A 72,089-nucleotide genomic window follows, 5' to 3' on the forward strand; every position below is an offset into this window, starting at 1 on the left:
GTCTTCATATGAAGAAACCTGCAAAGTATCAAATTATGTAGCTTTAGATTACTATTTTCACTTGATTAGGAAGGACTTTTGCATTCTAAAAAGGTGTTAGTAATGGAACAAGGGGAATGGGCTAAAAACTCACAGTAAATATTAGTGTACAAGTCACCTTAAATAATTTCTATGATCTTCAAGGATTGTCAAGGCAAGCCCACAAGAAATATATGACATAGTTGCCTTGCTATGCTTTACCCAATCACATTTAGTAATACTGCAAAATATGGCCATGTCCTTTCTAGCAATCTTACAAGAAGTGAAACAGAGATCAAGAATTCAAGTGCCAAGCAGTCTTCCAACTTCTGAATTTTGTGTTGATTATTCATATAAGATATTGCTGTAGTGTTCACCTTTCTGAGTCTATAACTGTGTATCTGGAGAAACAGATTATCCTACATCTGCCTACTACAGGGCTATGGCATCTTTTCCTTCAGCATATGGCACTATGGGTGGATATTGTGGACCAGATATTGGGCCCAAAGGACAGGTCTTGTGTGAAACTGAAGTTTTGAGAGGATGTGCACAAAATTAAGAAGTGGTTTTTGGCATGACAAATATTACTGCAAAAATTCCTCTGTAAAATTTTCCTTAGGTGAAATGTAATAACGGTGTTTACTCCTAATGGCTTTGAGTACACACAAATTTTCTTCTTCCCCACAATGAAAGCAACAGTTGCTTCTACCTTTTGTTCTAGTGTCAGTTTTTACTGGGCTGCTCATTTAGTGATTGAATGCCTAGTCTATGTAAATTGTTCCAATGAATTTTATCCATGTTTAAAAACAAAAACCCTCTGCATGTCTGTTTTCTCATAAACTGATAGAAAATGCACATCTGTCCATATAATTGGGACTTGTTATTAAACGTTCGAAAAGTTCTCACATTTAAAACTGGATAAGTACTTTAAAAATTCTCTGTAATTTTTTTTTTTTTTTGGTTACCAGAGGTTGGCACTGGTACTGGCTTCTTTTAGATAGCTGTACTATATCAGCATCTATTACTTAACCACATTTGATGACTTTCCACAGGAAAATAGTGTTCTTGAGCACATATCAATTTCAGTAACAAGTGTGCATAAAGTACTGTGTGTCTATCTGCATATGGGCATATATATTTATGTTTTTCAGTCTTTATGTATGTCTGTATGCATACATACAGATACATACATTTTTCATGTAGTTGATAACTGCTGGTATCTCCAAGTGTCCTGATTTCTGCAGAGAGATTTTCAGACTACTCAAGATCTGATGAGTTGACTGTACAAGGTAAGTCAGATTAGGTGAAAAATTATATGGTTAAACTTGGAAATTTTAGAAACAAGTGTTCACAAAAGATATATATATTCCAATTTATTTATCTTCTTCTACCATTTATACATAAAGGTATCCTGCTTTTGAAGACAGTGTAATTCTGTTTTGTATTTTCTCAAGCTTTCTTTTCTGATTGACAGAACTTCAGATCAAGGCAGTCTCTGTGTGACATTGCATCAGACACTACTTTCAAACAGTACCTACCTATTGTTCATTCTGAGTGAAAAATAAAAGTTCCAGCATAAAACAGAGAACATTCTTTGCTCAGAATTTGCTGCAGAATTAGAATCATAGAATCATTAAGGCTGGAAATTACTTTTGCCATTATTCACTTCAGTCATTAATATATCGCCACTGTGTTCACAAATAAACTATGTTGACAAATGCTATATTCCCACTCCATCTGAATACTTCCAGGGGTGGGGATTTCACCACTTCCCTGGGCACGCCATTGCAGTGCCTGACCACACTTTCAGTGAAGAGTTACTCTCCTAATATCCAGCTTAAAGCTCTTCTGGCACAACTTGAGGCCATTTCCTGTCCTGTCACTTGTTACTTGGGAAGAAAGACTGAACCCCGCTTCACTAAAACCTCCTTTCTGGCAGATGCAGAGGCTGATAAGGTCCCTCTACATCTTCCTATTCTCCAGGATGAACACTCCCGGCTCCCTTAGCTGCTCCACACAAGACTGACTTGGGCTCCAGACCCTTCTGCAGCTCTGTTGCCCCTCTCTGGACACACTCCAACACCTCAGTGTCTTCCTTGTAGTGAGGGGCTCAGAAATGGACACAAAACTCAAGGTGTGGCCTCAGAAGTGCCGAGGATGGGGCAGACCATAGAAGCTCTGTTCTGCTGGTCACACCATTTCTGATACAGCCCAGGATGCCACTGGTTGCCTTGGCCACCTGGGAACGCCTGTGGCTCTTGTTCAGCTGGATGCTGACCAGCTCCCAGGTCCTTTTCAGTGGGCCACTTTCCAGCCACTCTGCCCCCAGACTGTAGCACTCCAGGAGGGTACTGTGATCCAAGAGCAGGGCCCAACTCTTGGTCTCTTTGCACCTCAAACAATTGACCTTGGCCCATCAATCCAGCCTGTTCAGATCCCTCTGCAGAGCCTTCCTACTGTGTTTTGGGATCTTAATTCTGCTTTCCATCTCCTTCTTCCATCTGGAGCTGCTGCATACCCTGAGGACAGCTGGTCTTGCTATTAAGGACTGGGGCAAAGTAGGCATTCCAGTACCTCAACATTTTCCCTGTCCTTTGTCCTTTCCTTCCACATCCAGTAAAGGACAGAGATTCTCCTTGGACTTCTTGCTGCTGATGTATTGGTAAAAATATTTTTCATTGTCTTTTCAGCAGTAGCCAGATGAAGTTTGGATTCTCACCTTTCTAACTTTCACCCTGCCTAACCTCACAACACCTCTGTAGCCATTTTTATATACCTGTTTCTTCTTCCAAAGGTGATACACTCTTATTTTCCCCGGATTTTCAGCCAAAGCTCTCTCTATATCCAGGCCAGTCTTCCTTGACCTCTCATCTTTTGGCACATAGGGACAGCCTGTTTCTGCATCTTTAAGATTTCCTCTTAAAACATTTCTAAAATTCCTAGACTCTGTTGCTCTTCAGACTGCCTTTCAGCCTCCCAAACAGAAAAAAAGTCTGCCCTCTGGATGTTCAAGGTGGCAGTTTTGCTGATCTTACTTCCTCAAGAACCAGAAACTGCATCATTTCATGTTCCCTGGGCACAATATGACCTCCAAGTATCTCATCACCCACCAGTCCTTCTCAGATCACAAGCAAAAGGTTCAGCAGATGCGTCCCCCAGATGGGTCTCTCATGATCTGTGTCTGTAAGTTCTCTACCACACACTCCTGGAACTTTCTATATTTCTTCCTCTCCACTGTGGCGTGTTTCTAGCAAACATCTGATAAAGTTGAAGTCCCCCATGAGAACAAGGGTTAATGACAATGAGACTTCTCCCAGCTGGTTACAGAATATTTCTTCTGCCTCTTCATCCTGTTTGGCTTGTCTATAACAGAATCCCCCCTGGATGTCTGTCTTGTTGACTGTCTCCTAATTCTTACTCACAAACACTCAAGCTTATCATCATCTAGACAGTTGAAATACTGTCTATAATACACAACTACTCTGCTGCCTCTTTTCCCTCCTAAACAGCTTATAGACATCCAATGCAGCACTCCAGTTGTGTGACTTACTACATCAAGAGACTCTGTCATGACAACTATGTCAGTTTTTCAGTTCCACCATGGCTTACAGTTTCTTCTGTTTGGTGCCCATGCTACATGCATTGGTGTAGATGAACTTAGGTGGGTTTTTGATCCTGCTGTTTTTCACTGGAAAAACTCTGATTCCTGCATGACCTCTCTCAGATGATTTCACAGTTTCCAGCACATCATTAACCCTTAATTTCTTGCTGCCACATGGATCTCCATCCCCTACTTCTACCAAGACAGCAGACTGAAGGACCTCTCTAACACATTGTCTTTCAAAAAATGAAAGGCCATCCCTAGTCTTATCTCCAATGACCCTGATTTTATCCTCTTTCCCCTTTAATTCTAGCTTAAAGCTCTCTCAATGAGCCCTACAACCTTTTCCCTCTTTGAGTCAGGTGTGCCCCATCTGTTGCCAACAGGCCAGGTGCTGTGTAATCCCATCCATGATCAAAACCAATCCATGATCAAAACCTCCCAAATTCTGGTGGCCAAGCTCAGAGTCAGGTATGAATATGTACAATTTTCTTTGTTCTAACCCTGTCATTCCCCATTACTGGCAGAATAGAGGATAAGACCCCTTGTGCTCCAGATCTCTCTGTCAGTCATCCCCAGACAGCTGAGGCCCTTCTTAATAGTCCTCAGACTTCTTGTTAGAATTTCATCACCCATCTGAAAAAAAAATAGTAATGGATAATAATCGAAGGGCCATAGCAGCCTGGAAACACGGGTAAACATTAACCCTGGGACCTAGGGAGGCAGCAGACTTCCCTATGGGCTAGGTCCCATTGGCCTTTTAGGCCGGATCTTTTATTCTCCACAGGAGGGAGTCACCAATGACAAATACCCTTCTTTTCATCTTGACTGACTGGCCCTAGGCCCACAGCTTGGATGCACCTTCACTCCCATTGCTGTGTGTCTGGCCCTCAAGTTGCAGAGCCTCATATATATTGAGAACACCTCAGTGGCTGAGAGGGAATTCATCTGCTACCCTGAACAGAAATCTGATCCATTGTGTCCCTGTCACCCCTAAACTCCCCTTGCTGACCTGTTCTTTAGGCCCTCTACTCCAGGCTAGTGGTAAAGATGGTAGGGCATTTCTCCCCTCTGGTGATGCAGCTGGTTGATGCATGTTCTCTGGGATGGCAGGAAATGGCCCCACCATTCAGTCTCCTACTCTGAGTCCCTGATAGTTCTTAACCCTTCTGTCTCCTCTTAGCTCTGGCACTAGGCTGAGCAGATCATCCACCTGGTCTGGTTGTACCTCACGCAGCTGTTTTCTCCACTGCCCTCCAATACCAGTGCCAAACTCAGGCCCTCCCTGCAGCCTGACACCTGGCAGCTGCCTGCTTTTGTGAGACCCCTGTCTGTGTCACCACATCCTTTCTGCTAACAGGACCATGCTGAGGGGATACCAAGCTGAGTTCCTTCCACAGAGGGGTGACCACTGACTTCCACATTGTTTTACTAAGAATTCAACCCCCACTAAGAACCCACAGATTAGAAGAAATCAGAAGCCGTAAACCAAATTTTAACACAAGTCTCCTTTTGTATTGTTCCACAATTATTTGTATTGCAGCCACTTTGATTCCCATTGTGCATATCGCCTCTTTTTAAAAAACATGATGCTACCATAAGAAAGGCTGCTGGTCAGCAGGGTACATACAGGAAAGGCTTATAAGTCTTCAGCATGTTTCTTTCTTGTTAATACTCCAAGCACAGTGAAATATGTTAATAAAATCTAGCTGAAGTACTGTGAATTGTTCTCTTTTTTTTCTGCAGCAGTCAAAACACTGCCAATACTGATGTGAGATGACATCAAAATATGTTGGAAAGTCTTGTGAATAGCTCTTTTCAGACAAGGGGGCTTTTTAAAAAGAAGTTTCTGTCAAAAATCCAATTTGAACTCTTCCTTTGAATTATACAGAAGACATCTTTGAAGAGCATGACCTGCTTTACATCATTCTAAGGCATAATACAAGAGAATTTTTTATTTTCATCTGACCCTATGGGAGATGTTGTACATCTTCAGCACAGGTGACCTGATACTGATACAGGAGATGACACATAAATGGAGTGACATCATTCACAACTGGTTATTAAATAATTCCTAATTAATTCTGCAGAAATAATTCTGCAGAAAATGGAAATGGTAAGTAGGCAATAATTGGAGCCTACGTGCTCTCCTGTTCTGAGTTTACTTTTTCCCTGAATATGGTATTCCTGCATCTAGTCTTTTTACAGTAGATTAAACATTGACTGTGCTGAGTTTTGTTACTATCAATGATTTAAATGATTGATTTATGTCTAAACAAGTAAAGTAGTGCTATTTTTCAGAAGAATATGTGTTACATCTTAATCTTCTAGAGACCTTTAATTCTAGGACACTTTATATTGACACTTTGAGGACATTAACCTAGTACACCCATCTGCTGTATCTTTATTATAACCAGGTAACATGGGAGCAGGGGAGAGCAAGGACAGTGACAGATAGGTATACCAGAAGTCCTGACTATTGGATACTGTTTCTGGCCATGACATGATTCAGACACTTAACAGTTTTCTGTGGGCAACAAATGTCTTCTCACGTTTGTGACCTGACAACAGCATTAATTGCAGAGTTCCTGAGAGAAAATTTTATAACTCGCAACTAATAGGAAACAGATATCCCAATAAAAATGAAATAGTTGCAGCATCTCTGCTGTGGTTAACAATTCTACATTTTTGACTTTACAAAAAGACTGGCATTGGTTTTTGGATTATTCTTACCTTCAGGTAGTTGTGATATGTAATGAAAATGTGCAGTGAAAAAGGAAGTGGCAGATTGTTATTTTACTATTAATTAAGATTTCTCTATATTTAAAAATGCTTATTTGAGGTATGTTAAACTTCTACCTGAACATGAGAGAAAGTAATCCCTCCACAGTGAACTTTGGTATACTGAACTTATGCTTCCAGTATAAAGTATAATAAATTCCAGGTTGTTTGAGTACTACCTGTTTACATTAATGTATTCTATGTTGTATTTTAAGTCATAGATTTTCTGTCAGCAGTTCTTTATATTTGTGGTGTGCAACAGCAAGTAGAATACTGTGCCTGGCACAGTATTCTATAGAATACTGTCTATATTATACTTATAATATATATACTTATAATATATATATATATAAAAAATATAATATATATATAATATATATTATATATAATATATATAATATATTATATATAATTATAAGTATATAATTATATATAATTATAAGTATATAATTATATATAATATATATAATATATGTATATATATAATTATATACTTATAATTATATATACTATATAATACTTATACTGTCTATAAGTATTCTATAGAATACTGTCTATGCTGACTCGCTGGATATTTTTAGACATATGTAAAAAATATACTTTTGCCTCTAATTACAGCTCAGTATTGCAGCTTTGAAGGAATAACAGCATTGCTTTGGAAGTTAGTCACGATAATATCCAGAAAAAAATGAACACACATCAATAGGGCTTGAGATATTCCATGAAGAAAAGGGGGGTGTATGATATTATTAACCTATTAAAGAAATGTAACACATAAAGAAATATGACAGCATAACCTTCCTGTCACTCAGCTCAGGTGTCAGATCTCCTTTTGGAGGAGGATGGAGAGGCAGAGCATAAAGCAGAGAGACTTTCATATTTCTGTGAAAATGAGGAATGACAGAGTGATTGTTTCCATGACCACTGCCCACCCCTCTGCAGTCAGTCTGCCAGAACTCTTGCATGAAAATATTAAATCCCTAGGGATTTAATGAAGCCTTCCCAGGGTTCATCTTTTGCCTTTGTGAACACTAATTCATTAGGCTGTTCCCTAACACTTTCAGAATTTTGGGCTGCTTTGGTGGTACATATCATAGCTTTTCTCATTTATTCAACAGAAAGTATGGGATACCTAATACCTTCATCCCATAGATCTATCTTCACACACAACAATTACAATATGTTTTCTAGTTATATGACACTTTAAATATACCTGAAAATGGAGAAACTCTGAACTCTAGAAGGTGTTATCAATCATTTATTGTGGGGTTTGAATGCAGATGGCAATACCTGAGATTTGAACTCAGTTTTGCATATATATTTTCTACATAAAAAACCTTTGATTTGTTTTTTCTCGTTGATTTTAATTGTTTTTATAACCTTTATTTTACTTCTATACTTAAATTCATTTAGTTCTGCTTTTTGGAAAACAGAACATTACCTTTAGCATAAAAATGACACTGACATTTGGGGAGTGTTTAGTCAACAATCAGTTTTTTTGGCAGGCGAAACCATACTGTCCTCAGTAGAGTCAATAGAGTCTGCCCATCAAGCAAGGTCATCAAGTAGCACAAGAGTGCTTTCCCAATCCAAAATTTGTCCCTCAGCACTGCTCTCCTACACAGTGTCTAACACAGAAGCAGGACTTTAGATTCTACCTACAAAGTACTGAAGTATGTAGATATCCTAAAGCTTGTGAATACTTGCATTTGGTTCAGTGGGGTCATTCAGGTCCTCACTGTTGAGCATCTGATCAAGTGCTCCTGGAACTGAATCCTAGACTGAGCCAGGGTATGTATCCTGGTGTTTCTTTTACTCAAAGAAAGATTTAAACAGAAATAGGCTTCCCATATTTTTCTTTTCTTTTTCAATGGCTAGAAAAATGCAGATTTAATTTTCCATCGAAAAATAAAAATTTAATTTTTTAGGGAATAATGTTACAGAAGCTCAAAACTCTGCTTGGTTCCTCCTTCTTTTTTCCCCTAGGAGTGTGAAATGAGCTGTTTTCATTAATATTAAATTATTATTTTTAAAATTAGCTGGTTTCCCCCGCCCTTCCCACTGACTAGCAATGTTCTCTCAGTTCTGTGAGATCATGGCTCTATTTCATACATCAGACACCAAGCAGTAAACTGGAAGCATTCTGTGCTTTTGAGATAGAATGATTTTAGAGATAATGTGAAAGCTGGCATTACTGTTCTATCCACGAGAATGCACACAGGCCTCTCAGTACCTTTTTCAAAATTATCCCTGTGCAATCCATGCTGCTAAGTTAAAGCCCCATGCTAGTCTTTACAGATTCAAATCTGGGTCACTGCAGTTTATAGAAAACATTTACTTTAAATTAAATAATTCCTGAGCATGACGATTTTTTATTTTCAATTTCTTTCACAAGTTGTTATGGCTGTGCATTATAATGTGCTAAACATAAAAGAAGGCAAAATGTACATTTGTAAGGGGAAAAAAGCAAGATATTATACCAGAAAACTTGCCTTTGGTGTACTTTGTAGCCCTTTACACTCTGTATTTTGTACTGTTTGGTTGGTTTTTTTTCCATTAACACATAAACATGTTAACTGAACATGTGGACATATAATTATACAAGATTTCTGGAAATTAAATGAAATTGAAAAATGCCTAGATAGTGGCAACTGTAATGACAGATCATGTCATAAGGATAACACTTCATTCTTTCTTGTACCTTTGCAAAATTTTAAGGGCTGTTTTACATTTGTTTTCAGATACTGTCAAGGAGTAGTTTATGCAAAATACTGAAACAGCAGGTTCATACAAGACCAAGCTTAGGCTGGTGAAGGTGTGAGGTTAATGTACCTGATTTGCAGTCTTATGCAACAGGAAATTTCATGGTCAGCTGTTAAGTACAAATATTTTCACAAAGAACAAATAATTTATATGAAAAAAAGTGTATACATAAAAGATATTCACAATGAGTAGGCTTTATACATTGTTGGTAAGAGTCTTTAGTAGGTGATAGAAGTACCCCCAGGATGAATTCAGACCAAACTATTTTTCCTGATGTACTACGCATAATAATTTGTATTTCTTGGCAGACATTCATCTTTGCACACAAACAGCTTTTCATAAATTCCTTTCCTTGGGAGAAGTAGCAGGGGAGATGATTTTTTTCATAACTAATGTCAGCATCTGTTATAGGACACTGTCCTTGTTTTGTATAGCATAAACATAGCTCAAATTTTGTTGATTTCTTACTAACCTCTAGAATACTTATAGAGCTCTGCATTCCTATCGCTTACCATTAAACTTTTTTAAGTGCGGGAAAATTTTTTCCTAAACCCACTCTCTTAATTACTTTCTTTGAATGTCTGGTTTTAGGCAATTTTTCTTTACAGATTAAAAACTGTCTAGTTTATTCAACACACAACTTTTTTCTTAGGCAAATGGTAGCAAATGTTCTATAATCCTGATAGAGCCACAGATAACAGACACAAGAAATTCAATAACTATCCACAGTGGACTTTATTCTAGTTTGCAATTTCTCTGTAGTCCATTCCCCTGAGGTCAGGAATGTTAAATACTTCTTAGGTAAGACTGCAACATTTCCCTTCCAAAAACTCTTATGGGAGTGGATGTGAAATGCATGAAGTGAGAAGCATTTGTGTGAACCGAACATGATCCAGAGTGGTAGATCTTTCTGGATGGATTATGTCTGAAGTGAACTAACTGGCCTCAGGAACTTGCATGCAGGATACATGGATCATTGCCTCCATTTAGGGGCTAGGGAAAATTAGCCATATTTATCTATAGACTTCAGTCTACAACAATACTGGCACAAAACATTACTGCTGCAGATGTGTTGAAAAGTATAAAGTGAAGATAATTTAGCATTTGCAATTTCCTTTTAGGGCCAGTGATATCAGGCTACATTATTATATTTCTATAAATGATGATGACATATAGGACAACCCATCAGGTTTAAACATATAAAAAAGAGAATTACTGCTCTTTCTAAAAAAGTATTTTTGTACCATGTGAGGTGAATCACTGCTTTGTGATTATCATAGATGGTCAAGGGAACCTTTTCTGGTCCATATCTTACAATATGCACAGCACAGATAATAAGAGAGTTCACACTACTTAGCTGGTAGTTTCCTTTGCTAGGAACCCTATGAAGTATTTCAGTTATTGTGATACTACACCAATTATTGGCCCTTGTGTGGAAGGGAGCTGCAATCTCAGAGATGGATCAAAGCTATGATCAACAGTGACATTTCTTGTCTGCTGAATAGAAAGAACGTGTTTCAAAAAATATATGACAGTGTTCCTGCAGTAAGAAAAATGGCAAGCATGCACGCTGAAAGCTATTTTAAAAAATGGCAGTGTGAGATAAATAGGATGGTGATTCAACACTTAATCATTTAGCGTAATTTTCCCACTCACTTCACTAAGTACTTTATTTATTTTGAGCCTACTCAGCTTTGCCAAAAAGTTGTTTTTCTTAATTTGTCTGTCGTTAGTTTTAACTCATTGTAAATTGTCTTTAAATTCACTTTAAACAGAATCAACTATATTTTAAAGCTTAAACATGGAATTTCTTATTCCATGTACACAAATACATTGCAAATGAAATAAGAATCAGATGCTTTGGTTAGGAAATGATTTCTGGTTTTTTTGCCAGTCGATTTGGCACTAAGTTTTTGACATTATGCACATATAAATAATGCTACATAATGACAGAATGAAGGTGCCACCGGAGATTAAGGAATAGAAAGTATATTCTTTTTCTTATAGTACATTTTATTATTTTAAAAACCTATGTCCCTTTGAAAATAGCTCCTGTTGTAACCATTGAAGCTAGGGGATGTAGCAGGTTGACTTGTCATCAAGAATGATGACAGAAGGAATACAGGGAAGCAGGTGACTGACTGAAGAGACTTTATGTTTTTTGATAGGATCCTCACAATTGGCTTCTTAATAAACTGATAAAGAACTTTATATTTGAAAACATGTTTGGGGATGTAGTTTTTGAGGCCCTTCACCTTATTGCTATTGCAAATGTTGAAAAATCTTCCTGTGATTTGAAAACCAATTTGACATGCTAGCACTGTGTGGTTAGGAAAAAAGCAGCAGATTAGAATAGAACAGAACAAGTTCTCAAAATTGCCCTTCTCTCTATAACATAAGTTTAGATAGTTTGGTTGTCATCCCCAATCATTTGCTTGCAGATTTTATTTTACCTCTGTCAACTAAGAAAGCCTTCACAGACACAAATGATACTTCATTTTCCAACAAAAATTCCAGTTTCCTCCTCATATCAAAGCAAAAGGTGAGATATGTGAATACAGTGCCATGTTTCTCTGATTAGTTATTCCTTATTATTAGTAATTAGTTTTTAAGCCATGTTTCTCTGATTAGTTAATAGTTATTATTAGTAATTAGTTTTTAAGGTTTATGAAATAACATAATTGTTTCATATTTTTCTGAGAGTCCAGACTCTTTCAGAGTGCAGACTGCATTCCATAATGCAGACTTGACTGGTGCACAACATTACTTATTCCCTGGAAATTAAGCCAAATACGTTGTTTCTAAGTCCTTAAATTAGAGGGAATGCTTAAAAGATTCTTGTTCTTTGGCTTGTTAGAAGGCTGGACAAAATCACTACTGAAATAATGTTGGCAATGAACATATTACCTGCTGTTTTGGTTGTCATATTATTTTCAAAAATAGAAAACAGGACAAAAACAGTCCACAAAATCACAAAACCAAAATTCAAATGGCATGAATGGTTCGTGCTAGAGACTTTTAGTGTGATCTTTAGGAAAGCCTTAAAATGTTCTTCCTTTACTTCCATATTACTACATAGAAATGCCTAATAGGTAAATTGTTCAGGAAGGCTAAATCTGCCAGATTTTTATAAAACATCTAAAAAGTGTTTCAATATCATAAACTGGAGGTTCTATTACAGAGATTCCTTGTAAGGAATGTAAGGCTATTTGTTGCATGTTCCTCAGCTAAACTGTCTCCTCTGAAATTAAGCAAAGAAAACTTGGAAAAAATCTTATTTAAAAAAAAAATAACTAGTTGCTGTTACACTACTGCATTTTTCAGTGAACTGTATCTTCCCAAATGCCAAATGTGGGGTAAAGAGAGAATTAATATTCATGACCAGTTATCTATAAGTAACTGACATGTAAGCAGCAACATTAAGGCAAGGCTAGATAATGAAGATTAGCAACAGTTGATGCAACACTTCTAAATTTTTTGGGGGTGAACTTTCACTTCTGGATTTTAATTTCTTTATTTTCAGCATTTTTCCAGTCTAGAAAAGTTACCCCAAAAGGCAAGTGGTATCAGCAAAACACATTTCAAACAAAATCTCAGTGTCATGGGCTGTTTTCCTGCATTTCATTCTTTTTGCAATGTACCAAAAGCTGAATTAAATGTCAGAGGTCTTGCATTCTGGTCATTCCCCTGCCACTGTTGAAACATTTTGCTAGTGTTCATTAGCCAATTCAGACAGCTGTTATTGGTGAACTGACTGTGAAGGTGCTGAAAGCAAGGCCCTCAGGAATTGTATGGTGCAACAATTCATTCAGAATTTATGCTGCTGTGCTGAAAATTATCCATATCTATTTTTCCATAAAGGGTTTTTTAGGAAAGGCAATGCTGGAAAAGAACAGAGGTGCTGGGAGAGGTTCAATCCCAGCTAGGTGTGTGGGTAGCCATTTGTGCCAGCTCAGCCTCCTAGTCAAAAAAATCCAATAGCACTTGTTGATGGATCCATTATGTAGGAGAAGGAAATCTGACCTCAGTGGACCTTACAGGATATTTTATTTTTCTTGTGGCATATGCACATGATAAGATATCTGTGGTAAAAGAACACTTATGGTAGATGTGTTATTGTGAAAGTTCCTCTCCAGAGTCACTAATGAAAATCTCAGCATTGCTCTTCATTAGGGTTTTTACTGAGTGCTGCAAAGACAGGAGATGAACAGAATTTGATTTGGATTAATCACAATGTAGTGAGGGGCTACATATTTACCTGGGAATGTTCCAGATGAGATCTTATCTTTTAAAGCCTGACTGGTCATTTGCAAAGTCTGGCAGCTGATGACAGAGATCTCAATGAAGGCAGAAGTAGTTGTTTTGCAGCAGCAGCATTTCTCCTGGGTGCAGGGCAATTTCACCAGCAGCTGTTCATCCCTGAAATAATGTGAGCTTGAGACCAGGCACACGGGCCTATGGAATAGATGAATGAATGACATATTAGGGGTGTACTGTGCTCATGACTTGCAGGTCTCTGCTTCTGAAAGTTGTAATACTGATTACATACCAATGAGGACCCTCTGTATACCATAAAAAGCCTATTTGAACAAACTATTTTAGAAGTTTATAAAATTGGAAAATTAATTTAATGTATATATGTATACCTGGACACTCATGCCTATTTTTTTCTTTCCAAATGTTACAGCTACAGAAGATAACATCATACTCAATGAGTCATGGTTGATTTATTTCATTTTTCTGGATAGACGTAGCAAGATAATTTTTTTTACTGTCTAGCTGGAGCTTAGAGTTAGAATGGCATTTATCTGAGGTTGTTCAGGCTTTGGATGCTAAAGAGAGTCCCAAGTGATGGATTCATGAGTAGAAGGCAGGTAAGGCACACATAAAATTAACTTGTCACAAGGTAATTTATCACCTGATTATGCAATTTTTCACATGGTTCTTACCCCTACAAAATAGCTGTAAGTGCTACATGTATAACGTAGAGGCAATGTTCTGTCTGCTTAAGAGGAATTCTTCATTATATACCCACCTCAGATTTTTTTCATTTCTATAAGATATCACTTCAAAACAGTTTGAATTGCGTTGGCTTTAAGCGAATGTAAGCATATTGAAGTAACAAACAGATAAACCCTTATCTTTGAAGAAGATATTGATATCTTTTTTCCTTGTGCCATCTAGTATCTATGGATACATCTAGATAATTAACTATTCACAGAATATTTGTTTGACAGTCCCAATAGTTAAGCTCCTTCTCTGAAGATCAGTGCTTTATGCTTTTGAAGATAAAGCCACAAAAAACAAATGAAGACACAAAAATTCAACAGCTCCATAAATGCTGCAAAAAAAGCAAAAGCAGAAATGTCCCATACAGATATGTATTTCACCATTTCTTCCACAATCCAAAGTTCAGTGTCAAGTATGAGACATGTACCTCTGTATGAAAATGTCCATTGTTCTAGTTGATGGGAAGAGGAAAAACTTAGTTGTTATATAAAAAGTGAACAAAGCAAACACAGGAATGAGTCTATATACTCTCTTCTATATATGAAAACATATGTTTTCATCAGCTAATCAACTTTAATGGAGCAGTATTTGAAGAGGCAAAGGAGGCTGATGGGGAAAAAAATCTTCCAAAAATATTCTAAATTTAATAGAAATAACATAGGATCAAGAAAAATGTTGTAAAATTGTTGGAACTGACATGTGGTAATAAGATTAGAACCTCAAGCAGACAGGGTTGATGTAGGACCTTAAAAGTTCCTAGCCTGAGGTGGAAATACTGTCCTCTGTCCTTTTGCATTTCTATGGGCTTTTTTTTTCTAGACAGTTGCAAAAATGATAAATGTTCTCCTAGTGTTCTCCTTCTCAAGGGTTATGTAGCAGAAAGTCTAAATTATCAGTGCTGATATGTGTAGCTTTGAGAACTGCTATTACTTATTTATAAAATAGATATAGTTTCAATGTTTCCTAAAAGAAAATGGCTAAGTTGTTGACCCCATTAGTATCTGAATATGTTATAATAGTACCAATATTTTATTAATATTGATATGATAGTTACAGTGGTGTGTTCACCATATTTATTCTCATGAGAGGTATCCTAGAGGTCAGCTACAGGAGATGTATTTTTGAATTTGCTTCTGAAGTTCAGTGTTTAAGACTCTCAAGAAATAGTAATATTTTATTTATTGTATATTTTTGGTTAAAAATGGCCATTAAATGAAATGACTAAAGAATGGGTGCATTGAATTTCCCAAGTAGAATTATGTCTAAGAATGACAGGTGAATGGAGTTACTTATTCTGAGCTGATATTCTGAATGTTTTATAAAGGCCTTGTAAACACATCTATGTATTAATTAGCCAATAAATTTTAAATTAAAGGCAGATATGCAGCTCAATGCTTCCCCTGTGTAGAAGTAACAGGAATTAGAAGAGAAATAAAGAAATGTTTTTATACAGGAAATGTAAGGGACAAGTGGTTCCTGAAACTGAAAATGCAGGTATGTCATTAGTCTTAAAAATAGCTAGGATTTCCCTTGCATACCCAAGTATCCTACGAGAAATATCAACATTCCTGTTTAATCATACTGTTTCTCCTTTACCCATATGGGTATCCAACCAAAAATTTTAAATCATATGCAAGTACAATTGAATGTTGGATACATATTGGTCTTTGCTAGATGCATAGAGTTGCACTAGGTTCTTTGCTTCTCTAGCCCAAGTGCTAAATAGAAACTACAAAAAATGTCTTTTTATAATGTGATAATTAAATTACCAATCATTATATTAGAAGCCTCTTATAGATTATATGGGCGTTGTTCTTAAAATAATATGTCAAAATACATAACAAATTAGACACAGGCACACTTAATATCTAAACTAGGAGTTAATATAGTTTGAAAAGGATAGCTAATTTTAAATTAGGCTGAAAGAAATGTTACTAAATATGTCAAAGAATGCAGAAGTTTAATGGAATGGTTTAGGTAAGTGGTTTGGAATTGCTGAAGAAAATTAATGCCTCAATTGTATTTATAAAATTTTAGGAAATGTAATTTTTTTAAAATAAGCACTTCCTTTATTTAGTTGTACATGTTTTAGAAAGGATGTCTGTAGCTAATCATTCCTCCAAAACTCTTAACTACTGTGCAAAAGCACATTGTAATTCCTGCATGACTTTTAGTCTAAATATAATCAGACGTCATCTCCTGCTATTGACAACCAACTAATGAAATCACACCAAGGTCCTTGAAAATGCACCTGAGATCCTGACAGATATTTTTAGAATATGAGCTCCAGATTGACCCCTGAAAGTAGAAATTCAGCTGAGAAGACCAAGAGTGTGCAACAGTTCCTTCTTCAGTTCCTGCAAGCAGCTTTTGTTACTTCAGACCTAGAGAAGAGAAGATAACAAACAAGCAAAGGTGTTACACTCTTTTGTGCTGTTACTGCAAACCAACAGGGCATTCTCCACGTCTGCCACTGATGGCGATTTTAATTTTAAAATAGACACAATATTATCATTTAAAAAAAATTAAATAACTAAAAGTGAACAGATGCAGGGCTGCCACAATCTCCAGGCTCAGATTTTTAGAAACGAAATTTGTGCAATTAAGACTCCACTTACTGATTCTTTTCCTTTTCTAAATGACTGAAGTGGGTCATTCAGTGGGCAAGTGCTTCTCTACCAATCTCATGAAAGTGGAGCCCCTTGCTTTAAATCTAATGCAAATAAGAAGAACCAGCAATATATAACTATCTAATATGCACCTGAGAACTGCTCCACTGCAAGGATTTTTCCTTTAAGTACATTGGATAGGCCACATAAAAACCCTTCTATCTTCATTAATTGGCTCTGTATGGGGCAATTTACACCTTATGTGGAGACAATTTTTCCTCATGAGAAAGCTGATTAAATTACAGCTCATTAACAAGAATACCTTTATTACTGAAACTTTCCCTTAACCATATGTAAGGCTCACTGTGACCTACTTCTATTGCTTTTAGAATTCTCAGATTTTTCATTTTTATTTGAGTACCTATCGTACATGATTGGCTGCAGGATAAGACAGTATCACAGTCTAATTTTAGATTGGAAGATGTAGGTTTTCTTATGTGAGAAATAAATTAAAAAATAACTTTTTCGATAATAAAGATGCTGGCAAGTTTATGGAAATAGCTCACTTTTCCATTCTAGCAGTGGAGAAAAGGGAAAAGTAATCTTGAACATTTATAACAGTGTTCTGATTCTTTATATTCAGATGAATATGTTTTTTTTCTGTCTGTGGCCCCAGAGGAGCTCTTTCTCAGGAAGTTTTTCCATTGCCTGTATTTCTAAAAACAGTATTTCTTTCTGGAAGATTCTGTAGAATTGAATGGGAAGCAAAAAGAAAGGTTTTAGAGAAATAAAATGAGTTTTAGAGCAATTTCTGTGAAATTCCTAATAGTTTTATACAGAATTATTCATCATTTAATTTTTTGATTGCCTGTAAAATCCTGTAGTATGAATACAATTTTCTTCTACAGATTGGCTGGAAAATTCTGGAGAGACTGAAGTATATATTGAAGTATATATTAATCACTATAGTTTTTGGGGGTTTTTTTGTCTTTCTTATTGAGAAATGAACTTTAAGTAAGTCATTGACCTGTATTATTAAGAAATTCCTAAAGTATTGCATCACCATGCAACTTTGGATTTCTGGGGGTTTCTGAGCAAATGTACCATATTCTGGCACTGATAGAAGTGGATTCTATTCAGTGATTAGACAATGGCATTGCTATGTCTACAGACAGCAAGTGATCTAAGTGTGCAGAGAAAGATGTGATCCAGATACAAGACATCCTTCTGATGTCTTTCTTTGGTGCTCCTTCATTTATTCTACAGGCAAACTTAAAGTGGCACTTTTTGATCTGATGATCAAATGATCTACACCAGAACATGGAGTCATATCCAGACAATAATTCAGAGATCTATATTTAAATCAATTGTCTTGCTTCAAGGTTTTTCCTTCCTTCAGATTCCACAATTTGGATTTTCAACTTGTAACCTTCTGAATACAGAATGCATGAACTTAAAGATGTGCTTCAGCATGATCGAAACAGCTGTTTAGGTCTAGGCACTGAAATGGTCCTACTATAAGGTACTGGCCAAGGATTAAGATTTCCACAAATTTTGTTCTAATATACAAACACTAATTAAATTAAAAGAGCCATTTTTATGCACTTTTTAAATGAAAGTAAGATAGAATCTATAATCGTTCATCTGAACTGTGGAAATATTTGAAAAGAAAATTTCCATTTGCTAGGTAGTATTCCTAAATTACACATTCACTGTCAAGTCCCTTGAAAGAAAGCAAGATTATACATGTGATCAAATCTAGTACCTGCTGAATTGGTGCCTTGACTATCACATTGTTTTGCAAAAAATATGTAGCTCATGGCCTTTTCAGAGATCATAAAACAGAGCTTTTCTTTGGTAACGGGTGTCAGGACTACACAGTAATTATTTTGAACACTAAGAAATAAAATAAAATGGCTTATCTGGTGTGCAGATGGTGGTTCCTATGAATTCAAATATAACTATTATAAACGAAAGCTTGACTTCTCAATGTCAGGGTTTAAATATCCTAATTAATGACATTGAAAACTAAAATGATTTCATTTTATTTGTTTTCTTCTATGCTCTACTAGGAGGAGCTGTTTTGTTTAGTTTTTTACCTCTGTAACCTGGATTTCTCAAGCGCACTGCACCTTCCAGTAACACCAAGGCCAAAAATATCTCATTCCTTCCTCAGTTGCCTTCTCTTACCACAAGCAAGACTGTTCTTCATCACAGCAGTATTAGCCATTAAGAAGTCCAATATATACAGGACCACAGGAAGGAATGAAACAAGCATTTATTTTATGTCTCTAAATCTCATTACTGTTTCCATTAGCTTTCAGTTTTTACCTGGTGGCATGTCCATGGCTACTTTAATCACTAATTACTTTTTAGAAATTTATTATTACCAAATTATCCACAGAGGAATGAATGTCTTCAGGTATTGGTGATTTTTCTTTTTATTTAACTTACAAATTAGGTGTGGTTTGTTAGGCTCATTAATCTAGACACCTATGTAGTAAAAACTTGGATAATTAAGCCTAACATGGAACAACACTGGTGACAGTGACAGCCATCCATATAGCCTCCCCACCTGTCTAAGCTTAAACTTAAAGGGCAGAGTTGCAAGGCAGAAAAAAGTGGCATTCATGCTTTCTGCTTTTAGGGATAAGAAAGGTAAGATGTTGTTATATTTAGTTGTGCAGATGTTCAGAAATGCAAGTTTTCAGCAGTCTTTTTTCTCAGATTGCCATGTTCAGCAATCTTTAACATACCCTTGACATCCTCAGAATGTGATACAGAGCAAAATAAGCAATTCATCTTCCTTGCAAATTAAGAATATATAAATATACATATTTATATATAAAAATATAAGGATCAGAGAAGGTAATGTTACAGGGCAGAATAGAAAGCTGTTGGCTGTAGAAATCTAAGACTTCGGCTTCTTTTGAGAGATAACACAAGAGCAACAAACATGTTGTTCAACAGTTATTCAGTGCCTGGCATTTATGTTCAGGATAATACCCAAGACAGCAAGGGGACCATATGAGCCTTTCAAAATTTGTGGAAATCTTAATCTTTCAAAAGTTATGGTACTGACCAATGGAATGAAAAAGCTATTAAGTTAGGCAGAGGAGCTTACATCTTTTTTGTCATTCGCTGTCCTGGCACCCTGCTGAACTGAAAAGCACAATGACATTTCTCTGCTATGTTACAGTCACATCCAACATCTCAGGGCCTTGTCTTCAGCCGTGAGGAGAATGAAGCTCAGAGCGTACATGAATGAGATAGCTGTACACACATATGTAGCTCTGTGTATATAAGATCATGTGTACTGGATTTGTTGCGTTCTTTTACTTTGCTGCAGTTTTTGCAGGCAGATTAACACTCATATGAAACTCTAGAGAATGTAGCATGGTCCCTAGATGTCAGTGCTAAGATGCTAAGATCCAATCCTAAGATGATGGAAACAACCTCTCTGAACAAAACAAAACAAACCAAACCAAAACAAAACAAAAAACCCCCAACCAACCAAACAAAGAAAGCCAACCAACCAACCAACCAACCAAAAAAACAAACAAAGAAACACCCCCAAAAATCCCACCCAAAGAAACAAAACTGAAGCTGAAAAAAGATAACAAAATTTTCTGATTAATTTTTTGCATGTTATGAACTGGTAGCAGGAGAATACAACAGCAGAAAAAAAAACATTACAAGGGAATTCACAAAGGCAGGCTAAATCATGAAAATGCTATGATGTTATTTTTTGCAGTCTCTTGTAGGGTAGAAATGCCCTTTGAGTTAACTTAGCCATTACCATCTCTGTTTAATTACTCCTTTGATAAAGAATTTCTGTTTAGTGGCTGTTTTTCAGCACTTTACAGTGCAAAACCATTATTGTCCTTATCTCATTGTTACCAAAAAGATGATGTCAGGGAGTTAGTCTTTCTTCACTCCTTGCCATTTTACACATTGTTAACAATAGCAGTGTCTGACAATATTATGTGGTTTGTTTACTCAACCTGAATGAAACTAGTTTGACTCGCTGTATTTTAAGTGATTGGATTTGTGCAAAATAGCAATAACTTTTTTATGTATTTTGCATAAAATGAATACAAATAAGTTCTGTAAAAATATGAGGGTTGAGTGCATAATTTGTTACTCTTACAGCATATGGACACATGCCCTAATATTGATATTGCACTGTAACTAGAGTAGGAAAAAAATCATGTAAGGATGTTATGGCAGTCTCAAAATTACAAAAGCTGTGTTAACAAAAATTCTTTTTACATCAATTTACTGGGTTGCTGCATAATTTTACTTTTTAAACTGTGTCAGAAAAATGAAAACATAAAACTTCCTACACTCTGAGATTTTGCTTTACCAGCATTTGCTGGAAGAAGCAGTGCCCATTTATACACATCATATTTTTGGTAAGATTATAACATTATATCATTCTTAGTTTCCTGCAGAAAACCAGAATTAATTAAAGACATCCTTATTAGGGTGACTCCATATAATGACTCCATAGTTTTCAGCTCAAAAATCTGCTTAGTGTCATCTTTATTGCTGATTTTTGACCATCCAGACACAGACAAACAAAATTGCAACTTCAAATCTGATTAATGAAATCTAGATTAATGACCAAAGAGGACAAGATTTCCTCATGCTAATGAACTAATTCTGTTTATAGTTTGGTCTAAGGCCAGACTACACCTGTCATTCAATTTTATATCTTTCTAATGAGGGAGGCAGTGTTTCAAGAAAAGGTAGAATTTAAAATTAACTCTCTTATTGAAAAGATTTTGCTTGTACTTTTAGGAATATAACCTCTGAAGATGGGAATCTCGGAGCTTTAATGCTTGTCAAAAAACTAATATTTCCTAGACAACAGTAATCCTTTCTGAAGTACAAAATGTATGACATTTTTTCTTATTTCCTCTCAAAATCTGGGAAGTTATGCAATTATTTCAATAATAGAAAGTATCCAAGCATTGTAAATATGAACTACACTTTCGAAAAAAAGTAGAGCTAAGTTACAAAACATACCTCTGTAAAATTGCATTAAATTCCCTGTTCTGATTAGAAATAATAAGGTCACTACATACAACATTTTTCTCTTCATATATATTGTTTTGATAATGTGTTCATCTGCACATGTAGTGGCTTCAGAGTTTTTAATGATTTCTATGGAACATAAACATAACAACCTCCAAATATTTTTTTTTTCAGTAAAAATTGAACAAATTTCTCTTTTCCTAAAATATTCCTGGATTTACTTTGACCTTTTAAATGAAAAGGTCATACAAGGTCAGTGTGATTACAGTTTTTGTAACTAGTTGTAACTGGAGGTAATGTTCCTTCATTTTAGAAACAAAACCAAGTATTTAACAATGAACTCTTTTAAATGATGTTATTTTGTTGGACATGTGCAGGGAGGGAAATGCCATCCTGCAAGAATCCAGAAAAGATGAATTACCCACAGTCACATGATATGTCAATTACATAGGGAGAAAAAAATTAGGTCTATAGCACTCTTCCAAGTCCTTTGCTTCATTTTCAGACTCATTGCTCACTTTGAAAAGCACTTGAGTTGGAAGTAGTTCTGGATTTTTTTAAATTGCATTCACAATAGTAAAGAAAAAAGTAATTTTCTTATGGCTTACAGAAAGCCATGCTTGTGTGCGTGTGTGTATTTTCCAGGATTAACTTTTGCAAGGGTTAAACAATAAATATACTTATCTTCTTCCACTTTTTAACAAAATAAGTAAGGGTGAATGAATAGAGAAAATCTGTTCCCTTTTAACATTTAAAATGAGACTCTGAGTGGAAAAGAAATATGAGTATTTGGTAAAGGGGTTTGTAAAGGGAGAGCAATGCTCCAATTTACAGTACAAAAATGGACCAAAGAGGACCAAAAAAGAGATGTGGATTAAGGACATGCTAAAATGGACCAGGAACCTTTCAAAAACTAACTTTTAAACTGCATTCAAAAATGATACAGAAATTGGCAAAAATATTGCTAAAGACAATTTTGATTAAGGTTCCAATAAGAAGTTCTTGCAATTTTTGGAGGTTCAGACAGGATGTGAGATGGATGTTTGCCATGTAAATAAATTATTCATATGTAAGGAGGGTATCTTGGCATAAACACTTGGTTCTGTCTCAGCCACATTGCATAGGCGGCTAGAATGAGTCACTGCATTTCTTCTTTGAAAAAAGGTTACGCTTCTTGTCTTAGGGCTGAGGGAAATCTTGTCGTTAATGATGGACAAAATAGGGGTTTTTTTTCTGTGTTTATGTAGGCCAGCCCTGATAAGGCTCATATTAAGGTATATGGGTTAACTGGGAGATGGAAAAATGGGCACATTTAAATTATTAATCAAAATGTCAAGAATTAGTGCAGAGACTAAACAAGAATTTACATGTTTTCCAGCCTTTAAAGAAGTAGTACACTTTATGAAAGATTTTCTTCTGCTGTGATTGACAAATATTCCTTTTCAGTAGAGTGAAAGAAAATTACGTTTAAGGCCAGAGGGAACCATTTAATAAGTGCTTAAGGGCAAGAGATGAAGATGAGATGTTTGCTACAGAAGAAACAGGTAACTATTGTTAGAACTCTTTTCTCTTTCAAATAAGTTTGCCAATTGATAATATTTGCCATGCTAGATATTAGTAAAGATAAAAAATTCTTATAAAATTTTCAGTAAATTTTACTGAAAAGATGGTCACATATCCAGAGTCTTATTATTTTTTTTTCTTTTTATAACAAATACATGAAGGAAACATGCTTATTTTTATTTGTTTGTTTGTTTGTGTCCATAGAGTATTTTACTGCATGCATTTTAGCTTTAGGAAAATAGAAAATGTCAAATCTAATTGCCACTGATTCAGTTAGAAGATCATTTGCCATTCTCTGGTACATCTAATGGAAGGACTGGGGGAACCACCCTGCAAGGACCTCTGAATTTGTATTCTTAATGAATCCTTATGTTTAAAGAGGGCTAAAATCTTCACCTTTGAGTTAAATGGTACACTCTTTGAGAAAACTGGTTGTAATACTTCACATCTCTGAAGTATTATCTCACAAGCATCTCACAAGCTCTCCCAGCCTTTCTGTGTTTTCCTTTATTAATCCTTTACTGACCTTCAAGACATCTTTTTACTTACAGGGGAATAGCTAAAATTAACATTTGAAAAGGCATATAGTCAGGTGTGGTGACTAACTGATTGAGATAGATTTACAGAGTATATGAGTATTTGGGGCAGTGACTTCTGTTAGTGGTTTGTGAAACAGAAGGGATCTATTTTCTGCCTGGTGCATAGAAATTTATATACAGAGTTCCCTTCACAACAAATAAAGGGAAATGTCTATCTAAAACCTTGCACACATGTCTGAAACTCTACTAGATATTATTGGCAGAAGATCTGATGTTCTGATCTCTGAAATGAAAATAAGATTTAAAGCATTTCTGCAGCTGGATTTTTCTTCTGTTCATATTTTAGCCATCAAAGTCACAGTTAGAGGACCTATTTGCAATAAAAATATACGTATACTCTTTTTAATTTTTTTTCACATTATATAACTGAAGATCTGCTTTTTGCAGAGGTGCATATGGAATTATATTTTGGGTCTTGACTACTTCATCTTCTGTTATTTTCAAGTTAAATCTGATGTTGTCTGAAAACAGTGTTTTCTAGTAGGTATAATCAAAAGATGTCATGTCAGGAAGTACCAACACTGTCTGTCTACCACTAGTAGTCTAGAACTCAGAGAAAGCAGTCTAAGGAGCATAGCGTTAAGTCTGCGAAAAAATGGTTAGGAAGAAATAAATCATGGAATCACAGAATTATTTAGTTAGAGAAGACCTCCAAGATCATTGAGCCCAAATTTTGAGTCATCAGCACTTTGTCAAGTACACCATGGTGCTAAATGTCACTACAAAGTCACTTCCTGAGCAGCCCCAGGGGATGGTGCCTCCATACCTTCCTGGACAGCCTATTCCAGTGCTTGACAACCCTTTCAGGGAAGCAATTCCTCCTGATGTTTAACCTGAGCATCTTCTGGCACAGATTGAGGCCTGTTCATTTCCTGTTCCTCTCACTTGTTACCTGGGAAAGTCTGACCCCTACCTGGCTACAACCCCCTTACTGGTGCTTGTAGAAAGTTATAAGGTCTCCATTGAACCTTCTTTTCTGCTGGCTAACATCCCCAGCTTCTTCAGTGGCTTCCCTTCAGCTTCTGTTGCCCTTCCCCAGCCCCACTTCCCTTCTCTGGACACTCTCCAGCAACTCAATGTCTTTCTTGAACAGAGGGGCTCAGAACTGGGCGCAGGATTTGAGGTGTGGCCTCATCAAGGCAGGGGGTTGTAGCCAGGTAGGGGTCAGACTTTCCCAGGTAACAAGTGAGAGGAACAGGAAATGAACAGGCCTCAATCTGTGCCAGAAGAGAAGGGGACAGTCACTGCCCTGGTCCTGCTGGCCACACTATTGCTGATACAGGCCAGGATGCCACTGGTCTTCTTGGCCACCTGGGCAGATTCCTAGCTCATGTTCAGCTGATGCCAACCAGCAGGACCAGGTCCTTTTCTGCTGGACAGCTCTGCAGCCACTCTTAGTCAAACCTGTTGTGCTGCATGGGATTTTTGTGACCAAAGTGCAGGATACCACACCTGGTCTAGTTTAACTAGTTTGTTGAATTGGGTCCTTAAATACCTTACCAGTCTCTGGTGTGTTATTAATAAATAAATTAAAAAAAAAATGGTTGAAGCTCTATAAATGCTGCCAAAGCAGCATTTCAGTCTCTGCTTCCATCCTGTCTTTGTGTCATTGTAGTCCTCCATCAGCAGTCACCAGTACCCTCCCATCCAGGAATATATTACCATGTTGCCTCATGGATGGACACACATCATTGCCAGCCAATTGTCAGACATCTTCTGTGTACTCTCCAGTAGCCCCTGGTGAAAGTCCCAGCAAAAGCAGAAATACAAATGTGGTGTAAAAATTGCATGTTATTTCTCACTCAGATCCTTTCTAATGGGTCTATTTACATGGCATTACACAACTTTCTGCTCTAAAGGAAAAATTTAATCTCTTTTCAAAATAAGAGTGGAAGAAAACTACTAACTACTGGTTTTGAGCCATTTCAAAATTATCAGGAGTAAAGAGGACTCCTGAGAATTCTCTGGAACAGAAAAAATTGACGTGAAAGCTTTCCCCCTTTAGCTATTTGCAGACATGCAGTCACTGAAATTCTATACCTGACACCTCTCTAATTTCTCTTGTCTAAAGCTTCCTGTCTGCTGAAAATCATTTGACAAGGCAGACAGAGAAGCAGCATTTGTAATATCTGTTTAAAGTAACCAGAGGCAAATCTTATGATTTTTTAATATGCATTGTAAATCATAGAAAATGTGAAGCCAGGCTGCAGATTAATCAGGCAAAATATTTAACTAATCATACTGTGATTCCTGTGATGTTTACTGGAGCATCATGTTTAGTTCTGAATCAGAAATCCCAGTCAATAAATATGAGAGAATTGGAAGGATCCATCTGCATCCCTGTATCCAGATTAAATGATAAGGCAGTGCTCTGGTGGTAATGTCGTTGTGAAACCTATTAACTGGACAGCTTTGTCTATGTGCAATCTGTCAGGGGAGAATTGTGAATTGTCCTGAATTGCAGAACATCATGGTTTACAGTTTTAAATGTGTCCTGTTAAACAGTCATTATCTCCTTTCCTGATATTACTTGTTTGATCCATTACACTTGCTCCTTATCTTTTATTCCAAAGCCTTTATTGCTTTCTTTTAGATTTCCTTACTGCGGGTACCGAATTAGTGGAATGGACTTCATCTTATTTGAGTGTGTTTATCTCTCTTCACCTGATTGAGTGCAAATTACATCATTATGCTTAGGATGTTGCTGGTAGCCAGCTGAATAATTATGAGGGCTACTGTCACTGACAAGGGTTGCATGCTGAAACAAAATATGATAATTGTGAATTAGGTTGTGAGGTTTTAATTATATATGAGGAAATGCAGCTTTTGAACTTTAGACATAGAGACCACTGGTCTCTATGAATGTTGGATCAGATTGAAACTACCCAAGGATCTCTGCATTTGCCTCAGTTTTTAGATTACTATTATCAGTAAATTAGATGGCGTAATGCTAAGGACCCAGATACCTGTGACCATTTTGCCCTGCCACTTGTGCCATGGGTAGGTACAGGTGGTCTCTGGGACAATTTGTAGGATGAAAGCTGCCTCCTGGAAGCTCAGGTGGTTGTGCCATCCCAGAATAGAGGCTTGATGTCTTTCTTTGGGAAACCACCTGGTTTTCACTGAAACCTTTGAGATTTTTTTTTTCCAAGCAAGAGGGCACTTATGCTAGCGTTGGAATTTACTGATAACAGTTTCCCTGCTGGTGAATCCTGTGTACACTGTCCTGTGTTTCAAGGAAAAGACACCCATGGGAAGGCAAGACATAGCTTGGTGGAGGAGACAGAGAAGGAGAGAAGAAAATGGCCAAGCTAGAGGAAGAACAAAGTTGAAATATCATGCTTCAGTCAAATTCTTTGCATGGCCCATCTTCTCTTTTCCAGAAATTCTTTTTCCTGTGCAATCTATGCCTTCACGGCAGCCAAAAACTAAAGCAACAATAGTCTTTAGCAGGCAATGCTCTGTTAGCATGGATTTCTGCCAACAGCAGTCAGCAGGAGGGCTTCTCTAAGCTACTCAGCTGGTAAACAGCACCTTTACATAACCTTTAGTCATTTGGTGATACATTAATGTTTGACAGCTGATTTAATGAACTCTGCTGGGCTTCTTAAACAATACAGGTGGTGAGATCTGTGTGTATTGTGGAGGAAGGGCTTGGCGCAATCAAATGAAATTGAGTGGAGCTATTTTCTTGTTTTGGTGCTTGAAGTACCAAAATACATGCCTTAGAATTCCACACAGATAGTGTGCATAGATAGATAACCTTCAAGTTTTCTCTAATAATGATAAGAAAAATTAAGTTAGTCTAGGCAGTTACCATATGCAATTTGGGTTCTATCAACCTTGCTCTATATTGATCTTTATCTGGTTATGACGCTTAGAGGTACAAAAAAGAAAGTATGAAATTATTTGCTAGCTTCTCACCCTCTGAGAGCACTGTACTAGTTCCTGTATGCGCCTGATGTGTTTTGAATATTTCACTTACATACCCCAGTCTTAGAGGGTTGGCACCTGCACGGCACTACAACCCTTAACTCTCCACATGCATCATCCTGCTCAGTAGCTAGTTTGAAAGAAACTGCTGACAGCAGTACTTGAATACCCTGAATATTTATGGGTTTATATGTTTTCATGAATGATTGGCACTTTTAGAGAACTCACCTTTCATTACTATTTGAGAACTGGAAGCTTTTAGCAACCATAGGGAAAGGGACGAGTTTGTGGACTAAATCTTGTTTAGATTTCATTGTTCTATATTAAGAGTCTGGTTTGAGTGAATTGAACATTTTCTTGCTTGTTTATTTTAGCATCATCCTTTGTTTGATTCTCTGGGATCTGAATTCCCATAAATACAAAATCAAGCTTATCTGAGGCAATGAAAATGTAAGTAAGTCATGCCCAAAGTACTTGTGGCAGGATCACTTTGAAGATAATGAATAATTTTTTAGTATCCAATGTCCATTCAGTTCTTGGTTCATGCACGCAAGACAGCCCTTTACTCTTTCAGCAGTACAGTTCATAACTGGTTCATCCAAACACTGTTTAGATACTACTTCCAGCAGCCTTAAAAAGGCCTGACATCACAACATTGCATCATGTTGCCCTTCCTGTTGCAACTGAATAAGTTCAAGACAGTACAATATGTCCAGCATGTAAATGATACCCCAATTCAAGGCTGACTTATGTAAGTCAAATGTTATAGAAAAAAGACTTAAGTGATGAATGGAACCAAATGCTCTTTTGGTAGACCTGTTGTCTACAGAACACAGCTGAATATGTGGAGGAAGGTGTTCAATGACTTACATAGTTGGTCAGTCTAGAATTTAGAAGTAGTTTGAGATCATCTCTGTCATTTACATTACTGTATCTTTTTGGCAGCAAGGTCAACTGTTTGGCTGTCTCTACTTGAGTAGTAGGTACAACATTTTCTTCAAAAGCAAATTACCCTGAATGTGCTCCCTGAGCCAGAGCCCCAAGTTCATACAGAAGTGAAAGCTGGTGGTAAACACAGGACTCACTTTCTTTAGTGTATCTGTAAGGATGCATCTGTAAGGATAATACCCCATTTGCTCTATTGTATCATCTACTGGCAGATATCTGGTGAGAGTTTGAGATAATGGTTGGAGATATAAAGGACTTAAATAGTATTGATTCACAGGGAAAGTCACCACTGGTGGGACATTATGTGCAGTGGCATCTTCTCATGTTTGGTTCAGCCTCTTTTAAAAATTATTCTGAAGTTCTTAAACATTAAGGTTTTTTTTTGAGACTATGTATGTGCTAAGGCTTCAAGGTGTTTCAAGGTATAAATGGGATATTATTTAACTTATGCTTTGGATTCCTGACTGTGCTTAAACAAATTTTGGTGGCCATTTTTGTTATGGTTAAAATTCTTAGCTGTGAGTTGTCAATTTAAATTATTATATAAATATTTAAATTATTATATAAATAATTATATCTGTTCTAATCTTTGAATCCGATGCTGATTGTTTAAATGGAAATTAATGGTATACATATATTCTTTCAGCATCAAAGAAATGGAACACTGTATTAATCAGCATTTACAGCCACACACTGTACAGTACATACATACATGGTCTGTATATAATGGAACACCTTACCTTTTATTGATCAGCCATGAATGGGGTGGAAGCAAAGCTATGTTGTCAATTCTGTATGGGTGTTGGTATATCTTAATTTTAGATTAGGTTTTTGTTCATATAACAAACCAACCCAACCCTCTGATTCAAATTCTAATTTCTGATAAAGATTAGCATACCTCTGTATATACTCTTTGCCCTTCAGCTTTACCCTCCATTTATACTACAGCTGGATAATGGAAATAAAGATGATGGTATCTAACATGTTTTTTTAAGAAGGAGGCAGAAAGAAAAGTAGCACCTTCATTGTTATGGCCTGCTAATCCTCCCGTTATGATTATTACAATGTTTTATGCTTTGGTTACTTCATTAAGCATGTTTGTGGAAAGATTTTATTCTTTGCAGCATCTGAGTTACTGAAGATGTTCTCACTGAAATGTAAAAATTCACACTGTACTTCTTTAATGTTGTTTTTCTGAAGTGACATGTGCTACTCCCTCGTTTACCTTTTTACACAATTGTATTCCTTCTTAATTATTTTGTATTCCAATACTTTAACATCACCATAGTTCTAAAGTACTTGGTTAGCCATTCTGTGATTACCTCTCTGTATTACCCTTGAAGAAAAAGCCACAAAATAACACAATTCCCGTAAAGTGGAGCTAAACCCTTTTGTTCATTTATTACCCTGCATTTGAGAAGGCTGAGAAAAATGGCAGTTCCCATTTAATTTCTGTGTGGGGAGGGTAACATCAGTGATGTCCATGCAGGGAATTGTCTTTTATAATTAGTTTTGTCCACAGTGAGGTACTAAACCACTTTGTTAAATGTGGAGCTCAGAAGAGCAGAATGTCCAGTAATTAGCCAGTGACTTGGACAACTCTGACATAACTTAGCATTTATTACTGTTTTGCTCATTGTGCTAACCTAATTCACTGACCTTTAATTTGAAACACACTTTATTTTCAGCAAGGAAAACTAGGATATGCATTTTCACCTGGGGACTGGAGAATATTAGGAACACCTCTTGAGCCCAGTGCCTCTCTGATGTGGCCAGGACCTGGAATTGCCCTTGCACCTGTGGTTGTTGCCAGTTGTGGTGAGGTTGCCAGCAGTCAGCTAGGAGAGGGGATTTGTAGGTAAAGAGTAGGGATAGGTGAAGGATGTGGTGCCTTGGATTTTGCTTTTTCACACCAAGAATCTACAGAATGGCTGAGAAAATAGAAGCAAGAGTAAGTAAAAAATTCTAAATTACAAAGAAAGTCTGCATGCAGCTGTTCTATACAACTTGCAGTGGCTCTAACAAAAATGATACTTCAGACAGAGCTTCTTTAAAAATGCATTTAACAAAGTAAATTTTTGCTTGAAATTACCCCAGCTGTAAATTCTAGTATGCTCTGCTGTATAGTCCTCTCTTTTAATGTAAATGGGTTCTTCTTCAGTCTTTATCTGTATGTTTTATTTTTATGCACATGTGTATATGTAGATGTGTATATATACCCCCCTACATATATATATACAAATCAAATGTTCTATATTTCAGCAGTTTTATAGATTTCTTCCCTCTCTTTTTCCTTCTATATAATGTCACTAGATGAAGCTTAACTTACATTGCAGTCTTCTGAAGCAAGGCCTATATTTATGCTTTTTTCCCTTCTGTTTCATTATTGTTAAAGAATAGTAGCTATATTTTAAATAATATCTTGATTTTTTTTTCCTCTACAGGTATACCTTTTTCATTCCTTCAAAAATTTATTAAATAATATTGATTTATTTTCCTGTAGTTATCCTTTAAATATTCACCTCTCTTCCATTAATAAGCTTTTAAAATGGATTCTACTAGATTTGATTATCTGGATATAAAGAACTAATAACTATACATGGACAGTTTTAAGAGAAAATTATACATTTGCTATGTAAGCCATTTATGCTATTCTAGCTGTATTTCTTTTAAATTCCTAAGATTTTTATAGCTGATTGATTCTCTAGAGAATACTTCTCATGTAGGTAATTTGGATTTCACAGTCTGGGTTTTTTAAGGAAAAGAAAATAGGCAGGGAATATTCACATCAAATATCTATTGTCTTCTCTCCATTCTCTATCATAAATTGGCAAATATTTTTCTTCCTATGGTTTCTGTCTCTCTTCACTTATTTATTTATTTTTAAAGCCCAGAAAGGAAAAGCAAATATGAGGCATTTTCTAAGTGAAAATGACTCAGATGGCAGAACTGATTGTGAGAGATTATTTTAGTCATGTCTAATTCTGCCTGGGAACAGAAGTATGTATTTTTTGGATTCTTTCAAACTCTGTATTTGTATGTTTTCTATGAAAATTTGGAGTAACTCAATTTGGCATGTGTCTGGTTATGCAATATTATATGTAAGATTTTAGAAAAAGAACCATATGGTTAAATAATTCGGTTTTATAAGTTGGAGAAATGAAGGTTGAGTTTTCTTGTAGAAACATATCTGCTCCCTTACCACCTGTCATAGTTCCTTCCTGAACACTGTGATTTGATTTTAATTAAATTAGTAATTATTTTTTCCTTAGAAACTTTAGATCCATTCAAAAGCAGAATAGAAATACCAGAGTATGAATATGATAGGCTTTAAATTTAGTATTAAAATCTGAAACTGAGTAATCACACCAGGTGGAATTGATAATATTGAAGTGTTATTATCTCAAAGGCCATAGCACAGGTCAGACATAGAAACCATAATAGACATTGTTGGTGATCACCTCTCCTTTGTCCAAAAAAAAAATTAAAAATTTCAGGGTGAGCAGAAGTGGGCAGCAACTGGAAGAAGCCCATGAATGGACTGAGACAAGGTCTTCTGTTCCTGGCTTCCTGGATTACACCTGTATTTTGGCATCTATTCACATAGAAAAATAAAAATAAAGGATAAAAACCCCGCAGTATTACATTAAGCTCAGAATAACTTAAAGTCAAAAGCTTCTAAACACAACATTTGCCAGGGCATCTTCTTACTCTGTCTTTACTAAGAGTCTATTATGGCAAATCTTAAGAACATTAGAAGACAATGCCTTTGACTCTCTGTATTTCACTGAGCATATCTATCATTGCTACTCCTCTCAGATATAAATGCAGCCCTCTAGTTTAATTCCGAGATTACATCATTGCTCTTTCAAGCTGATTCTTTGAGTAATTCCACCAAAATGTGCAGCAAGAAATGTCTCACAACAGGACCAGTTTAAAAAATCACAGTCAGCTTCAGTTGTAGCATTTCTGAGCATTCCAGCTCCTTGCTAAAATACTTCATGTTACAATAAACCTGAAGACTGAAGTGCTTGGAAGAGGAGTAGGGAAGGGAAGTGAAAGATATTTTCTTGGGAAACACAAGGGCAGAAAACTGTAGTGAAAGTCAGTATTATAAGAAGAGGCAAATTTACAGCTAAGTGAAAATACCCTATGTTCTTGTAAAAGGAAACAAATTTTCTTGAACTCTTTGTTCTCTTAAATGTGAAGAACTCTGGAAGAGCTCATGTAAAGTATGAAGGTTCTTCAGCCCATGAGCCTTGGAGGCTCCGTGTTTGTCACACTGCTGACTGTCTCTGCAACAGAAATGTTCCTTCTCTTGCCCTTCAAACACCTGAGTTTTCAACTTGTCATCCCAGATTAAAACATGGGTAAAGACATATAAAATATGTATGGACTAAACACTGACAGAAAGACATTTGCACTGGGCTTTCCCAATCACAAGGCATTAAAAAACCCCAACAAACAACCTCCTAGAGGTGTTATAGCCTTCCAAAAAGTAGGGAACTAAGTTATTACACCACCTTACCTACAGTGGCACACTGGTGTACTGTAAAATTTCTTTGCCACTGCAAACAACGACTGGACCTGAATTAATGTGAATACTTTAAAATCCTGGTCTGATTTAAGTCAAAATTCCATTTTAACCAAAAAAAACCCCAAAACCAAAAAACAAAACAACAAAAAAAGAATGTATGGTGTGACAAGAGAGTCTAATTTAAACCTGAAAACAAAAGGATTTTTTTAAAGAAAATAAACCTTTTAAATTCTAAATTAAAATTCACTTAATACATTATAGTCTCAAAAAGAAAAGGCTGTGCTACTACAGCACATATCTTCAACACTGAGATAATTAATTAATAATTAATTAATTGGATTTTTTCCACAATATGAGTAGTTATCTGAGTCAGTTCCTCTAGGAGACCATAATTTTGAAACAATGTGTTGTACTAGTACTTTAAAAATCTTCTTCGGCCCCTGCTATTTATCCCCCAACATGCTGAATAAATCATACAATTTAGGTTTTTTAAAAATTCCTAGATGGCTGTGAAATCTGATGCATCTTGTGAGAAGTCTCATTTCCTTCTGAAAGAAATTAATTTTTCAGCTGCTCTCTGGTTGAACAGATCTATCACTATAGAACTTTGGGGATGGGATAATGTAGTGGGATACTGCTCATAACTTTTAAAAAGGAATCTCTCTAAAGTTGTGGACACATACAGAAGACTGTTACACTTGCTAATCAAACTGATTAATTAATTGCATTAAGAGATTGCATGAGACTCTTAAATAGCAGAGATATTTCTTTCCCTCTCTCCTTTTGTTGTAATCTTCAACCTTTTCCACTTCTTTGAAAGTTGGGTAGAATTTATAACTGAATCTTGGAAATGAAATGTTTAAGGAAAGTAAAAATATTTGAAAAATTTTCTCCAAACTTGTTTTGAATTTTCTGAAAATGCCAACTATCTTACTTTTAAAATGAGGTGGGGGAATTTAGCTCGAGGACTGTTACTCTAACTTGATAGTAGGTAGGTAGATTGATTGATTGATTGATTGAAATCTCTTTTATTATTCTATGAGATGAGATACTTATCTTAAAGACTTGCAGTTGAAAGGTAATAGCATAAAATGAAAAAGACTTTTAACCTGCTCACACTGCTGGTAGACCATGCAATGGACAGCAATAGTGCAGGTTACATCCAGATTCAAGTATTTTAAGAGAAAAATGCTAAACATCTGCACTCATTTCACATGGCACTACAACTGATGCCAGTGAGTGTAAGAAGGTCATTTACAGGTTTGTGGAAGTTTTCTATGCTTGAAGTCAAAATGTGACCATGCACTGTTATAAAACCTGTATCTTTTCATATATTAGTGCTAAAAATCTATGACATCCTTATAAGATGATTACTTCCTATGATTACTCTCCTGTTAGTGAAAGGAAGATAACACCTCTCAAGAGAACTCAAAATACGCCTGTAAGAATTACAGAATTGATGCCTCTTCTATAGTGATAAATGGTATAATAAATAGTGCAACATTAATTTCTTCTAGACAGTCACCTCTCTTTGTTTATTTCCTAGAATAATACGTTGATTAATAAGAAACTAGGTCACCTGGCTTCAAAATAGTGGTTCAATTTTCCTGCCAAAATGCAAAATGTTTGTCTCTCTTGTGGTTTACTATGTCTGTAATTTCCTGCAACTACAACAATCCTAGGTGTACCTGAAAGTAAAATCAGTAATGTGGTGTCCTTGAGATTACTTCATACCCTCTTTTCAAAGTAAGAGGTAGGTTTAATACTCAACAAAAACTACAGAAGAAACAATTGGGTGCGTCACTACTGAAGATTCTGGTGATAGAACAAATCTTATTTCTGAAAATACTGTTCACTAAGGCTCTTATGAGGGCCAAAACTAAGAACTCCCAAACAGAAGGTTGCAGTAATAATGCAAATTTGATTAGTGGCATCAGAACAGTTAATTAAGGAGTCTCGGGAAGGAACTATATGAAGGTCTGCATACATCTGAGGGAGACAATCTATAGTCCAAATGGTAGAAAAAATTCTGTAAGGCTCCTTCAGCTAATCACAGATCACCTGTCTGAAAAATGCTTGGTTGGTGTTTCTTGTCAACTCTTATCAAAATAGAAATCCTCATCATGCAGTAGGCTTTGTGGGAGGTTAGAAACAACAGAGCACCTTTGGTCATGATTTCTATTATTTTTATTTTAATTTTTAAATATGAAGGTGAGATATTAAGTTTCAGGAATGCAGAAAATCAGAGGGACAACAGAGATTCTTAAACCCAAATTCTTAAAATATCAGGAAGGACTTCAGACTTTAAATAAATTAGAATAAAGTAGCAGAAGGTCATAGTTGCTCCAGTTTAAACCAATCAATTTCAATCTTCTGATTTCTTGGTATATGTCCTTTGAATCATCTTTAATATGATTACATGTATTATTTTAAATCACTGCAGATCCATTCATACCTATGGAATAGGACATTACCTTTTATGGGAGTAAATAAACACAAAGTCTGGAATTTCTGTCTTGAGCAGTTTGGGGAGATTTTTTCCTACCAAGTCTTTGCTTTGAATTTTTGGGATGATCTGTTTCATGATTACTGAGGCAGGTTGCATTTTCAGTTTTACCAAATATTTCTATTCTATTCTATTCTGTTCTAAATATTACATAATCTAGTACAATACCTCTCTTGATTTCTTGTTTTGTTGGTTTTTTTGGTAGTCTCTTTAGCTTTATTTTTTAGTTATTCATTTCACCCTGACAATCTTTCTCTCATTCTAGCATTACATTTTCCAGCAACATTTACATTTTCTGATATTTTATTTTTTCACCTTCCCACAAGGAATCCATAGCATCCCTTGCCAACTTCTAAATTTTTATGTTTATAAAATAATTTATTTTTCATAATTTCACCTTATGTTTTATTTTTCATTCATTTTAATCACAGTATTCTCAATCCTTTTCATTTATTCCCTCGTTTTAATCTTTTATGCAGTCTCTTTAAAGCATTGATTCTTGTTGCTCTTTCATTTATTTTTTCTCTCTGTTTATCCAGTTACCAACAGTTGTCACTTATTTATTGAAGTTTGTCAAGTTATTTCTAATCTGCACATTTTATCACAGTAACAAAATCACAACTGTTTTTAGAAAGTGCATATGTATTTTTAATTTACACAGACCTTGTATTTATTTCTCACAAAAAAACCCCAAAACAAGGTAAGGGTAAGCATAACCCTTGTGTCACCAAAACACATCAGGGATACTATAAAGTAAAACTTATTTGAAAGATCATTCAGTCAGCTCAAGGGTGTCTGAAGCCATCACAAAAATAGTATTATTTTATCAGAACTGTTTAATGTATCTGTGTTGTCTTTAATTTTTTGGAACCTAGTTGAAAGAAAGTCCTGTCAGTGAAGGCCAGTGCAAAGGTGGTGTTCTGTAAGTCTGCCTTTCTGCATCTTCAGCTAGCCCAGTCCCCTCTCCATTTGCTAAAGGGCCCACATAATCCTTCGTTTTGCTTTTGTAGTTGGTGTATTTAAGAAGCCCATCTTGTTCTTCTGGACACCTGTATCCAGATTTAATTCCAGATGGCCTGGAATTCTTTCTGCTTTATCTGACAAGCTCTTTAGAGTCATGCAAAGGCCTGACTCTCTTTCGATCTCCCGTCTTTTTCATTCTTATGTCTGACTGTTCCTTATTCATCCATGCAGTTCTCTTGCCTGCTTTCCTGTTATTTTGCTCATTGGGATGCATTGTTTTTGAGCCTAAGGAAGTGATCCTTGTATATAACTCAGCTTTCTTGTACTACTGTTGGACTACCCTTCTCTGTAGGGCTTGTTTCCATGGGGTTCTTCCAAGAAGATACTGCTACAATCTTAATTCTGTCCTGCTTTGTTATCACCTAAAACTGAACTCTACAAAGTCATGGTAGCTACCGCCAAGCTGCTCCCAACCTTCATATCTGCAGCAAGGCCTTCCCTATTGTTCTGTATGAGGTTGAGCAGCAAATCATTCTTTGTGGGATCCTCTACGACCTGCAGCAGGAAGTTGTGACCCAGGATTTCCAGGAACCCCCTGGACTGCTTGTGCTTCCCTGCATTGCCTCTCCAGAAGTCTGGCTAGTTAAAGTCACCTAAAAGAACTAATGCCTGTGACTTTGAGACTGCTTCAAGCAGCTTCTAGATGATTTTGTCCACTTCCTCCTTCTGGAGGAAGCATGACAGGAGTCACCCTTAACTAGTCTGCCCTTTTATCCTGCTCCATAAGCTCTTGACTTGCTCATAATCCACTCCACAACAGAGCTTGACACTTATCAAGTGTTGCCTGACACAGACAACAACTCCACCACTGTGTCCTCCTGATCTGCCCCACCTAAACATTGTGCACCCCTTTGGGCTTCACTGCAGATCTTCAGTGAATAATAACCTCATAGCAGTCAGATGAGACTGGGAAATAATTTAGACAATAGGTACAATATCTCTGGAAGAGAGAAAAGGTGTAAAGAGAAGGTTTCAGTTAACTCATGAAGGTTGAGTAACTCTTTTCTATGAAAATATGAACTACCCGCATTGTCTGTAAAAATATATATATTTTTACTCTGTGAGAGAAAAATGTTGAAACATCTCAGATATAGTATTACTTGGTACATATTAATAATTTCATTTTTTATTCTTTTGAATTCTAACTTGACAACATAATGTTGTATGAATATAAAACCACATCCATACACATACATATACACACTTCTTTTTTTGGCCACGTAGTTGCGGAAAATGTGCAATACATGTCTGTTCTTGTACATGTTATATCAAATTGCCATATTTAATTTAAACAGTTTCCTGAGTCCATTCTACTCATGGATGTTACAAATTCAAAGTTTCATGCACAGTGAGCCATTGGACAAACATATGCATTTATATGATTTCCAAAGAATATTATGAAATGATCTAGTAACAAACCCCTAAAAGTGCACCAGGATAGAACATTGTGTTGGTTTTACCAGAGGAAAAGGCTACATTTCCTGTTTTTAAAACAGATTTTGATATCACATGTAATAAAGAATGTGGGCATATGTTTTTTCTCCTGGGTATAACATGTGGCTATCAAACTGCCATGGCTGCTTAGGGTAAACAGAGTTAGTCTGGGATGTTTCTAGGAGGGGATCACTGGAGTCACACCCAAATTGCTTTGGTCAATAGGTGTGTCACAGCGTTTCACGTGGTCACAATGAATATAGCAGCTTATGATCAAAAATGTTACCTGGCTGCAGATTTTCTATCAGAAGCTGCAACCATTTTCTGTTTATACAGAGGCTTTTAAAGAGATGTTTCATTTTCCTTTCCCTCCCCCAGTTTTCTTGTATCCCCTTTAGTTAGGACCTCATACTCATGTAGAGTAGACCTCATGTGTCTACAAAAACACCTGTGGAACACACCTAGAGAGGTTATTCAAATTATGTTCATTTTTACAAGGCCTTCATTTGGCACTTTTCAATCAGGCAAAATATCTATTATTTCAGAAGTCTGAGAGGATGCTACAGGACTGAGGCTCCATTTCAAAGAAATATTACTAATTTTTAATTTGTTCTGTGCCTTGAATTTTGTGTGTAAAACTTGCTAAGTGAGCAAAGTGGAACAGACTTGCACCAGCACTGAAAGAAATAGTAGAAATGTATTTGGCCTAATAGAGAGTTAATTCTACCACAGTGGATTAAACTGGTGGGCTTTAAAATAGGGTGCCAATATATCCCATTCCCAGTGTCACTGAATAACCTTAAAAATTAAAGACAGAAGTTTCAGATGCCTGGGTCCAGCTACTTATGTACCTGATATATGCTACAATGGCATTTACAAGGAGCTAGAGCCAAAGACTCATCTTTTCCTTTGGTTTAAGATGGAAATAACTGAAATTTCCTATTTCCACCCTCCTCCTTACGCATATTTGAACTTAGAAATGGAAGCCTGACTATACTTTGAAATTTCATTGCCAAAGCCTAAAATTGTATTGCCATGGCCAGGCTGAAATTTACTTTCTTCTAAACCACTACAAAGACTGCTTCTTACCCAGAATATATTCTGAATCAAGGGAGTTAGTGAGTTTAGTGGAAATCATCCATGAGGTAAAGTATCTTGCTTTCAAAAGATGCTTTCAGTAATTGCCACTCCTCTTCTTCTATGGATGCTTTATTTATATACTCATTTTGCAAAGTGTTCTACAACTAAGTTCCATAAAACTTAATGCAATTTTACTCATATAATTCTGACAACAAAAAGGCAACAGAATATAATCTTTTTGTCCACTGAACTAAACTGCAGAATCTTTTTTCATTTGATTATCAAATACAGAATATTTACTAACTGAAAGTGTGATATTTTCTCTGAACATATGGTAAGTGAATATTGAGAGTATTAAATAAAGTTAAACTCTATAAAACACCTTTGACTTAGCACTTTTGCCCAAATGGGATCAGTGCTGAGACATCCCTAGCTCTATCTCTCTGTCCTGGCAGTGGTATTTGGGAGACTTGTTCAAGAAAATAAATTTACTCCTTAATTTCCAGTAGGTAATTGCTACAAGGTTGGTTGTTTTTTCTATATAAATATTTCCTGGGAATAAGAAGTTGTATGGGCTCATAACCCTTTTACCTATACCTTAAGTTTTACTGCTCTGTTTATTCCCACTTGGATGTGTAAGGGGCAGGTAACTCCTTCTGTTACGTGCAGTGGAGAAAGTAAATGTCATAATAACTTTTTTTTTCAGGTATGGTTTTATAGTTTATGACACATTTTGAGTGTCTCTGTGTTGCCAGCTTAATTCTTTCATCATTGTTCTCTTGATAGCACTATATTGCTGTGAAGAACCTGTACTGGAGTGACTACAGTGACAAAATTAATGAAAAATTGTTACTCCCTAGCTTATGTCAGGTTATTCCTGCTGTATCGAAGAGATGGACATCTCTGGTTACATGGGAATCTTTTTCATCTCTTACACCCTGACTAAATGGTGGGAACAGAACTGGTTTACAGTTACTTGTGAAGAGGAGGTAAACATATAGTCTGACCTTACACTTGGAGTACAGGTGATCCAACTTTTCTTTCTGAATTTTTCACTGTGACCTCATGACCTTATGTATTCTCTTCAGTGTGTCTCCAGTTCATGCTGTTCTTTGAAGCACCTGGAGATCTGTGGAGAAATTATTTTATCACATGTTGTTATCATACTACAGGAAGATAGGATTTTGTCAGCATGGCATATGAATCAACTTTCTAAAATGAGTATTAATCTAGAGAAAAAATGGTTTGGTTTTTTTACAATACACAGAAGAATGCCCATCAATAGTTCTGTACCTTTTTCTTTTCAACAAGCAGAAAAAAAAATTACTGGGAAATGTCATTACACTGAGAGAATTGATTTTTTTTTAAAAAATGAATTGCTGAAGTGATAACTTATCAGCCATTGCATTCTTACATCAGTAAGAAAAAAAAAATCTTCCTTTAAAATAGAAAAAGGACTTTAAAGATAAAAAAAATTTATTTTAGATTGTTCTCCTTTTGGCAATTGTCTTCTTAGTCCTCCTCATGGCCCTGAATATAATTTTATTTTCCCATTCTGCATGTAGAGGTTTGATACATAAAATTTCTTTCCATGTTGCATTCACTCAAGGGTACACATACTACCCAGTTTCGTTTCTTCCTGCAATAAAGGAGTGATCAGAAAAAGTGGCATGAAGTTGCTCTATGCTGAACAATGCCTTTGACATTCCCACCAGTCAAGCAGAAAAGCTGCTCACAAATTCTTCATTGAGCAGTTGTTGTTCACATGTTGTTCATATGTTATTTCTGCTGTCAGTACTTTTCCCCCAGCATTCAGGCAGTTAAGATAATGATGTTTTCTTATACTACAGAGATGTTGTATTTCCTAGTACAGGTAGCAGCTAGAAGCATTTGCAAACTGCAAAGCATATTTTGCCTCCATGAATTCTTGAAATTTACCATAAGGAAAAAAAAATTACAGAACCCTAAACGGCAGAAAATTATTTTATATTTTGTCTAACTTCCTGATTTTTAACTTATATTATATATATATATATATATATATATATATATATATATATATATATAAAATATTATATAATATATATATTATTTGCATGCCTATTTATATGTACACACAGATATGAGGATTCCTACAGACTCATGTGAACATCTTAAGCTGTATAGCTCCCTACATATGGGAAAGAAAACAGTCATATCTCTTTACTCTTCTGATGTTTTTGTATTACAGAAGCTTAACAACTTCCAAACACAAATTTCTTTCTCTCTCGCTCTCTAATTTTTTTTCTTCACTGTTCTGCCATATTTGAGAAAGAGGTTGTTTTTTGTCACAAAGTTTTTCCTTGAGTATCTGCAAAAACAGCGCTTTTATTCCACAGCATGACCCTATAGGACCATAAAATTCCATAAGCATATGTGTGTTTGTGTTGGCACATCTGGGCTGGGGAGTGTGTGGGGGATGCTCTCCACTGAAATGGCATGTAACTTTAAAAACATAAGCTATAGATTAAATATTCAGGGCATCTGTCCAAATCAAAATCTGCAGTTTTGATAAAGCTGTACATACAGTCAGTATTCTTTGTGACATAACACTTATAAAAATATTATGACAGCATTGAAAACGTTTTGACAAGCAAGAAAGCTATTTGAAATAGAAGAGAAACGCAATTAAAGAAAGCCAAAGTAAGATGGCCATCTTGAAAAGCTCTGGGAAGGGCTGTGGTTTTCCTGCACTGCATTTGTTTACTGTGAATTGAGGGAATTAAAGAGATGTTCAGACTAATTTCTGCTAACTAAATACCAGTCCACTAGGGAAAGAACCAGAAAAAAAAAAGTTTGAAATTAGAAGTGGTGAAAAGAGAAGAATTTTGTCTTGAGGTGCTGATGAGAAGAGGATATGAATTGGGATGTCTGATTCCTGCCAGATTTCCTATAAGGACACCAGAATCCCCATTAATTGGCTTCTATAAAATTAATATCTGTTTCCTTTTTCAAATATCTCACAAGAAATTATTTAGAAATTTTAGGGGTAGTGTGAGGACATATTTTATTTTTTCTCGTTTCTCTCTGTAGTCTTGTTTCTCATTGTGTAATTACAAAGTTTGTCCTTTGATTTGCTAGAAAGAATATGCACTGTTTCTATTTTTGAAGTCTGACAAGTGTGTATTTTTAAAGTATTTTATAAGTGTGGGTCCAGGTTGAAACTAAAATGCTAGAAACATTCTGACTGTATTTGTTACCTTCAAAGGAAAAAAGCCATGTGTGCAGGCAACCCTTCATGGGAAACACTAGGAGGTACTGGAATGGAGGAAAATGCAGCAACTTGCTGAAATATTTTCCAAATGAGTTAGTTTGATGGCGGTTTTTGGTGTGTGTGTGTGGGGTTTGGTTTTTGTTCCTTGTTGGTTTGGTTTTTGTTTTGTTCGATTTGGTTTTGTTTGTGTTTGTTGCGTTATATAGGTTGGGTTTTTTGGGAAAGAGACTTTGGTTTTTTTTGGTTTTGTTTTGTTTGTTTTTGTATAGGGTTGGGTTTTTTGAGGCTACGAATTGTCCCTTGTGCAGGACCCTGATGTATGTACCTCCCAAACAGTCTTACAAATCAAAGCAGAGAAAACTGGAAGAATTCCTGGCCCAGCTATTTACTGGTGATGTTGTGATTCGAAAGACTGCTGTCTGGAGTTTGCATTATGTTTTAGATAGTTTAAAAGATACAAAATTTGCTCTAGGAGAACCTCATCCTGTATCTGAAGATATTTTTCTGCTTCAGCCAGCCCAAATGTTCATGTTTTCTTTTATGATGACTACTTCATCCGGTCTGGAATAGATGAGTAAGCAGAGCAAAAGTAACAAAGCCTCCTTAATGAGGGAAATTTAATACTCCTCCTACAGCTCACTGAGGACATTTTTTTTTTCCACCCTGTCTTAGTACTACTGTCAGGTCTTCTCCACAGCTCTCGTGCCCTTCTGCTTACCTTGAAAAGCTTTTACATTCTGCCATAAAAATAATAACCATAACAACACTTTGTGGTTTTTATCTCAGAGTTTGCCCAGACTGTTGCTGCTTTGCAGTGTTTCCAGTCTTATGACAGTATCATAGCCCTGTTCTAACTTCCATTTATTCAGCTGTATTTTCATTCTCTGATCTTCCTTCCCTCTCGCCCTACTTTAGCTGTAGATGTATTAATCAACGTCATTTTGTGCAATGGAACATGTAAATAAAAAGCATTTTACAGAGATGCCTCAAAAAATTCCAGTATGAATATGAGTATGAGCTGTAATTTAATATATGTTTCTACGTACGCACATATTAAAATAATTTCAGTCTATAATTATTCATTAACCTGGTAAAATGAAAACTCCAGTACAGCCTTAAATGTAATGTTACTCTCTTGCCATAGGACTATAAAATACATGTATCCACAGAGCTAATGATATAGTTGAAGCTGATGTTAACACTTACTACTATATTAAATTCTTTTTGTAGTTGTGGAAACTGCTGTATGTATTTGACCCTGTCCTTACTGAATCTGATGAATGTTCCTCCTAAAACTGAAAGCTGCATTTGGCATCATACCAGGTTTTCTCTTTTTCCCTTCCGCTTGCAATTTGGCTTAAATAGTGTCTCATTTCCATTTCTAATTTAATTGTACTTTAGTTCATTGTGACAGTATCTGCACTTGAAAGATTTGTCACAATATTTGCCCTATTTCTATCAAGTGCCAGGTTTTTCAGGTTCTCCTTCCTTCACTTGTCCCAGCACCTGCTAGTCACCACATTTATATCAACAGAACATAATGGTTTGAAGTAAGATTTGCCTCATTCATTGGCACTGATCTTAGAATGAATTTATTTTCAGAGCAGTTTCATAGAAGGCATATAATATTTTCTGAATATCAGTCCTTGTACTATTTTTCCTCTTAGTTGGAATGTTGATTTGTTTAGGCTGCCTTTACAATGGATTATGAATAGAGCAAAAATAATAATAAGCATCATGTCCCAGTTGTTTCTTACATAATTACCAGCAAAGAGACCAAGAGAGCTATTTAGACATGTGAAGCACCAAACCACCAGAATTAGACTTATTGTGTAGCAGTGGCTTTTTTCTCCTCTCCCGAAAATTGAAATGCTCTGTCAGCTATTTATGATGACTGCCTGGCTTCTGTCTTATCTTTTATCTTATTTACAGGACATATTTTACACCAATATAAATACTTAGCTTTTATTGTCTTTGGTCTTTTTGTCTCCAGTGCCCTAGACTGGACCTTCTTCAGGAGTTCCTTGTCTGTCTTCCAGATATGCCTCACCAGGGCCAAGTAGAGGGGCAGGATCACTTTCCTTGGACTGCTGGCAATGCTCTTTGGAATTTAGCCCAGGATGTCACCGGCCTTGGTCACCAAGAGAGCTTGTTGTCCACAGGACCCCCAGCTCCTTCTCCACAGAGCTGCTTCCCAGCAGGTCACCCCCAGGCTGTGCTGGTGCCTGGGGTTGTTCCTCCCCAGCTGCAGGACCCTGCCCTTGCCTTTGCTGAATTTCAGAAGGTTCCTCTGTGCCCATCTCTCCAGGCTCTGAGGTCCTTCTGAAGGGCTGCACAGCCCTCTGGGCTATCGGCCACTGCTCCCAGCTTTGTGTTGTCAGTGAAATTGCTGAGGAGGCCTCTGCCCTTCATCCAAGCCATTGATGGGTAAATTAAACAAGACTGGGCCCACTACTGTACCTTGGGAGACACAACTAGGAACAGGCCTCCAACCAGAGCCTGTGCCACTGATTGTGAATCTGGGTTCTGTTCATCTTGCTCTGATCTTTTCTCAGTTAAATAATGAACTCCAGAGCATGTGGTCTATTGCTTGTGGAAAGTCAGTATGGTTTTTTCATTCAGTTTCCCCTCAGTTACAATAGAATGTTATCTAGGTAGGCATATTTGCTTATTTTTTAAAAGGCAGTTTCAAACACACCACCTAAAAGTAATGTTGCAAAAATGAAACACCACCCTTCCACCACCAGTTAAAAGATATTTACTTACAGGAGATCTGACAAAATGTATACCTGAATGTCAAATGTGTACAGATTACTATTGAGAAAAAGGAAATAAAAACCTTTCAGTGTTATGCTGCAAGACATCCACTAGATAAAAGAATAAGAACAAAGAATGCCAATAGGAAACAACCCATTTCTAATTATTTCTGTCATTGTTATTACTGCGCTGAAACATCTCCAGCATGAATACCATGAATAGATTTTGGTGATGAACAACATGAAAAGGACGTGGACTATGTGTTTTATTAGTGGTGCATGTAAGGGCTACTGCTCTCTTCAGACTACTTTTTTTTTCCCTATGTCCATAAGGAAATTTGCCCAAACACTCAATAGGAGGCTGTTTTTTGAGACTTCTGAGTTTTAAAATATCTTGTACTCTCAATGAGGTGTTAGACAATCCAGTGTTTTGTCTACATGCCATTGTTTTCTCATTTTTTCTTAGCATATCTGTGGTTCCCAATGAATACTATCAGAAAAAAATACTTGGGGGAAAATTAGAAACATAATGGATCAGAACTTAAAATGAGGTAATTTAATACTACCAGCATTGGCTACCAATTAAAACTAATTACCCACTGACATTTGCCTCTGAGTCCTAAATAAGTATAATTCTACTATATCAGTGGTAGTGTAAGAAGTCACTGTGTATCTACAAGAGCTTTTTTCTCTCTCAAGAGCCAGGACCACCTTAGCAGGAGTAACTTGATCAAGAAAGGAGGCTTGATAGAAAAGCTAATTTTATAAGCTTTCCAATTTTTTGAAAATGCACCCATGGTTCTACATTTCTGTCAGATTTTGTGGCACTGAACTTTTGCCTCCTGTTAATGTATGAGTGTGACTGGCTGCTCAACTGCACCCTTCAACATGAAACTAATATTGTCATCAAATGTAACTCCTTTCTATAGGTGTGTGCCACTGTACTCCATTCTTAATCCTTGTCTGATGGCTAAAAGGTAATTTTACAACACAGTTAGCCAAGAAGATATGGCAGAAGCCTTAATACTCACTACTAAATGGGAATAATATTTTCAATCACACTACATATGTGTGGTTTAGATTTACAAGATAATCAGCTAGTGTAGTTTTAAATGTTTGCCTCTTTAGGATCAGAAGCATCATCTCATAAATTCAGTGTGTTGTGTCTCAGAGGTTAGGAGCCTTTTATAATATATACTTCAAATTTAAACAACCAGAAGATGAATAAAAATGTAACTAGTATTTTTAGCTTTCATTATTGAGGAATATAAGATTACACATTAAACAAAGTACGTTTGTAATACAAGTACTTCTGCAGTCAGAACTTGAGGAGAATTTTATTGTCCTCAGAATAAAATTGAGAGACCTGACAGTACAGGTTAGATGTTAAGAGTCGCGTATTAGTCTAGTTTCTAAAGGCATTCATTTTCCTAATCAGACCATAATTTTGTCAGATCCTTAGAGACAACCAAGCAGCAAGTTCCTGACCTTGCTCAGAACAATTTGCCAAGCCACAGGGACTTCCCTAACAAAAGGAGTTCATCCTGAAGGTTATTTGTGAGTGGCTTGAATAAACACCTCAATTTTAAATATGTACCTGAGAAAAAACAAGATGTACAAGAAGTATTTCTATCTCTAACCTGTAAAATATATGTGGTTATTTTATATTATTCAATCACAGAAACCAAATTACCCAGAATATTTTCTGAAAGTGAAAATAAAAGCAGTCTAAATACAGCTAGGTTTGTTTGCTTTCATTTAGTGAAAAAAATATTTTTAAAAGTTAAATCTTTTGACACATTTCTTATAATTAAAATTAAATTCTTTGAAAAACCGAATTAACCATAATATCGGAGAATTAATTTATTATGCTTCATCTGTTGTATTTGGTTTTGATTTCTCCTATTGCATTTGAAAAAGTAATAAACAGATAAATCATGCTTTAATAAATCTATAAACAAATTACAGGTTATATTTTTAAGCTACCTATTTGTATATACTCAAAAAGCTCTAGCAAGGCTGAATTTGAAGACTACTCTAGAGTGGAAAAGACTTTGTATATCATGAATACATAGCAGCACTTACCTAGAGGAAATATTTTTTGGCAGATCAGATGATTTGGTTGGTCACAGTATGATGTCTTTGCTGCGAAGTGTATAGGTGCGGTCATTTTTCTGGTGCCCTGTGAACAGCCATAATTACCCTGTAAATGAGAACAGTTAAAACTGAAAACTGCCTGAAAATATCATCGCGCTCTGTTTTTTACCCATGATTTTTCCGAAGATTTTCTGCTGTCTACTAAAACACATGAGCAGATGACTTCTGAGCATAATCTGTCACTTGAAGCATTTTGGTCTTTCTGTCAAAAGACCATTACATTGTCAATAAGCAATCAGCATTTTTATCAAAGCTCAAAGTACCAACTTGGAATGTCCAGTTTGATGCCCAGTTTCACATTCTGACACCATGCAGACAGTCCAAAACACGTGTATATGTATGTATGTAGATGTGTGAAATTCTGTGTAAGGTCATGTTCATTTTCAGAGTTTCAGTGCATCTCTATTTTCCATAGTACTGATATAGCATTAACTATCAGTCAATCTTGCTCAGGAATACAGGTTATTATAATAATAGTTAATATTACTAATTTTTCATTTATTAATTATTAATTTTTTGTTTTCCCAAAGGTAACTCAATATCAGGAAACAGAAATAATGGAGGTTTATCTTAGATCTGCTTATTTGTGAGAGCATGACTAGTGTGTTATGCCACTGACTTGTATGAAATAAAGTGTACAACCCTGTGGTATTGTGGTTCATAGAAATTTGTGATATATACTGCTGAGTGAGTTAATCTGGAAGAAAAAAACATTAAACTATATTTTCTAGAAGCATACATATTTTGACCCTTCAAAAAAGAAATCTTGTTCCAAATCTCTTCACTGTTTTTAATTTTACTGTGGTAGATCTGTCAGCTTTTCAAGAGATTAATAACATAAAGAGGAGTAGTCATTTTATGCTTTTCTTACGACCCTAAAATTAATCCATTTTCAATCCATCAATCAGTAGTCATAATTTTAGGCTGACTGTTCTCATTGTAATGGAAAGAGTCTCATTTAAATTTATTGATAAACTGAGAAGCTTTGATAAAATACAGTCTGCTTTTATTAATCTTTTGACTTAATAACAAGCTGTCTGATTTTCTTCTCTCTGCTCACCCACCCTCTGCTTACTTCAGCTCTCCTTGATTTATGCTATGAGCATAGGGTTCTTTCCATTCTGCTGTGATTTTTTTCCTGATATGCCTGATAATTTTTCTGTACTTTTTTGTGTTTTATGTACTGTCTTTTTATTACCTCTTGGCTTAGACATGAAAAAATCTGCTATAGATGTAAAAATTGCTGTAGTGAATTAGACCATTGATTTACCTGCACTGGTATTATCTCCTTGACAGTGCCAGAAATACCAGACACTCCCGTGAGAAACACCTTTTCCAGCCACATCCTTTGAAACAGGGGGATTGTGCTTTCTGCACTTTTAGAGAGGTTTTTTTTCAGTATTTTGTTGTTTTCATAGTAGGTGCAGATGTATAGTTATTTACTTTTAACACTCCTAAGCCTTTGGTTCAACAGTATTTTGAACAAATGTAAAAGCTACTGCATCACTGTGTTCAAAATGTAGACTTTGCTTTTATACTAATTTTTTTTTATTGTTTTTGTTTTTGGCTTGCATTTTTTAATAGTAGAACACAAGAGGTGGCAAATCCAAACAATATGATTAGTTTCTTTTTTACCAAATGTTCAGCTTTATAGGCTTTTGACCTCAGAGAGGCCATAATAAATTTTTGTATTTACAGAGGTTTTCAGTGAAAAGTACAGCAAAATATGGGGAAAATAGACAATGGAGTGAGAGATAATGGGAAGTGGCAGGTGGTGGTTCTGCCCACAGTACAAACACATTCAAGTGTGATATGTTGTCCTAAAATTATGTTATGTGTTATCTCAACAGTTACAGAAAATAAAATTTAAGGGGAAAAAAGGAAAATCAAAATAATCTTTCAAGAGATGCTTGTTATAAATTGAGTTCTACTAGCTAAAATAAAAAAATGGGCCTTGTACTTAAATAAAGGGACTTTGTGTCCTCTGTTAAAAATCCTTGACTTAAGGAAAGAAGAGTGACTTTAGAACTGTCTTTGATCTTTATAACATAATAAAGTATTTGGTTTTGGGCAGTAAAATTTCCAAATTAAAAATATACCTGTTATATTAAATCTGCTTCCCTCTGAAGTAACAAATACTGATCAACTTTGAAGGCAGGTTATGAGGGTAGAAGACTGGCTTTTTTTGTTGTATATGATTGTGATTTTTTTTTTATCACTCTGTTAATTTCGATGTATCATTCTCCTTGATATTTTTTTTATACTGTCCAATTTTTCTGTTCTGGAAAATTGCTCACCCTCAATATTTTTAATTGAAAAATTATAATTTTTCCAGGGGACAGTCTTTTTGAAACTGCATTCTCTAAAATAAGTTATTAGCAGAAATTAAAAGTTAATGAACTTAAAATGTTACTCCTAAAAGCCTTACACTGACTGCTGAAACAATATTTTTAAAATATATTTGAATAGGTAACCTAAACCTGAAATTTCCTTTCGTTTTTGTAGCTTTGATTGTAATTTCAGGTAGCTGCTCTCTTAGCCTGATGCTCTATTCTAGTGAAAGCTTGGTACAATTTCTGAAACTTATTGTGCCCTCAGAAGCACAAGTGAGAGTAAAATAATCAGGTGTGGGGAATGTCAGAAAGTTTGGCATATGGGTAATTCTTATCTGACCTTACTTGAAGAGTAAAAACAGTTGGCAAATTATCAGGGTATTTGTGTTGGCAAGTGTGAGAAAAAAGTGCAACTTAGATACATGGATGAAAATCATAAAGAGGGTGAGGAATAAAAATTCAAGTAAGAGAGACCTAATTTTTTTGTTGCCATATTAAATACTATTATAAGCAGAAAAGATGAAATCTGAAAAAATTATTCAGCAGATGCTTGAGAGATAGTGCAATATATATTGCCTGGTTATGGAAAAGACTTGTTGTTTATTTTAAATATGTGTTTCATCAAGACTAGAGTAAGACAGAAACGACAGCGAAACTGTCTTAAATACAGAATGTGAATTTCTAAATCTGTGTTGAACCCAAGATGTTATCATGGTGGCAAAGAAGTGAAAGGTAGTGAATTTCTAGCCCTCTTATGGAGGCAGCAGAGTACAGCAGAGAGGGCGGCTGTGCTTCTTACAGAAACTTCTCAAAAACTCTAGCACAAGAAAGAACATAACCTTAATTTGTAAATTCACTTGTCTTTCTGTTTCAACAATTTATTCCTAAAAGGCTCATGTGAAGATAGTTTGAATTCCAGCTGATGTTACAGGGATGCCTGGTGAATATGATTTACCAGTGAAATCAGAATTGATATTCTTATAACACTCTGTGCTACAAAGTACAAAAAAAGAAATCCTCAGAATTTACCAAGGTAGAATTTCATGGAAGGAAGAAAAACTTTCCTTGCTGGTCTTCTACAAATATGTCAATTTCTCCAATATTTGCAGTGAAACCCAGTTTAGACAATGCTATTATGTGTCAAATGACCTCTGTAAGCCAAAGGACCATCTGCCTTATTATTAATTCTCTAACAAAAGCTCTTCTTGTGTTCCTACCCAAGGTTATGCTCTATATTTATGGAGGAATTTTGTTATTCAGAAGGACTGGCTTCTAATTGGCATATGCTCATTTGCTTGAACATAATATTATAGGCATTATGATATTATTTCCAATGTCTCTGGGTCCAGTCTGAGTAAAGGCTGCTCATCTCATACAAGAGATCTTTGGAAGATTCTCCATTCCACAGAGCCGTGTTTGATTTTATTCAAGGGATTACACCTGCAGCAGGGCATCAAAGGTGTCCTATTTGCTGACTGAAAATTTTTGCCCTGAAATTGGTCTAAGAAGAGTTACGGAAGGGATCCAAAGATTTTTGTCTTTCTCCCACTGTATTTTATCATTTGCTGCATTAGGTCCAATTTCAGGGAGTGGAGTACTGAAAATTGACAGCAAGAGCATGATAGGCAAAAAGTGGAAGGGGTCACTGTGTAGTCTGGAACAATCCCCTCTCTGTGCTGCAGGGATGTTAAAATTGTTAACTTTTATTTCAATATGGAAGCAAAGAAAAGATTTATAGTAATTCTTCCCAGGAGACAAGAGAAAGGAGAAATAAATGTATTTCCTCACACACTTTTCTTCTCCCTCCAGGAAAATCCAAATAGGAGAGAAATGAACACTGCCTTCAATAGCAGCTCAGTTGGTGGGAGTGAAGGATATGTGAAGAAGGATATGTGAAGAAGGATAAGAGATACTGGAGGCTAGAGCTGCAAGACAGGTAAAAGAAGAGGAGATAGAAAGATGGATGTGTGATGACCATGTTTTAGTGTGAAAAAGTGTGATAAAAGAGAAATTGTAAGAGTCGCAATGCAGAATTTGTAAGGGAAAATACAAGGGGAAAACGAACCATATTATTTTTATAGGAAAAAAAATGATATGAAATTGTCTGCTTTTTGCCCTATAATATATAAAGCACAAATTGTGTAAACTCAAGGAAGACAATACACAATTAGCAACCTCTCCTAACTCAAAGCTATGTTTATCTGAAATGTCACATATAACACTCAAAAGTAAAAAACGTTGCCATAATGTGTGCTTCTTAACTGTATCCATAAATGAAAAGCTGCTGACAATATTAATGTTTGCCTACAGGCAATATATATGTGATTCTCTACACCTTCATGTTCTGCCCGATAATTAGTCTTGAAGGCTTTATCTGATAGTTTTAGCTACCTAATTTTTCAGTTCTGGCTCCCATTACCTCCTGTAGAAACTTAGGTGAATTAATTTTCTGACTGATTTTTTCAAGGACTTGCTTCTAGTTTTCCCCATCTAAAGTTCCCAAATACTTATCATTCAGTTTATGATGCTTGTGGTGGAAACAGTGGGTCCTTTAAGTTTTGACCTGACTGTGCTGATTTCCTTATCATTCATGTGCTCTAAATCCAAGCAAACATATTTTAGAAATAGACATTAGATTTACAAGTTTCTAGCCTCTGTAAATACTTGTGCTGATTTTTCTACTAGATAAACATAAAAAGGTCAGGAATATAAAAAATTCATATATTCATCAGTACAAAGAAACTACGGCTATTAAGCTTGGGCCCTCTCACAATTCAAAATAAGAGCTTTCCCTTTCAGTGGGGGGTTCTTAGTTGTTGGGGTTTTTTTGTTTTGTTGGTAGGTTGGTTGGTTGGTTTTGGGTTTTTTATTGGGGTTTTTGAGGGGTTTTTTTGGTTGCTTGTTTTGGATTTTTGTTTGTTTTGTTGAGTTGTGGTTGTTGTTGCTTTTTTGTTTGTTTGTTTGTTTGTTTTTTGTCACTTTAAAGTAACTGTATTATAATGCAAAAATAGAACCATGATGAAGTTACCCAAACAATGAAGTGTTGTTTTACCCTGCTCCCACATGCCAAGTCCAGCCAATTTCACTCTGACAACACTGTGACAGTCCACATGGTTTATTTGCAGGGGGAAAACTTTCCTTTTTTCATGCACTATATGTGAAAAGAAAACAGATGATAATTTTATCTTTGCTGTACCTTCCTGGTCAATAAAACCCATCTCCCAGAAGAGCTGGGGTTGCTCAAATGTCATCATACTATTTATGATGACAGTTGACTTTTAAAGAAGCAAGGAATGAAGCATCTGAGGAATGTATGTGTCCTGCCAGGAGCACAGTGGGATAAATGTCTTCCATTTGAGATAGGATGTACTGAGAGCTCAGTAGGAACAGCTGAAATTAACTGTGCATTTGGAGGTTTCATACTGACCTGAATCACTTGCAAGTGTCTTATAATTTGAATAAATCTTGCTTTTTCTGCGGAGCAGTAAAAAGAACTATGTGCATAGTTATTAATTATAATTTTTACCACAAAGAGCAATTGCAGTTTTTAAAAAAGAAACAGCCAAAAATTGCTTCAAAAGTAATTTGTTGTGCATTTTATTAAAAAAAAAAAGGATGAAGAAAAAGTGATAGAGATGAGAGTGGAGATTAATCAGTGGTTTGTAAGCTTTGACTCTCTGCCTTTGCTGCAACTCAGCCAGGAGCTGAACTAAGGAGGTGTCTGTGGAGCTGTGGTGAGCAGCCAACAGTTCCTGAGTACTGCATCAAAAGAAGGGATGACTAGTGTCAAAGACTGTCAATATATATCTAAGGACTAAAAGTTTCAGCAGAAAAATTTATGCTGATAAACCACAGGAAGAATGTCATGGGTGCATCCCTTTTTGATTGCAAAAAAAAAGAATTAAAGAAGTCAAGCTGCTGGAGAAATATCAGTCCTACATATCAAAAAGCTTCTGTAACCATTTCTGATTCCTACCTGTGTTTCTGACTTATATAAATTTTCTGTATTTCCTTAAATGTATTAGAAGATGCAAAAAGCCCATCAGGACTCTTGGTGCTTCTTTTCTGTTTAGAGCTGACAATTACAGTGGTTTGCAAAATATTTGAGAAGTGCTCCAGTCCATGCTCTGGCTCAGTTGCTGGCTGAGTTCATGCAAAATTTGTTGAAACCATAAATGTGTTACAAACACTGCCCTTTCCTTCAAGCTATACAAATTATAGACTGATACACCATCAAACTCTTGTAGCAGAAAACAGAAAACAGCATCTCTCAAACTTTTAATGGTAAAAGTACAGGGTATGCTGGCCCAGCCTCTAGGACTAAATATTGCCTGTTTATTTATTAAATGGATTAAAGGGATGAGGATTAATGGCATCTGCATTTCATGGAAAGAAATGTGGAAAAACAGAGATGCTCTTGCCAGCAGCAGCATGGTTCAGGTTCACAGAGCTGCACTGCTGGCACTAAGGCCTCTCTGGTGCTGTGCAACGTAACTGCAACTTCTGAGGGTGGGCTCAGGTCATCTTGTTTAAGGAAAATCATGTGTAAACTAGAGTACAACATTAACCTAGAAAGCTTATACATGAAGAAAAATGAAAGACAGAGGTGAAGACTTGACAGTTTAGAAAAAAGTGAGATGACAGAACAGAAATATTGAAGCAAATCTCCATTGCTGCTGAGGTTCCAGATTCTTGAATGTGACTGTACTGATTACATTTTTAAATTTTGTCAGATGAGACTACAGAAAAAAGTACCAGATTTGGACCAAAATAATTTTAAAAGTTTTTGGTACTTGTATGGCATACACTAGAACCACAGATCCCCACATTGTGCTGGGGAACTCTTTGACACTAGAAAGTAGAAAGGATAGAAATTAAAGGCTTGCAAGAAAAAACATAAAATAGGCAAAAGTAAGATTTCATTTCAAATCTGAAATAAATCTGAAATGAAATAAATAAATAAATATGAATACTGAAATCTGAAGGTTCAATTAAGATTAAAAGAAGGATTGTACATTTTGCACTTTAAAATATGCTTTCTAGGGACATATTTTATTTCTGGAGAGTGTATTATACTTTTATATGACTTCAGGATATGGAGCATCTTCAGGGTTTTTGGTTGTTTTTTTTTTTTCAAAATACCATATCACATGATGGTATCAAATATTTTCACAATATGAAAAGGAAGACAAAATCACATGCCTTGTCTTCAGGTGTGCTGGCTACCAGGTGGCCAAGAAGCCCAGTGGTACCCTGGCCTCTGTCAGAAATGGTGTGGTCAATATTGGTAAGGTTACATCTCAATTTCTGTGTTCAGTTCTGCCCCCCTCATTGCAAGGGAATATTGAGGTGCTGAAGTGTGTCCAAAGAAGGGAAACAGAGCTGGTGAAGGTCTGGAACACAAGTGTGTTGAGGACCAGCTAGGGAAACTTGGGTTGTTGGGCATGCAAAAAAGTCTCAGGGGAGACCTTGTCATTCTCTACACCTGCCTGAAAGGAGACGGAGCAAGGGAGAATGCCCTCAAGTTGCACTGGGAAAGATGTAGATTGGGTATTGGAAATTATTTCTGCATTGAAATAGTGGTCAGGCACTGCAATAGGTTGCTTGGGTAAGTGGTGAAATCACACCTCCCTGGAAGTGTTCAAAAGGAATGTGGTTGTGACATTTGGGGATATGGTGTTGTGGTGACCATGGAGGTGCTGGGTTAATGGCTGGACTTGATATTTTCCAGCCTTAGTGTTTTTATGAGTGTGTGCTTTTATAAATCTGGAGAATGTAAACCTTGGTGTTGTAAATGAGAGATTTAATAAAAACCTAGATGTGACAGATTGAGTTTTATAATTTCTTCCTTCCCCTCCCCAACAGATTCAGTGTTGCTGCCCAGGTGAATCTACACTAAATCTGCTGTTCTCATTTTCACCTTTGAATCCAGTGACAAGTTGAGGTTGAAATCAGTGAATGAGGTTGAAATTGGAGAAAGCCCAGTTTCTCACTGGAACAGGTACTAACAGCCTGTAATGACTTTTTATTATTCCTGCATAGAATATCTGCCTACCCCTTAATCTTTTAAATGCATTCCTCTTTGCTGATTCCTTTACCAATGAATGTATATTATCAGCATTATTGTGTGTTCCTTCTTTGAGTCAGCTCCTAACAGGGCTGTTAGATGCTAGGTAGCGCAAGTTAGGAGATGCCACCAACAAAACAAACCTTAATAGGTTGTTTGTAGCATAGAGTGGACGAAAGAGAGTTATTTTTAATTGGATTTTGCAATTGTTTCTTCATTATTCCCAATTATTCTCAAATCCATTTCTACAGTAGAGATGTAGTAATTTGCTTGGAATCACAAGATTGCAGAAGCCTGGATACCCTGTCTTCTGCCTAAATCTTCTTCATTTTTTTAGTGGAATTAGATGCAAGAACTAATATATATCTTATATATTTTATCTCTTCTTATCTAATATATATATCTTATTTCAGTCTGCTTCATATGCATTTTTATTGCTTCTGTAAGGAATTATGTTAGGAAAGGGGCACCAGCCAGAGTTGGTCTGGTAGAAAACTTGTATAGAGAGCTTGCTGAAATCACTTCTTCCCTGCTTCCTTTCCTTATAGCCTCACCAAATCAGGCCTGTTTCTCAACTGTTGTCAAGTGTTATCCATTCCTTTGGACAGCTTTTCTCCCTGGAGTTCCTAGCTTCCTAATAATTTTTTGGTCTTTCCAGAGCCGCCTTCTTTCTTTGCTTTTTATTCAAATTGAGCTGTTCTCTTTCTTTCAATCTGCCTATGTCTAACATGATACACTGAGAGTAAAACTGACAGCTTTCCTTATTCTAAGTCTGTGTCTGAAGCTACCATGTACCAAAAGAGAAAGGAAGTGTTGTATCTTTGCATTAACAAATTTTAAAAGAAATTTCCATTTTCCCTTTCTGAAAAAGAAATAATCTTTCAAAGTAGAGCTGCAACTTCTAGTCTCTGCTCAAAATTTAGCACTCTCACTGAAAAACTCTCAGATTTTTAAATATGAAACAACTTTTTCTCACACAGACTGACTTTGAATAAGACTGAATTGTATTACCTGGGAAGAGAGATTGAATAGTAAGAGCACCTTGCACAAACACGTGGCTCACAACACTTTGCCACCACTAGCCTGTGAGTGAAAAAAAATTTCTCATGACTTTAAAAGAAGAAATTCTCTCTGCAAACAATAACAACTAAGATAACATATCATAAAATCCAAACCAGATTAAATATGTGAACCTTCAAAATTATAAAACCCAACCAAAACAAGAAGGAAAAAAAAAAGAAAAAGAAATGCAATTGCAAAGTAAAACAAGTCTTTAAACAAAAACAAAATTACTAAATTAACCCTCTAAATTTCACACAGAGAAATATGTACACACTAGTCACACTAACTTAACATGTCTCCAGGTATCATTCTCCATCTTATCTAGTAAAACGCTTCATTTATTTAAATAGATGACATGAGATTTTTCATGTATACGAAACACAGGATGGTTCACTAACATTGCTAACTTTTCTCTGATTTTTTGTGTTTATTAATAACTTTTTAATATATTTTAGTATAGCAAAATGTAAAGCTATTTGATAATTGGTATAGATTTTCCTTAAGAGGCATAAACTTTTCATGTACAGTCATGCTAAATCATAAAAATGATAGGAGACACCATCACTGTAGCTCAGGTTCCTAGAAATGAAGTTGGAAAGACTAAAAAAATCGGCTTATTTTCTTTTATGGTGCATTACAGAACAAGATGCAGAAGCTGTCATCAGATGTATATAACCTTTTTAAAGGGTATGAAGATCTGCTCCACTATAATATTTTATGAATCCCAAGTAACACCATCCCAGGTGTGCAGTGTCAGACGTGCCTTGGGTTTTTTCTTTGCTTGGACTACTGACAAGACCTGCTATGAAATGTGAGGAAGGCAGAATGGAATCCATTACCTGTGAAAAAGTGGCATGCTTGCAAGGGATACCAAACTGCATATACAAGTCTAAATGAGAAAATAATTGCTATACACTGAGTGGGGTTTATCCCTTTATATGCTAAATAGACTTTTGACCTTTTCTCTTCGCTAAAGTACTGTTGCAATCACTAGTTATAATCATTAAGGACTCAATCCTGCTCTCCTTACCTTTTGTGTTTAAAGTTTCCATGCCTGCACAACTTGAACTTCAGAGAATGAATTTATTTTCTAGCTTACATGGATACCTTTATGCTTGCTGGCTGTGTGCATCCCCCACAGAATAAATAACTCAAGAATTATATAACCATTGTTGATTCAGTAGTGTTTCTGGATGGAACTGCAGTGAATGACTAGGGAAGCTAATTCCTCCTATCCTTGAAGCACAGGAAAATAGTAGATACAAGCTACAGAGTCAGAATTGCTTGGAAGACATATGGCCACCCTTTCACCCTAACAGTTATTACTTAGGTGTGAGAATATCCCTGCTATCAGTGCCATTGCCTCAGAAAGAAAATTAGTATAGCATGTATGTATAAATATCCTGTTTATAGAATGTTAAGGATGCTTTTATTTTACTTAGAAATAGGGGGGAAGCTTAGGGAAGCCATGCTAGAGAAGTCCACAGAACATATGATTTTACTGCTCACTTCATGCATTCCCTGGTTCAGAAGAGTAAGCAAGAAATTTGAAAATAGAAAGCTGTGAAAGAGCCTTCAAGAAGAGAATTTATAATTATCTTGTTTACCCTCTAGGGAATACATTTTAATGAAACACAAATTAGAGTTTGGAGTTTTCTTATTATCTGTTTAAGTAACTTTTGTTGTTGTTGTCTCTATGGTATCTCATTGTATTTGCTTCTATAAGCTAACAATTTATGTCAAAAATACTGAAAAAGACAAAGACTCAGCCAGAGAATCAAAAAAAAAAAAAAATGAACACATGAGGCATAAGGAAAGATTAATACACAAAAAAGAGCACAGTACAAAATAAGGAAATGTCAGACTAAATGGAAGACAGACATCCCATTTACTTGTGGATAGTTAAAGGAAAAGCAAAAACTGCTCTTCCATTTAGTTCTATTTGTAGATTTGCTGAAAACAGGTGTTTGATATTGCATTATTACCATGCATTTTGGTTGACAAAAAACCCAAAACAACAGGATGAGAACTAACAGAAATCCTTCTATATAATGAACATGAACCTACAAGGCAAAATGGAGATAGACTCAAATCAGGTAAGAGTTTTTCAGAAATATTAAAATTAAAACATGAATAAAACAAAGGAAGGGAAAAATGTAATATGGGGTTCGTAAAAATCCTGTGGAATTAAATGTTCATTCTGCAGTAACTATGAGCAAATTAAAATACAATGTAAGCAATGAAAATGAAACCTCATTTAGGTTTCAACTTATTTACCAATTCATTCCTGCTGTTTATAAATTATTTCTTCAATATCTTTTCCTTCTCCCCAGAAAATATCATATTTGACTTGAGGTTCTCTGGTAATTTCTAAAGGGAGCAAGACTGGGTTAATTCAGCTTTGTTTAGCAAATATAAAAGGGTGAATTCTGTGGGAAGATACTTCTATTCCTCTACCACATCTTCATGCCTCCTCCCCTATCAAAATACTCCTCCTATCAGTTTGTTCCAATTATTGAAACAGCAGCTTCATGAGTCATCACTTATCCTTTCTACCTTTCTTTCCCCACTGAATTACCAAAGACTGTGGGCATGCACTTGTAATTCAGACACAAAAGTTATTATACGTTATCATGTGAAATTCCACAGTAACATGACACATCTTTCTTGTGTGAATTGCAACACAGTTAATGCTAATATGCCTGTATATGTAAGACCAATAAACAGACAATGCCTGTGCAGTTGCCAGGGTTCTCAGAAAGTTCATCTCAGAAATTAAAATTTTAAAAAATTGACTTCTGTTCCTAGACCTGTGCATATATTTTCTACTTTAGTCCCATGTAAGATGCTCCCTGTGTCAAAGGCTACAAATATAGAATACTCCAACTCCATCTTTGCTGGAATATCATTAAGATATTCCAAGAATTAAGAAATACTAGAATTAAGAAATTAAGAATTAAGAAATACTAGCGTATTCTTAATACAAGAATTAAGAAATACTAGCGTAAAACTTGCCTTGACCAAAGTAATCCTAAAAACAGTGTGATAAATTATCATTAGTTGGAACAAAACTGTCTGCAACTAAAATTGTCACACCTCTGGACTTTGTACAGCTTTTCTGAAATATTCTACCCCAGTTCTCACAGTTACAGGAACTTCATGATTCATCTCAAAGTACTGAAATATGATGTTCTTGTTCTGTTAGTTATAAGCAGACATTGCCTTGCTTCCACAGTCTAATTTTTGACATAGTGTGGAAATAATCTGGAGGGATCAAAAAACCCTGCCTACACTTCTCAGTGAAGAGAAGTGGGGGGGATGCACTTGGATGTGGAACAATCCCTTGGTGCTGGTTATAGAAATAAATGAAAATCTTGAATGCTTGACATTAACTTGTAGCTTGACATTGACTCTAGATTTAAAAGACAAGCATGAGTACAGAATCTGTATGACGTGCTTTGATGCACAAAAATCAGCACTTGCAGACAGTACCATTCGTAATACTAAGGGAATATATGCATTTTTTTGATGTAGAATCTGGTGTTCAGGATCAACATGTAGAAGTTTGAAAACTGCACCCATTTATTTGCTCCAGATTTTTCTGCAAAAAATACCGTATTATTTCCCCACCCATACCTTTCTGACTTCTTCAGGAAAAAAAAAAATCAAAAAGTTCTAAAAGTCAACTCCTAAGCTTTTGGTGAGTGTATCTCTCTTCTTGTAGAAAATTATGATCTGTCATATACTACCCAATATTGTTAAGGACGCTCAGATAACCACATTCCCTCAAATAGCAGATTTAACTTCTGAACTACCCATTTTAAGCTTTATGTAATTTTGTGGATATTTAGTTTAGATGATGTGTTTGTCTCAGACCAACTGACCAACCAACCAACCAACCAACCCAAAAAACCAAATCCACAGTTTCCATGTGATTCAGGAAGACTTTAATTTTAGAATGTAGCATTTAATTTTATGATGTGAAAGATGGGTTGTTCAGTAAATATTTAATCTTGGGATTGAAAAGGGTTGAGGAAAACTTTTGCTTTTGGTGTTATGTTTGTTTTACTGCCATAGGAGATAACAGAGTCCAGAAAGGCAAATTACTGATGAGTCCTTGGAAAGAGCTTAGCAAGACCAGGTAATGAAATGAAAAGTTTGGCAGCAAGGAAAGACTGTAAGTACAATGTAGCACTGAGCAAAAGAGAGAAGCAGATGGGGATGGGATGAGAGGTAAGGAGGTGAGCTGGAGATGGTAACTCATGAAGAAGAATGGAGGTGACAGAGGAGGAAAGGTGTGTAACTCTTATTTGCATCACCAGGGATTGAAGAATGGAATCTGTTATTGAGCACCCTGTCAAGAAGCTCTTATCCCCATTATGCAGATAAGATTTAATGGCTTCCAAATTTGAAAGAAAAAAAAAATCCCTGGTATTGATAAGGAGAGAAACTGTATGTTCTGTCTCCTACATTCATGCATTTGCATATATTTCCAGTATCTGCTCTGCACAGATATTCATGGTTTCATTTCTAATTTCTAAGGCCAAACGTAAACTTTGGTTAAAGGTCCTGAATTTTATTGGCAAGTTGTGGGAAAAAAAGCTAGGTGTTTCAGATATTAGATTTCAATTTTCTGTGTCATAGAAAGGGAAGATATATAAATGTGATTTCAACCTAGAAGTATATAAGAAGTAAATGTTATAAAATCAGCATATGACATTCATTGACACTCAGATGAGATTTTCAGAGCTTAATAAATGTCACTCCAGCTGAACTCAGCAAATTGCTGATTCTTTTTCTGTGCATTTGATTATAGGAATGTATTGTATGCTTTGCATGGATTAAAAAGAACAGTTTAGGTATTGATGAAGAAAGAAATTCAGTTGCAACTGGGTGTGTGAAAAGAGGTATATGAGTTGTATAAAAAGATCTCAAAAGGTCTCTTCTAAGTTCAACTTATGTGTGATTCTGTAGCACCAAAGCCTTCTAAAAAACATCCCCATGTATGTCTACAAATATGTACATATGCCTTAAAACATATATATATATATATATATATATATATATATATATATGCATAGAACACCTGCCTGCTGCTTAGTCATTTGATTATAATCAGATTCAAAACTAGCACTTTCTAGTTTTTGAATTAATAGCTTGGCTTTTTAACATTTATGGGAGAGAAGGTTTAAGCATGGGTTCAGTAGGACAGCTTTCTCATTTATATGTGTATCAGTCCTCTGCCATGAATAAAGATGTATATTGCATTTGGTGTTCTCCTGATTTAATTTGTCAGCATTGTTGACTTTTTTACCTTCCTTATTTCATAGTTTCTTCCCACAAGAATTGTGTCTTGTGGACAGTACCTGCAACCTCCTGGGTCATTATGATTAGACACAGGATTTGTATAATTATTTCATGGTTGATTTTCTCCTTGGTTCTCATTCCTTAATAGAATAGTTTCAGCGCTGATTTGTGACAGATTGTGACACCCATTATTAATGATTGCCAGGAGGAATGATCCTCTCTATCTGGCCAAGTTTATCCCTTTTATTTTATTAGTAAACCATTCCACAATTCACACAAGATGTCTATATATAAAAGAGTCTGAGATTTCTGTGGGTTTCTTATTACTGAATTACTGTACGTTTCAGAAGTTGAAATCTTTGTTCTATTTTAATACTGTAGACTTTCAGAATGGATTGAGTGTTCGTGCTGTGAGGTCAAAGGCCTCAAATGGACTACTTAATTAGGAGATCAATGATTATAGCATGTTTAACTAAAAAGATTTTTTATGGTAATGACAAAATGTTGGGAGAGAAGTTGGGCATTTTTAGCACTCAATATGAACTTTGCAACGTGACATAAAATTGAAACAATTTTTTTATTCCTATTTAATCTGAAATACACCAATCCTTTTGTTGCAGCGTTCTACTGTAAACTATTTTGTCAGTCTAATCTTTCTATTTTTTCTTCTTTAATTAACTCTTGGCTTTATCACTAAGAGAAGAACTGAAACCTTGTCTATTTTTCCACCTTTTTTGCTACATGGGGCATTATTAATAAGAAAATTTTTGCATATTATTTTCAGTGTATGTAATTTACAATAAATTATAATTTAAAGTTACATTTTAGCATTTTAACAGTTACATATTAGCAAATACTAATCAAAGATAAACTCTGTGAAGAAAATTAAAATGAAAATTTTATGCAGTTTGGAATGGGGCGAATGATTACCACAAACTTCTCAGAAAAATCTCTTTCAAATGTCTGTCCACAGATTGAAGATTCACTCTTTCCTGCAATTTACATTCTTAGGCCTATAAATGTTTTATGACCTCCCTCTATGAGCACTTGCAGGCACTCACAGCCAGAAGGAGGTAATGCAAAATTGATCTGTGTAATAAAACTGCTGAGCCAAGCAGACATCTCAGAATTACAGAGATTGTGCTTTGGTTATTCAGCTGGCCTTCATGGAAATAGTATTTGCAAAAAGTTTATCAGTTATATGTGAATTTCCACTGTGATAACTTTTGTGGTTTTCAGTACCTTGCATGTGAGGTATCAGGTCTGGGATATTATTGAGAAACTCTTTTTATAATGTTGTTTTCCAGATTCAAATTAGGCTTAAAACAACACCACCACCAAGCAGTGGGATAGATATAATGTCATGGTGACATTTTAAATTTTTGTAAACTCTTTCACTTCCAGGTACCAGATTAGCATTAATAGATAGAGATGGTGATGTATAGATGCTAAAAACGAATCTAACAAAGTTGAGCCTGATTATGTTGATTTTGAACATTACCTCATTTCTCTAATTAGAAAATGAACTAGATTAGCCCTACAAAACATCTTATTTAAGAATTAAAAAAAAATTCTGGAGTTAGAAATAGTAAACCTGAGATTGTTCATGTATCTAATTTTCTATCTTCTAAATGTCCAATGCTAAGGAACTTATACGACAAACTGCACATGATGGCCTGTATGATTTTTCTAAACACTTTCCTATTACTAACACTAAATACAATATTAACACATACAAAATATGTATTTGCATGTAGAAAGTTACATATCCATGCCTGGAGTTTTATTTATAATATGTTTGTGTAGCTTTTAGAGGTAAGTTCATCCAAAAGAAGTCCCAAACTTGTACTGCAAAATTAAAGTTTATTACAAGCATGGACTTTATTGTTTGAGTGCAATAGTAATTTTTTTCACTGAGAACTTAAAAAATTATATGGCCTACATTTAAGATTCTAAATTCAGATTTTGGGTGGTTTTTTGTTTCTTTTTTTTTTTGTGTGTGTTTAATCAACTTCATGCAGATAAAAAATATTTAAAAAAAAAGAAAAAGAGTGGGCTTTGTGCAGCAGCATTTTGTGCTGTCTTATGAATCTTCTCTCAGTCACATAAATCTTGATGTGGAAGAAGTAGACTCCTGGGTGGAATGCTGACGAAGCCATAGGCTGCAGAAAAATTCTTAGACATGGAAGGTTTATGGTCTTGTTAACCATGAAGATTTCACTGCAGTGGTAAATCAGAATTTTATGAAAAGGTTAGCTTCTCTGTGGCTAAAATTCTAATCTTACAATTCCTGAAAGGCAGTAATATGAATTACATTCTGAACTCCATTTTTTCAGAATGGAGTTTTTGTGACAAGCAGTTCTAAAAAGTTACCTTGTTTGTTTATTTTTGAGGAAACAAAAGGAAACTACTTTTGAAAGGTGTGTTGAGGACATTAAGCAAATATGATATCTCGGTATATTATCCAGTTTCCAAGGAAACTTTTACTGAGTCTGGATTCAGAGGTCATAGTTCTCAAATGCTCAAAATTACCAACCATGTTTTTGTTATTTTGTTGGTCACCTCTTTGTCGTTTCACCTGACTGTGTAGTGCACTCATTCGACCAAAATAAAATGCTTTGAACTAAATCAGAGTCACTCAAAAAAGCCAAGTCAGAAGACGAATAAGAAAATTCTTGAGTAGTGGCAAACATGTATGTAAGGACATAGGGACAAGACAGAGAGTCATAAGGCACAAAAAGTGGTAACCTCACAGCAGAAGTCAGCAGCAAATGGGTCAGTTTTCATGTTTGCTTTGGTGCTTGTTCATGTTATCTACCGTAATACTGCATGTTACTAAACAGTAGATCCAAGAGTGTTGGCTCTTTTTTTCCTAATGGTTTATGATATTTGTGTATTTTAAATGGATTGAACAGTATAGTTTTGTAGGGCACTGAAAATTAGCTGTGAAGATGAGAAGTATGTGTAGACAAATGTTAAAAGAATGAACTCCTTGGCAGCCTTGTGTGAAAAAAAAACCCAAATAAATGCATTATGATCACAAATCTTCTACATAACATATGTGAGCTTTAAAAATGCCACTTGAGCCCCACTATATTCCTCAGACAATCATGCATATATATTACATTGTCCAAACGATATCAAATCAGCTGCTATTTCTGTCATGAATCTATTTTCAGGAAGTACCTAGGACTATAATGAGCCCTTGAGAAACTGATCTATCTGCAAAGTCTGTTTTTCCCACTTCTGACTTTTTTTTCACAAATAAATGAAGGTTTTCTTCAGGAGAAAAGCTTACAACGGGAGTTGGCTGTGTTTTACAAGAACAATTTGTTCACATATGTAATGATGAAAGTTTTTAGTTAGGATAAAATTTTTGAGGAATAAAGTTTCAGAGCTCAATATAAGTACGTTTTTAAATAGATGTTTTTACATCTTGATACACATAGTACAGAGAAAAAAACTTGGAATATTTGTTATCAAGTTTTGCTCCCTTCCATATGATTTTCTCTTTATCCCTGGAAAGTATAGAAACTTAGACATCAAGTAAACTCAGATTTGCTGCAGATTCCAAACCTTTACAGACATAAGTGTGTACTTAAATTACTGCTATTTGTCCTGTCTTAAGAGCTGTCTCCTTTGAGAAGAAACAATGCATAATGAACCATTTCCTGATCTTTGACTACTATGACCTGAAGAGTGTATGTGTCTGTGTGTGTGTGTATTTGTTTGTTTGTTTGTTTGTTTTTCACTTGTACCTGAATCCTTTTCAGTGGCCATTTTAAAGTACAACAGAAACTGAGAGGGCATTTCCAGAAGGAATGCACTACTTCGTCATGTTTTAGTTTGAGGAGAACAATTATTTTTGTTACAGGACCAGTTTCTGATTTCAGGGAAGAATGCTATTGGTATAAGCAGTCAAGCATCAAAGTTGGGGCTCATGAGGGAGGTTTTTTTCTTATACGTTTTTTGCATACTGGTGCTTCTGTTCAGACTTCTAGTCTGTCAATAATAGGCATAACTTTGAAGAGTACCTAGTAGTAGAAAATACCCGTAGATGCTCAATGAGAATTTGAAGAACGCTGCAGATTTTGTGTTAAGATTCAGTATCAAACTGCACAATATTAATTCACGAGGTAGTAAATTAAATAGAGTTTTCAATCAAAGCAAGCTCTCTGCATTACTCCTCTGTGACAATAACATAATTTTATTTTTCATCAATGATGCATTTGAGACAAGAAGAAGAATCTCAGGTTAATTTACCACTTAATTTCAATTTTTTTTCCTGTTAGTGCTGTTTTTATGAGGTAGGAGTGCCTTTTTTTCTGTGCGCATTATATAATAAACAAATTTCAGCTGATAAATCATTTTACATGCAAGTATTATTTTGAAGAAAATGAAATGCTGGTACTGTATTGATTTTTATGTGCTTTGATGGATTTTTAACAGAAAAGAACATGCAGGCAAGTTTTATAAATGGAAATTTTAAAAAATGTCATCCAAGGAAATCTCAGCCTTGTGAAGAATTATGGATTTAGAACTGAATATATTATAATTTTATATAATTATTTAAGAAAAATAAAAGACAATTTCCTTGCTTTTTGAAAGTGCTGAATTGGGGGAAAAAAATAAGGAATAGAATTGAATGGATGATTTAAGATATTTAAGAGAAACAACAGGTCTAGTTTCAGTCTCAAAAACTACAGAGGACAAAAGAACCTGAGGATTTATCATACAGCTACTGGTCACAGAAGGGAGGAAGCAGGATATAAATATTTATCTCAGAAAATATGCTTACCATGAATGTAGGGAAGGGTGGCACACTTAGCTGTGTTATTTCCAAGGATTTTGACAAAAATCAAGCATTATTTAGTATTCAATTTGTTTAGGTTTAATCTAGCTTGTATGCCCCTCATTACTTTTTGTTTAGAGGAGTCTCTATCCTTAAAATTAAAGACATTTTTATTTTTAAGTGTCAGATTTTTCTCTCTCTAAGGCTTTCCCCAGTGCCCCGTTTCCACAAATTTTAGAGAAGGCAAGACGAATAGTTCAGGATGCTGATGAAATTTCCTGAAACTCAAGTTCTCAAGCTTTACAGCTAGCTTAGCCGGACTGAAGTGAAACAAAGTCCATCAGATTGGATCTGTAAGTTTCTCCTTTCTTGTTATAACTCTTATAATGCAAAAAAGATAATTTCTATTAGAACTGTAGCTACTGACTCTAAATTTCCTTTGCATCTTTTCACCAAATTCTTAAATGAACTAAATTTTTGTGGTTTTTCTATTGATTTCAGTCTATTTCCCCCTCAGTATATATTTTATAAAATTACACAATTTAAAAAAAATCCACTAGGATTCCTGATTTCCAATCAGTGTATCCTCTATGTGAGCATCAATAGTTTTTAACATCAGGCTAAAAGCACGACTAAGATGCCTCTTACAGAAAGACTTACCAGTAAGATACGGGGATACAAATCTTTTCAGTATGCAGTATAATTAGTAACCAAACAGAAAGTTAATTCTCCATGATCACTCAAATTTTATCATTTATGCCAAAGATTCAAAATTCTTTAGCATTTTATGGCGCCTGTAAAAAGTCTTTTCTCTTGTAAGTGAAAACATTTGGAACCCGTATGAAGTACACACTCATTTTGCAGTGTTCTCTGAAGGCAGCTCCTCAGAACACCTTGAGATAAGACACTTACTTTTTCTACTATTTGAAGTTTTGATCTCTGAATTAAGCACTGATTAGATACATAAAGCCAGTGAGAGAACAATTTGTTTTGGTCTAAGCTAAGTTACATTTATTTTTGGTCTAAACCAAATAATTAATTTTATTTCATAAATGTCCAAATATGGGCCATGTCCAATCCATTAAAAGTGATGTTAGAGAGTCAATTTGTTTGCCTGTGTGTAGACCAGAAGACCAGTGTCTTTTTAAAATGAAGAAAAAAACCCTCTTATTCTTTAAAGGAAAAAACCCTTATTCTTAAAATAAGCTGTGTAATTTGGTTTAGGAAAAAAATCTTTATTAACAAATATCTCAATATTTTGTTTTCTGAAACCATCAAAATAATTAAACTCCCCCTAGGACTTTCATTTCTGCCGACAGCTAAAAGTTCTGGTGCAACTTTGTTTAAAAATTCTGGGTCCCCATGTCAGCTAACATGATTATAAAAGGCTAATCTAATACAATTTTCTACACAGATGTTTATAATTAAGTGTTATGAAAAGAGTGTCATAAATTATAAAGGAAATCAAATAGTAAATTATTTTAAGGACTAAATAATAGAGCTTTAACATAAGAGTCTTGAAAATACTGATCAAGTTGATCTTTAATAAATTTTGTAGGTGAGCTTTCCTGTGTAGAATGTGTTTGCCAGTTTGTAAAAGTGACATGTGAAGGGCCACTGTGTAATCACTGTGAAGAGGTGTAAGAACTAATTTTAAGCCTATTTAGCATTCTATTAAATAACTTCCTGATTTGGTATTTTGCTCTTGATGTCTCCTTTATGTCAGCCTGTTAATTTTCTTGAGTTCTTTGAACTTTAAAACACACCACTAACAGAGCACAGAGGATTTAGAAATTCTGCAGTGAGTCCTCGATGGACTGACAAGAGAACTTCTAATTTTCCCTTATGACTAAAAGAATGCAGATCTTTAATTATGTTTGTGTAGTTGCTAATGGTGAAATTTCTGTAGAACAGTTGAAGGATGACCAGCTCTTGGAGTGTGTGTGTTTGTGTGTGCATGTAATTATTAGTGCTTCTTTATGAAGGAGACAAAGCAGTACCCTCTGTAAATGACATTTCTTTCCCTGGACATATTTTTAAATTAGATACTGTAACCAAATTTAGCTTGGAAAATCTATAGTTGTTTGGGACAGGGTGGCTAGCAGCCTGACAGGTAACAAAAGTCAGAAACACTAAAATTTGAGCTGGACCGCAACACTTAGCAAACAATAGGAAAGAAGTTCCATGGAAGGCCAAAACAGTGTTCTCTGACAGAATAAATCATGGCTTCATAGTGCTCTGAGGAGGTCCCTTGCAGAACCAGGATAAAGTATTTGTTCCCCATAGAGGCAGCCACAGCTGTGCTGAAAATAGATTGCCTCTCACTCTTCTGTTTGTGCTGTGTATTTTTTTTAGAGGTGATATGAAGAAATTAATCAGAAATCATTCCCCGTTTTAAAACCCCATGCCCAAACTCTGTCTGTATGTTGGTGTGAAATAACTTCATTGACTCTTGTTAATGACATTTATTAAAAACATATGTTACATATGTTGAAAAGATGTAAGACCTGTCTGTGCATTTGTTTTTTTCTTGTATTTGGGGGTGTGTAAAGTGTATATTGCATAAATATATGCTTTTTAAATGTGAATTATTTGGCTCCTTTTAAAAGAAATTTATCATGACTATTGCTATTTTAAGGATATACTGAAAGAGTACATATCAGCCATTCTTTATAGAACCATTACTTACTCAACACTGAGTTATTTGAATTTGAACCAAGAGCAGAAGTCATACCCCTGTGTAATTATGGCTGTTGATTGATGGTCATGGCATTTTTAAAAATTTTATATGAAAATACTTTATATATATAAAGTATATAATTGTATAATATATAAAAATACTTTAAAGATTTGCCCTTTACAAAAATAAAAGAATTAAAAATTAATCTGACTGAGAGTCACAACTGCAGTGAGGAATTTTGAGTTATCATTTCACCTAGTAAAGGGCAATAGTTCTCCCTGGCCTGTTCCCCTCCCATACTGTGAAACTAGATTCAATATTTTGATAATGCCTTGAGATGAAAAGCTAAATGTTGCCAGGAATGTCCAAACATAGATATTTGGGTAATAGGCTCAAAACCTGGACAACCCTTGGAGAAAAAGAAAATAATATTTACATGAGTAATAAAAATGGAATTGCCTCTCAGTAAAAATTTCTATATTTTTAAAGAGAGTGTACATGTGAATAGTCAGCTATGTTTTGTAGAGTAGCATTTTTTCAATTTTCTAGGATGGTTGTGACACCAAGCATTGCCTTAGCTGAAGGCCCACCATCTCAGGATCAGACTTGGGACTTAGCACCTATTTCTGAAATTGTTCTTTGCTACATGTTTTAAATATTTCAGGTCCTTTTTCTCCTTTTCAATGATGTCTAAGGCAACGATTTTCTATACAAATTTCCAATTTCTCTGCAGGAGAAAGAGCAGACAAGGTGGTTTCTTCAGATTAATTGCTCATATTCATCCTGACAGACTAGAGAATTTTGGGGTCACTGAGTTGTTCTGTCTGAAAAGGTGAATGCAGAAACATAATTATTCTCCCCTGGTTTCTCTTTGCCTTTCTTATTAATTTTTTGGAGGGAATTCTTACCAATTTATCTGTGCTTTTATCCTAGCATACTGCTGAGTAATGTGAATGAGACAAAGAAGTCAAGAAAAAAAAACCAAAAGAACCTCAGCCAAACAAAAGGACCAGTGTCACAGTGTTTCTCCCATGACTCAGAAAGCACATTCCTATCTGGATTTACATAGATCTGTTCTGTACTGGTGCAGATGGTGACAGTAAAGTGTTATGAGTAATAATTCCTAGAAGAGGGTTATTTTCTTTAATATAAGGCAACATTATTTTCTGAGAACATTAAGGCCTTAATTATTCCTTGTGCCATATGTGTATCTATTGCTAACTATACGCTGTACTTAGAAAATGTCTTCCATTTTCAGATTTGTTTCAGCAAATCTCAGCAGAAGTTTTGATAAAAATTTCAAGAAATGAACTGAAATACTAGGTCCTACATTATAGCCCTTCATAAAACTCATGGTGAAAACTCAGTTGCATTTTAGTTAGTATTTTACTATTATTAAATTTGATTCAGACACCCACTGGTGTTTCTGTTATTAATATTATAGATGCTAAGTTTCTATAAGTAAAAGTTTTACTTGATGCTTCTGTAGAGGCAGAGTTAATTTTCATGGATGTAGTGATTACAGTATATTATTAGCAGGAACTGAATACCTAAACAATTAAAATTAATTTTTAAAAATTCCATCTGTTTTGATGTTTTATTTTTGAAGGTAAAATAATTGCAACTAATGTAAGAATATCACTCTAGTTTCAAGGAATAATAATTACATTTTGAGGTTCCAATCAAAATTTATTAATACATTGTTACTCATATTGTTTACTTTCCCTACTAAATTGCTAAAGGAAAGCTGTTGAAAGTCTGAGATTTCTCCTGACAGAGAACTATGGTATGATCTCTTTATGAAGGAGAACTATCCCATGCAAGACATCTCCTGAATAGAAATGCTGACAATGGTTTTGGCATTTTTTATTGAGCTGACTTTCTTTATCTGCTATTGGTCTACTGTGGAAAAATGTGTTACCACTGACAAAAATAAAGCAGTCCAGCATGTGAGGTAATTTATGATAGGAAGGACATAGAAATTAATGTGAAAAAATTAATATAGCTGTCTGATTTAGTTTTCTAAATGTTAGTTCTTTATTGTAAAATAAAGACAACCATTTGTTGTCACAGAGTTTGCTGCATTTTGCCTATTTTTTATCTTTCAACATGGATGTGACTGCTAAGTGAGAAAGTATAATAGCTCACTCAGCTCAGAGTTAGATTAATGAATATGCTTATGTTCAGTTAGAGACAAGTAAGACAAGACAGGTAAGATGATCTCAGGTGGAATAATT

General features: G+C 35.5%; 1 long non-coding RNA gene across 1 annotated transcript; it reads left to right on the top strand.

Moving 5' to 3' along the window:
• The first annotated feature begins 23,110 nt into the window (after positions 1 to 23,110).
• On the top strand, positions 23,111 to 55,902 carry LOC143692239 (uncharacterized). Its single transcript, XR_013180144.1, has 3 exons — positions 23,111 to 23,366; positions 51,754 to 51,880; positions 55,810 to 55,902. It is a non-coding gene; the product is annotated as an uncharacterized LOC143692239 (long non-coding RNA).
• The last annotated feature ends 16,187 nt before the right edge of the window (positions 55,903 to 72,089 follow it).

Source organism: Agelaius phoeniceus, chromosome Z (genome assembly GCF_051311805.1).
Source record: "Agelaius phoeniceus isolate bAgePho1 chromosome Z, bAgePho1.hap1, whole genome shotgun sequence".
Taxonomy (NCBI): Eukaryota; Metazoa; Chordata; class Aves; order Passeriformes; family Icteridae; genus Agelaius; species Agelaius phoeniceus.